The sequence below is a fragment of the Podarcis muralis genome, chromosome 15 (assembly GCF_964188315.1).
Source record: "Podarcis muralis chromosome 15, rPodMur119.hap1.1, whole genome shotgun sequence".
NCBI classification, from domain to species: Eukaryota; Metazoa; Chordata; class Lepidosauria; order Squamata; family Lacertidae; genus Podarcis; species Podarcis muralis.
Window position 1 is genome coordinate 30938871 of NC_135669.1, and position 69961 is coordinate 31008831.

At 47.6% G+C, this 69961-nt stretch overlaps 3 protein-coding genes across 10 annotated transcripts in view; all 3 read left to right on the forward strand.

The window, feature by feature from the left end:
• TPST1 (tyrosylprotein sulfotransferase 1) overlaps positions 1–327 on the forward strand; it is a 25163-nt gene extending 24836 nt beyond the window's left edge. For all 4 annotated transcript variants that reach the window (XM_028707470.2, XM_028707468.2, XM_028707473.2 and 1 more), the window contains one exon: positions 1–327. This exon is cut by the window's left edge and continues 292 nt beyond it. The gene's annotated coding sequence lies outside the window, so the exon portion shown is untranslated.
• Positions 328–4020: 3693 nt separating this feature from the next.
• KCTD7 (potassium channel tetramerization domain containing 7) lies at positions 4021–16884 on the forward strand. 3 transcript variants are annotated; one of them, XM_028707322.2, is made up of 6 exons: positions 4021–4188; positions 7891–8040; positions 8743–8923; positions 12243–12412; positions 15093–15271; positions 16235–16884. In XM_028707322.2, the coding sequence occupies exons 3-6, from the start codon at positions 8792–8794 to the stop codon at positions 16609–16611; spliced, it is 858 nt and encodes a 285-aa protein (XP_028563155.1). In that variant the 5' UTR covers positions 4021–4188; positions 7891–8040; positions 8743–8791; the 3' UTR covers positions 16612–16884. The 3 variants fall into 3 exon arrangements, with proteins under 3 accessions (XP_028563155.1, XP_028563156.1, XP_077775494.1); XM_028707323.2 differs by lacking the exon at positions 7891–8040; XM_077919368.1 differs by lacking the exon at positions 4021–4188 and having other exon boundaries at positions 6586–8040.
• A 2780-nt stretch (positions 16885–19664) lies between these two features.
• On the forward strand, positions 19665–45371 carry RABGEF1 (RAB guanine nucleotide exchange factor 1). 3 transcript variants are annotated; one of them, XM_028707318.2, is made up of 10 exons: positions 19665–19766; positions 27270–27458; positions 28396–28562; positions 35325–35345; positions 36420–36586; positions 37179–37260; positions 38279–38411; positions 40122–40213; positions 41835–42091; positions 43806–45371. In XM_028707318.2, exons 2-10 carry the CDS (start codon positions 27280–27282, stop codon positions 44202–44204), a joined length of 1497 nt encoding a protein of 498 aa, XP_028563151.2. In that variant the 5' UTR covers positions 19665–19766; positions 27270–27279; the 3' UTR covers positions 44205–45371. The 3 variants fall into 3 exon arrangements, with proteins under 3 accessions (XP_028563151.2, XP_028563153.2, XP_028563152.2); XM_028707319.2 differs by having other exon boundaries at positions 19708–19730; XM_028707320.2 differs by lacking the exon at positions 35325–35345.
• The last annotated feature ends 24590 nt before the right edge of the window (positions 45372–69961 follow it).

Consider the following 69961-nt stretch of genomic DNA (forward strand, 5'->3'; position numbering starts at 1 on the left):
TGTGCAAACCCCTTCAGAACGAGTGGACAGCGAGCAGAAGAAGTGCTTTGCTGTGCACACATGCCATTTGATATCCACCGTGCTTGTGCAGGAGACGTTCTCCGTGAATTCATCCCATGGCCAAATTCTTAAGACTCGTTGCTGGAAATCCAGGACTGTCTTTCTCCATTTACACAGCTCCTCTGAAAGCCATAGGGGCAGAGATTGTTTGGACTGAGCTTGGAGATGCCTAGGCTGCCTGCCTTTTCTCTCTTGTTCTTGCACCTTAGTTTTTACCAGAGCGGGTTTTTGTAAAAACAAAACAAAACACAGATTTGGAATGTCAAATATGTGATTTTTTGGGGGGGAAATGTGTTTCTCTGCTGGTGGCCTGCAAGTGTGTGAGCAGCGGGCTGTGACCACACTGGTGAATGTTGGTTTATCTGCATGCCTACCCACTGAGCTGACAATAGGCGGTCGTTGCTTAATGGGGGTGGAGGAAGGGAGACTTGGACTGCATCCCCCTTGCCCCATCATCCCAAACAGGACATGGACAATGTCAAGGTCAAGTGTACAGAGTATCTGTGAGGCAATTATTCCCATGAATGTCATTAGGGGCAAAGTTCATTCCACACCAGGAGTGCCACCACTAAGAATGCCCTGCTGGGGCTGCCACCTGCCTCACCTCTAAAGACATTAGCATCCGGAGCAGGGCTTTCTGACACAGATCCTAAAGAAACGGTATGTTAAGATCATAAGAAGAGCCTGCTGGATCAGGCCAATGGCCCATCTAGTCCAACATCCTGGCCAACCAGATGCCCCAGTGGGAAACCCGCAAGCAGGACTCGAACACAAGCCTGTGGCTTCCAGCAACTGGGATTCAGAAGCACCACTGCCTCTGACCATCGAGGCAGAGCATAGCCATTGATCACCCTCTCCCCATGAATTTGCCCAGTCCTCTTTTAAAGCCATCTAGGTTGGTGGCCACTGCTGCCTCCTTTGTGATGGAGTTCAATATGTGCTGCATGAGCCAGTGCTTTCTTTGATCTGTTCATAAATTTGCAAGGGAGCAGATGGTCCTTTGGATAACAAGTGGGCTTGGCATGCCAGATCAAAACTTTAAAATGTTTTCTTTACCTTCAAATCTCAGGGACTGGTGTAGAGTGGACCAAGACTCCATGGTGGCTGAGCATGGGGAATTGGGAATGGCAGCAAATACGATCTCACGGCTGAAAGCTGCCCATGCCAAATTCCCCCTCTGCCTCCCATGTTTACATTTCAGAATTGCTGAGCCCTTGGGCCTCAGTGGTACAGCATCTGCTTTGCACGCTGGAGATCCAAGATTCAATCCCCAATGGCAGCACAGGATCATAGAATCCTATTCCAGGTAGGGTTTGGAATCTCCTGAAAGCCCAGGGGAGACACAGCCGGTCAGCATAGATAGTGGTTGGACTCTGCTTGGTAGAAGGTCAGATTTCAGTCAGGGCGCAAAGCCCTGCTCACCTCTATAAGCAAAGTAGCCATTTCCCAGTTCAGCCCAAGCTCATCATTTGGGATTCTTATGGATATGGAATAAGGGTAATCCCACATCCACCACCTCTCAGATGCTATAAAAAAATAATAAAAGTGCCTCTTTTCCTGTTTTCTAACATTGACATACTAGAAGGCTTAAGGTCAAGTCTGTAAAGGGTGTCAAAACACAGAACTATTGGAAGACAAAAAAATTATAAAATGCAATAGACAAGCTGAGGGTAACCTCTGCTGGAGGAAGGAGAAAAAGCTGCTTTGGAAATCCTGAGTTGCAGCAACACCCAACATAACAGAAAACTGGCCAGTATTTTCCTTCACATTTAAAGGCTTATAGCTGGTAGACAAGCTTTTGCCAACCTGGTGCCCTCCAGCTATTTTGGACTACAATTCTTATCAGCCTCAGTTGTAGTTCAGAACATGTGGAGGACATGAAGCTGGTGATGGCTGTGCTAATTTGTCAAAATACCACTTTTTTGCAATTCCTGTTTAAAGTTTCGAAACCAGTTTCACTGAGGTATCAACAGACACTCAAGATTAGGAAAGTGTCCTCACAGGTTACACTTGTTCCTTATCATTCAGCTGTGAATTAAAAGGCCAGGAGAAGAAGACTCTTCTCCCCAAATGCACAGAGTTTATAATTTGACTGATCTAAACATCTTTTCATCTTCTGGTCACCCTTCAGAGCAACCAAGAGACTGGGCAGGGCAATATAAAACAGAGGTGCAATGCAAAACTCTTTATCAGACACTGTAGCAACAACCCTGCCATGCCCTCTTCTGTTTGACAGTTCCACAGCTTGAGCTGTAGACTACTCACAACTCCCACCTGGAATAAGGAGAGCTATAATTTTACCTTGCAGTGGGTGTCAGGCCCATAAAAAAGAAGCTGGCAACTTTGTCCTTGCCTTTTTCTCCCCCCAATAATATTTAATGTACAGGTGGACGTTGTTTTAACATTGGTGGAAAACCTGTTTCAGCCAAAGATTTGCATTCTTAGTGTTCGGCACATTGAGAGCAAAAGCAGGCAAAGCAATGCATGCAATTCTTACCTTACTTTAGTAGGTTATTTTCCGGCTAGATAAAAGTCTGTTCTACAGCTTTGTTCTACAGCTACACCTCTTCAGGACAAGCAAGAGGCATTGCAGTGCAAGAAAACATTCCACCCAGGCAAAACCACCTAAAGGGTGCACAGCAGGGCTGGCAAGGGTGTGTGGCTCGATAAGGCAAAACTCATTCGGGTGGAAACTGCTGAAACTAAAAGTCAGAAGATCTCTCACCCAATTTTTACACAATGAAAGGGCCAGTAACCCACTCATCAGCTGCACCTTTTAATTTCAGATAGGGAGACTGATCTTTCAAGAGCCATAAAATATGCTTCTCCTAAATAAGACATTCATTGTTAGCAAAGCTGTCAATCTTATACTAGGTTTTTCTGAATGTGTTGTGTGGTTATAAACCGCAGCAGGGGAGGGTGCTCTTGTGGTTGAATCCTGCTTTCAGGTTTCCCATTGAGGCACCCGGTTGGCCACAGTAAGAAGAGGATGCTGGACTAGATTGGCAGCTGGCCTAATTCAGGAGGCTGTTATGTTCTTAAATTCTTAACTGGTATATGCCTTGGTAATGCTGCTGCCATTTATATATAACAGTTTTTAAAAAGCATTGTTGTATGACCCCAGCGCCAATAATCATTATCTCTTTATCCAGGGAATGTGAATGAAACAAACCAGATTAATTTTGTGTGTGTGTCTTTAATTCTAGTTTTCTTTCATTTGTTGTTTTTCTTTAACTTTTTCGTTCTTGTGTGTTTTTGAAGTGTATGCTCTTGTTTAAATAAGTAAAAAATGTTTTTAAAAAAATACTGCTGCCGTTACCAGTATTTCAGGAGCGCTGTATGTATTGTTTTTGTGCTATTGCAAAACTGACAAAGTTTCAGGAAGCATATGTAATTCTAGTTATGTGTATTTAAAAAAAAAAGTTTTGCTGATTTATTTCAGAGTCATTGGTAATTCTGTTAAGTACACAGCTTAGGGAATTTTCTGATTAAATGGCCTGTAATTTGTTTTCAAAATAAAAAACTGGTTTGTGTGGACTATGCCCATAAATGTGTCCTATAAATGAATATAATTCAGCAGGGGAAGATTTTCCCCATTTGTCGTGGGGAAGAGGATGAAGATTTGGTTGCTTCTCCATCATTATGAAAGGCTGAAGACAAAAGAGGCCTGCATCCCGTTGCCATGGAGACGGGATGAGTCAAGATGGTACCCGCTCAGACAGTAGCTCGAAAGAAGAAAGCGACCCTCTCTGTCTCTATGGCAGCAAGAAAGCCGCAGGCTCACCGCTTCTCGTCGCTATGGGAGACAGAGCTTTCCCTCTCCCCGCGTATTTTGGACTGAACCAATAGGATGTGGGGGTTCCTTACGACACGCCCCTCCCATTGCAACGCCTACTTTCCCTCTCTCTGCCTCCTCCCCACCTAGGTCCCGTTAGCTCGGGAGGTACCCGGATGGAGTGGCACGCATGCGCACAAGCTGACAGGCGCGAAGCTGACAGGCACTGAGGAGGTGCTGGTGGGCCTCGCGTGAGGGGGTCGGGGGTGGAGAATAAATATATATACTTAAGGTGGGACGCGCTGAGGAGGAGTGAAGCGCCGTCATTTCCCCACGGAGGGAAAACCAGACAGGTGAGGGCGAAGGCGGGTCTGGAGGGGAGGTTGCTGTGACAACATGGCCCCTCCCCTTCTTCGGAGAGGGCGGGGACAGAGGGCGAGGTGTGATGGCCACGCCCCCTTCTCTTTAAATGAGTGCATCTGGAGGTACATATTAGTAGATCTCCCCTTTTGCGGGTGGGGCATTGTTGCCTGTTATTAAGTGGGGGAGATCCTGCTGGCGACTCCCCTTTTGGGCGTCCGACCCAGAAAGGAAGCCCATTAACTATGGGTGGGTGGAGAGAGAGCAGAGGAAAGGAGGGCGAAGCATTTGCCACCCCACTCCCCACTGAACCACCTCCTGGGCGCCACTGGCTCAAACGTGGGTCCACAGATGTAACTGGTCTCCAGCTCCCATTAGCCGCAGTCACTAAGCCTGGTGGTTAGAGGACTCTTCGAGCTGTAGTTAAGCAAATAATCAGCCAGGGTGGCATAGTGATATTGTGTGGGCTATTGGTGTAGTGGTTAGAGTGTTGGAGCAGGACCTGGGAGGCCAGGGTTCAAACTCCCTCTGCTTGGCCATGATGCTCCGCTGGGTGACCTTAGACCAGGATTGCTGTGGGGATTGAATGACGGAGAGAACCACATACGCTGCATTAAGCTCGTTGGAGAAAAAAGGGGGACATAAATTTATTTATTTCCAACCCCTTTTTGAAACAAAACAAAACAAAACAGTATCTAAAAACGACTAAACCACAATAAAGAAATATACTCATTAAAACCACCATAAAAACAATGCATAAAATGCATAAAACCAGCATAAAAACCAGCATAAAAACAATAGATTTTTAGAGAAAAATCTAAAACAATCTCCTGGATCCAGATTTGGAAAAGGGTGGTCCATTTTGTGGCCCCTCCCTTTTGTTTGTGTGGCATCTCTCTGCCCTTTATCATCTAAGGCCAGAGAAAGCGGCTATACATAGCTTGATCTTTTACATCTGTGAGTGTGGGTTGAGTGTGGCATGTTTCTCCGGGCAGAGGGTTTTTTTTCTTTTTAATTTTATTTATTGCATTTATAGCCCACCTTTCCTTCAAGGAGCTCAAAGTGGCAAAGCGGCCTGTCCCCATTTTATTTGCGCAGTGGCCCAGTGAGGTACAGTAGGCTGAAAGATAGTGGTTGGCCAATGTTGCCCAGTAGAGCGTTGTGGCTGTATGGGCATTTGAACTTCGGTTGCCATGGTCTGATGTCAACCAAGTTGGCAATTTTCAAATTGTCCCTTGGGTGGGGGAGAGAAGAAGCTTGGGAACTACTGGCCTATATGCATGCAGTTTTGCAGGGCGTATATAGGGACTATTCTGCTGGCACAGGCTGCGTGGCTTAATCACAATTTTTGTGGCTCTGATACACAACAGGTCTGTCTAGCACAGTGGCACACCACACCTGTTGTGATACCCAGCTGAAAAACAGCCTGGAGCCTCGTTGCCTCTCATCATCCCTATAATTGGTGCACCTGCGTCCAGGACCCTGTGGGCAGGACTGGTGTTGTGATCTGCACTCTGCTCCCACTGGACAGCAGAGGAGGGAGAAAAGTGGCTCCTTTGGTCCCTTATGGCTGAAGCAAAAAAGAGCCATAAATCAAACCGGCTCTGCTTCATTTTTGTTGAGCCTCCTGAGCAGCCCTTTCTGCTAATCCATGCAGATGGAATGACTGTGGATTCCCTTCGTGAGAACTTTACTAACAGTGGCAGGTGGTGCCCATTGGGGCTGATGGGGCGGAAGGCAGGGAGCCCAATAGAAGGTGCAGCCAGACCCAATAACAGGCAGTGCCAACTCATCCTATTTTTGTCCTCATTCTCTTCCTCCCTGCTTAGTTTGACAAGGGCAACACTGAGATTAAGGAAGAAGAGGAGGCTGCCAGCTAGGCCACCTCCTGGGCTGGTTGTAAGTAAGAAGACAGGCAGATCAGGGCTGGATGAGGACAGACAGAGAATGGTGAGGTGCTGCCCCATTTGCCCTAATGGACCAGCCTCCACTGTCTTTATGTAAGAACTTTAGACTTATCTATAGGTGGTGGGCAACAGCAGAGTAGACTTTAAAAGATCACTGTGTAAGAAAGTTATACACCAAAAGTTATTGAGCTTTTTTTAGTAGGCCACCAATCTAAGGTGCCACCTTTTGGAAATTTCCCCAGGCGTCAGTTCCACCTTTGTAATGTCAGGAAAAGTTCAGACGTGTGGCAGCTCTAGCTCTAAGTATGGTGTAGTGCAGGCATAGGCCAACTCGGTCCTCCAGATGTTTTGGGACTACAACTCCCATCATCCCTTAGCTAACAGGACCACTGGTCAGGGATGATGGGAGTTGTAGTCCCAAAACATCTGGAGGGCTGAGTTTGCCTATGTCTGGTATAGTGGTTAGAGTGCTGGATTACGATCAGGGATACTAGGCTTCTAATCGCCACCAAGTCAGCCATGAAGTTTATTGGGTGACCATTGGAGCAGTCACTATATCTCAGCTTAATCACAGGGTTGTTGTGAAGATACAATGGAGAGGTGGAAAAAGTGTGTGGACCAACCTTGAGCTTTATAGTGATTCTAGCTTAGTGCTGGCAGTTTCAGGCAGTGTAGATTCTCAGCCCTTCTTGGAGATTCCAGAAATTGAAACTGGGATCTTTCGCAAGCTGGTGTTCTATCACTGAGCTACAATCCTTGCTCTTTGAAAATTGCTGTATTTCTGTGCTGTTGAGAGAAACCTACCTATTCCCCTGACTATTCAGTGTGATCCTTTCTTTAGTATGTTTTGACAGACATTCCCTTTGCCCACTCAGAGGCTCATGATCTAAGGGCATAGCTTCTTGTGTTCTTGGGACTGCATCACATTAAGCAAAATATGCCAGAATAACAGCTGGAGAAATATTTCAAATTCCTATGGGTCAGCATTGCAGTTTCAAAGCAGTGCCAGACATCTGGGATGTCTTGAAGGTTGGTTTGAATATTTTCCCCCTCCTTAAGCAGAGAATGGAATCAGTGGTAGCTGAGAGATTTGTGTTAGCTTTTAAGGTGCCACAAGATTTGTTTTCACTGCAACAGGCTAACTCTAACCACCCAACATCAGTTGTGGGAAATGATTTATCCAGCTATGTGGAGAGGTGACAAAATTGCCTGTTGAGGCATTATGAGGAAGTGATCTAATGGTAAGTGATTTGTAAATTGGGAGAACATCTTCCTACGTAATGGAATCAATTAGATGAGACTGTCTTTCAAGCTCAATTTAGAACAGTAGTTTCGATGAAGCTGCACACCAGACCTTTGCAGCTTACCAGTTTGGGGCTCTGAAACAAATGAAATGAGAGGAAATTGCTGCAAATAAATAAATAAATAAATAAAGTTCAGAGAGGTTTATTTTGTTTGGCCTTTTGAGGTGGACTGTGAAAGATATCAATAGATTTCATTGTGATGAAATCAGATGAATTTATTTGGGACATTGCTGGCCAAAATTGTGCTGGTTTGAGCTCACCTGCGATGTACTGACTCCTTGAGAGCTGCTGTTTTGATTGCCTTTTTGTGTCCATGTGGTAACTTTGCCTGGTTCTTTCGTGTAGGCTCATGCCTCCTTGCCATCTAGAGAGAAAAATAACCAGTTTGTGTCTCCTCCAGGCTGAGGTGCAGAGGTTGGAAATTCATTCTGAAGTACAAACGGATCCCCTTGCAATCAGTCTAGCTGACTTACTTTCATTTCAGACGTTCAGGCAAACCTCCTTATTCCAGTGCCAGTTGCTTGCAGTGCTGATGTTCTGCTCCGTTACATGTCAGGATTTGTCTGGATGACCGAGAAATGAAATGGTTATAAGAAGCAATTCCAGCGATTTCTGCATGCACGTCAGAACCCAGGTTAAACTAACTTAAAAATTGAATCCCCATCCCTTTTCTGATTGACCATTAGTATGCCTAACTTGATTCTGAATGTCTATGCTGCTGCCAAAACCTCCCCACCCCGGTTTCCCCACTATTAATAATGTTGGTGGAACTCTGTGGATCGGGCAAGGAATGCTTTCCTTTGTCCATTTCAAAAGGGGCTTAGAGGGGCAGTGTGGTGTTGGGGAACCACAGGCTAGTGGGGCGTGGCCAAGCGCATGCTGAACCAGTCAGACAGCGCCTTCGGTTGACAGCTGTGTGGATTGCCAAATGGCTGCTCAGCAGCAGGTGTCCCCAGCAGCTAATCAGCTTTGAGCAAGTAAAATGACAGCCTGGGCAGCTGAGAGCAGGTTGAGCTGGTTAGGTGGCCAATAAGAGCGGCTGTCTCCTCCAGTGAGGGAGTCTCTGGCTGCGAAAGCTGACAGGGAGGTTTCCTGGCGCTGCTGTGCAAATTGGATCCCCTCCCCGCGTGCGCGTGTGCTCCTGACTGGCAGCAGATAGAACAGTCCTGTGTGTTGTGACTCACTCCTGAGAATAGCAATGACACTCGTAAAGGGTTGGCGTGGAGCATCTCTGGGCGCCTGCTGCCCCTCAGTGGCCTTTCTTTATTAAGGAAAGCGCCCCCTCCCCTGCTGTGGTCTCCCATCCCAATGAACATGGCCCTTGTCTCCCTGCCAGCTTTGCCACGGCTGCCCGCCCAGCAGACCTGCTTACAAGAGCCGGAGGGATGGTGGTAGTCACGGGGCAGACCAAAGTGAGCGATGCCATGTCGAGTTCGGATGCGGAGGATGACTCTCAAGAGCCTGCCACGCCGACGGCCACCCAGGCAGAGCACGCCCTGTCCCTCCTACCTCAGCAGGTGAGTGAGCTGGTGCCTTTTGCACCCTGGTTGCTTCAGTTTTCAGGGGCTGCTGCTGGAATGGCCCTCTCCCTGGAGGCTTCCCCAGAGTGACACTGAGGATCAGCTTCTTTCAGAAACAATACTCTGCTTTCAGCTTGGCTTGTAGTGGTGGGCGCAGGGTCAAGCCCCAGAATCAGTGGTTCCCTAAGTGGGTGATACCACCCCCTGGGTAGAGTGGTGGGATTACCTAGGGAGGCACTAAGAGGCAAGGGGGGTGGCAGGGGGATGCTGGAGGTGTAAATGACTATTCAAGTTCAGCAGTTTTGTTGATTGGATTAAACTCAATAGTGTTAATTGGATTTTGAGTAAATGTGCAATTGTTACTGTTTTGAATTTTATTCTCTTTTTATCTGCCAGAGTGGGTTGTGTAAACCACTATTCTGAATGTTTTTTATGGGGTACGGTATGGTTGAATGTATGGAACCAAGGGGGGGGGGGTGGCCCAAAAAAGTTTCGGAACCAGTGCCCTAAATGGACTTACTTTTTTTAAAATGTATATTAATGATTTCTTGTTTTTGTAACCCATCCTGAGCTTGAAGGGTGGGATAAACTAGAAGCTGTTCACAAATCATGCCTTTCAAAACAACTTCGATTTTAAAAAGTGTTTATACCTAGCATTTTTAATACCCTGGCTGCTAAGATTTTTCCAGCCTCAAGACTGAGAAAACTCAGTGTAAGTTAGGAATATTCAGACTTGTTAGGTTTTCGGGCGTTAGCATGTTCTATACACCCAACTAGGGGGTGACAGGAGGAGTCTGGGCACAAAATCATCAGTTGAGCGGATATCAGTCCACTGGGCACATCACATGACTGTCCTGTTTTTGCAGCTGAGGGAAAATAGGAGATTTACAGACTCCTGCTAAGCTGTGTTTGCTTGGTGGCTTGCAGTTCTGTTAGTACTCTTGAATAGTTGAAAACCCCTACAGTCTGCAGCTCCAGCTGATCTTGGAGATGGATGTGCAGAACTGGGTGCAAGTGCCAGCCCAGAGCGACTGATCGCTTGCTCTCTCTCTGACTCTGCCAGTGCTACCCTTCCTTGTCTCCTCATAGTCTGCCTCCTGCTTCTGCCTTCTACACAAAGTCATCTGCTGCTGAGTCATTTTTGAGCAGTGACATGAGCCTAAGAGGAGCCCTGCAGGATCAGTCCAAAGGTCCACCTAGCCCCGTGCATCCTGCCTTCTGCAGTAGCCGACCAGGCGCCTCCATGAAACCCACCTTGTACAGGGCAGCAAGGTGACAGCTCTCTCTCTCTTGCTGTTGCTCCCCTGCAACTGGTACCCAGTAACATCCTGCGCCCGAGAATGCCATATAGGGGTGGGAGTGAACCTGCACCGGGCTTTGGTGCTTCATGGTTAGACAGCAGCTATGGTCCAAGGTACATTGACCTATCTGAGACTGGTGCACCAACTGGGAATTTCAGACCTGGAGGCATGTGTCATAGACTGGATTGCTGCTTTGTGTGGGGCTATCCCTTGAAGGGACGCGAGTGGCGCTGTGGTCTAAACTACTGAGCCTTGGGCTTGCCGATCAGAAGGTTGGCGGTTCAAATCCCTGTGACGGGGTGAGCTCCCGTTGCTTGGTCCCAACTCCTGCCAACCTAGCAGTTTGAAAGCACGTCAACGTGCAAGTAGATAAATAGGTACTGCTCTGGCGGGAAGGTAAATGGCGTTTCCGTGTGCTGCTCTGGTTCGACAGAAGCGGCTTAGTCATGCTGGCCACATGACCCGGAAGCTGTCTGCAAACAAATGCTGGCTCCCTTGGCCAGTAAAACGAGATGAGCACTGCAACCCCAGAGTCGTCCACAACTGGACTTCAGGCAGTTGACAATGTGTCAGTATGAAGAAAAAGTGCAGTGTTTGGGACTCTTTAGTTTAGAGAAAAGGTGAGTAAGAGGTGGCAAAACACAAGTTTATAAAATTATGCATGGCATGGGGAAGGTGGATAGAGAAAAATTTTTCTGCCTCTCTCATAACACTAGAACTCGTGGACATCCAATGAAACTGAAGGGTGGAAGATTAAGAACAGGTAAAAAACAAAACCATTCTTCACAGAGCACATAGTTAAACTGCCCCCTTGTTTTTGTTTTTTTTAAATTAAAGTTTCAAGCTGTCCCCTTGTTTTTATTTGCCCTGCGTTCATCTTTTTTATTGTTCTTAACTGATTTTACTGTTTTGCTCATGTTATTTTATTTTGTAAATAGATTAGTAATTAGGAAGGAAAGATATACACTCTCTTAAAGAAGTAAAATATAGACCACTTCCCTCTTCTCAAATTTTTCTAGTCCCCTTTTAAAGCCCTCTGAGCTGGTGGCCACTGCCCATATCTTGCAGCAGGGATTTCCACAGCGTGTGACAAAGTCCTCTCTTTTGCCTGCCCTGAAACTCTCACCCTTCAGCTTCCTAAGATTATCCCATCAGGTTCGAGTATTCTGAGAGTCAGCATGGTGTAGTGCAGGGGTCTGCAACCCGCGGCTCCGGAGCCGCACATGGCTCTTTTACACCTTTGCCGCGGCTCCGGGGCGGATACTAGCGAGGGGAGGAGGCACATTGTGCGCCCCGACACTCCCCACTGTGGCGGGTGCTGTACTGGCTGTGACGTCGCATGGGACGGTGCGTGCGTTAGTCACGCACTGTCCCGATGTCACCTTCCCACCCGCTGTCAGATCGGAGGGCAGCGGCGCGCATGCTTTAAATGTTGCAATGGTTTTGCGGCTCCCAGGTGTTTTTTTCTTCGGAAACAGGTCCAAGTGGCTCTTTTTGTCTTAAAGGTTGCAGACCCCTGGTGTAGTGCTTAGCGTCTCAGACTAGAACCTTGGAGACCAGGGTTAAAATCCCCACTTGGCCATGAAGCTCTCACAGTGGGTGACTTTAGGGGCAGTCATTACCTCTCAGTTTAACCTACCTCACAGGGTTGTTATGAGGATAAAATGGAGAGGAGGAAAACTATGTATGGGACCTTGAGTTTCTTGGAGGAAAATTTAGGATACAGATGCAATAAAATAAAAATTAAAAGTATAAAAAGAGGGAGAAATATGTTCATCCACTTTCTCCACACTGGCTTGTTTGCATTCAGTGCAGCCTGAATTAACTTGATCCATCACTACAAGAAACTGCATACCCCCTAAATCTGGTCTAGGGGGCAGATTTGGGTAGGATGTGGGGCATGGGGAAGATTGGGAAGTTTTATAGGGCAAGCGTAAATTTTCAACTGATGGGAAATGATACTTGAATGCCGACCTATGTGCTGAATTTCGACACAAATTGTTTCTTCCTCCCAGTTCCCTGAAGTGGTTCCACTGAATGTTGGAGGAGCTTATTTCACTACCAGGTTGTCAACACTGCGGCGCTACGAAGACACAATGCTCTCGGCTATGTTCAGTGGCCGACACTACATCCCAACGGATGCGGAGGGGAGATACTTTATTGACCGAGATGGGAAGTTCTTTGGGTATGTCTTCTTTGCCTGCGGCACTCCCTTAGCTACAAAAGCTCCAGGAGCAAGGCTCTGTCCCTTGGAGGTAGTGTGATCTGTATGCCCCTTCTACCTTCGCACTCATGTTCCCATAGGGGTGAGGGGAACTGCTCTAGGCAGCCAAAGAACAGCAGCTGACAAGGTCTAGACTTCCAAGAAAGGAGATTCCAACTAAACATGAGAAAGAACCTTCTCATGGGAAGAGCTGTGCAACAGTGGAACGGACTCTCTCAGAAGGTGGTGGACTCCTTCATTTGGGGTTTTTAAGCAGAGGTTGGATGACTGCCAGAGATTCTTTCGCTGTGATTCCTTTGCTGCAGTGGGTTGGAGCAGATGACCTTTGGAGTCTGTTCTAACTTTACAAGAACTGGGGGTAATTGTTTTGAAGGACAATGTTGGTGGAGCTGTTTGTGGTCAGAATGTCTGCACTCTGCTGGACCAGGGCTCCCTGACATATTCCTGTGGTTGGAGGTATATATTGTATTACTGGAAGTGGTGGATTTTGAGTGCTTTTTTGGGTGGTAGCGAGATCCAGAGGGTAGCAGTGTGGCAATGGGCCTTTTCCGTGCTGGATGCACATTTGTGGAATATTGTCCACAGGGCGGCTTGCCTGGTGCCATCATTACATATTTTTAGGCACCAGGCAAATACATTTCTGACAGGCTTTTGGCTTTTAATTATCTGTGGCTTCTTTATTACTTTATTAAACTCAAACCCCACCTTTTTCTCCAAGGAGTCCAAGGTGATGTGTGTGGTTCTCATCCTGCCTCATTTAATCCCCCACAACAACCCTGTGAAGTAGGTTAGGCTGACAGGCAGTTAATGGCCCAAGGACACAACCAATGAACTTCATGGCTGAGTGCAGATTTGAACCCTGGTCTCCTGGTCCTAGTCTGACACTCTTAAAAAAAAAGTACACTACACTGGCTCTCTTGAGTGGGTGGGATGTCTTAATCTTGCCTTTTAAAAATGCAAATTTGCTTTAAGTCTTTTTTATCTGTTTTGTTTAATGCTAGTTTTGATGTAAATGCTATTTAATTCCTTCTGAGAATCGCTTTTGAGTTGCTTTTGTAAAAAAGTGACTAATAAGTTTAATCAAGCAATTAATAGTACCGTATTGGCCCGAATATAAGCCGCACCCAAATATAAGCTGCACCTTTAAAATTGGAGGGAGGAAAAGAAAAGAAAAAATACCCGAATATAAGCTGCCCCATTCCTCACTGCTCCTGGCTGCATACTGGGGGCGGGGGGGGGGGGGAGCCGTGTTGAGTTGCCAACAGCCTTTCCCCTTCCTCGCTCTCTCCCTTCCCAGCCTTGGGGTAGAGGATTGGGGACTACGCGCGGGGAGGGCGCCGCTTTGCTGCACTCCTGGCACTCTTTGCCCCTTGCTCCTGGCTGCATACCATAAGGTTGTGAATATAAGCCGTACTTTAACTTTTCATGGTCTTAATTTGGGGGAAAAGTGAGGCTTATGTTCAGGCCAATACAGTAATAATAATATGAATGGAAACTGCATAAGAGCTTCAGCTCAAGAGATGGTTGGAATGGGGTGGGGCACCCTTCGGATTTTCCGTCTCATGCCCTGACTTTGAGCACTGGACAGGGTCAGACGGCAAGTAACAGATGCCCTTTGTTTGTGCTGCATGTGGTCACTAATAGGATTGATTAGTCAAAGTGACTGTGCTGCTTTTGCCTCTGGAAACAGGATATTAAAAGGTTCTTCAGCCCTTGGAATGCTGACCTTCCTGTTTCAGAATAAATGTGTAATATCCTGACGTTGCAAAGTCAGCTACTTAAGTTAGTGCTGCCATGCGTCTGGCATTTCCCGGACATAGCTGGGATTCAGCCCTCGGAAATGGCATCTGGGTGGAAATAGCTGAAATGTCCGGGAAAATCCAGACATATGGGAAGCCATGTTGGAAGTGTAGATTTAGCTGAATTCCCTTAAAAATAGCTCAAAGCCTCATGGTGGGATTTTTTTTCTTTTGCTAAAAAAACTCAACAACTTTTGTGTCTGGATTTTCATTTTTTGAAATATGGCAACCCTACAAATAGACCCCATTTTGTTTTGTTCCTATATCCCAACTTTTAAAATAGAAATGGCTGAAAACTCTGAAACACATGTGCAGTGTTATCTTGACAAACATGAAGACAGTATGATTCCCCTTGAGAGAATTTCCCTCTCCGGGCTAGCCCCAAAGGCCTGCAGCATTTGTTCCACCATGTGCATCCCAGAATCCCCTGTGGTATATGGCTGCTTCACTGAAACAGGTTGGATCTAAGCATCTGCTTGGGTTGCTTGGGCCAGTTGGAGTTTCTTGGGTGAAGATAATTCTGGGGTAGCTTTAATAACATTATATTATCTAGTCTGGAGCAAATGCAATATATAAAAGTTATATAAAAGTTAGAGTATGATAAAGTAAGATAAAAAATATCTGCCCTGTATCCTTTGAACCCTTTTGCATATTCCCGGAGGTATGAGTTCCACAGTTTGGGAAATGCTGATCTAACCAATTAGTCTATTGAAAGCTACAGCCCTAGTTTTGAACACTGTTGCCTGCAATGTAATGAAAAGGAGATGGAGTGTGTGTTTTGGGAACAGGTAGCCGTCAACCAACATGTATACTCAAGTTCCTTCCGCCTTTTATTTTTTTAGGGATGTGCTCAATTTCCTGCGGTCTGGCGACTTGCCTCCAAGGGAACGCGTGAGGGCAGTTTACAAGGAAGCCCAATATTATTCCATTGGACCCTTGCTAGACCTTCTTGAAGAGCTCCAGCCCCTCAAAGGAGAAAAAGTCCGGCAGGCTTTCCTGGGCTTGATGCCATATTACAAAGGTAAATTGAAGGGGTGGGGGCAGGAAGCTTGTGGGTGTGTCTTGCAGCAGGCCAGAAGTGCTTTTGAAACGGTGCCCTCCCAATGTTTTGAACTGCAACAGAAGCAGATTTAGGGCAGTGCAAGCGGTGTGGTTGCACCAGGTCCTGTAAGGGTGTCAAATGGCACAGGGTGGCATATTTCTAAGGTCTGCCCCTGACTGCAACTCCCATCACCTGCAGCCAGCATAGCCATATAATAAAGGTAAAGGGACCCCTGACCATTAGTTCCAGTCGTGGCCGACTCTGGGGTTGTGGCGCTCATCTTGCTTTATTGGCCAAGGGAGCCGGCGTACAGCTTCTGGGTCATGTGGCCAACATGACTAAGCTGCTTCTGGTGAACCAGAGCAGTGCATGGAAATGCCGTTTACCTTCCCGCCAGAGTGGTACCTATTTATCTACTTGCACTTTGACGTGCAGGAGCAGGGACCGAGCAACGGGAGCAGGGACTGAGCAACGGGAGCTCACCCCGTCGTGGGGATTCGAACTGCTGACCTTCTGATCGGCAAGTCCTAGGCTCTGTGGTTTAACCCACAGCACCACCTGCATCCCAGCCATATAATACAGTGGTACCTCGGGTTAAGTAGTTAATTCGTTCCGGAGGTCTGTTCTTAACTTGAAACTGTTCTTAACCCGAAGCACCACATTAGCTAATGGGGCCCCCTGCTGCCGGAACCCGATTTCTATTCTTATCCTGAAGCAAAGTTCTTAACCTGAAGCACTATTTCTGGGTTAGCGGAGTGTGTAACCTGAAGCGTATGTAACCTGAAGCGTATGTAACCCGAGGTACCACTGTACTTGGTCTGAAAGGAGCTTGGTTGTGCTGGCTGGGGCTGTGGAAGGTTGAAGCCTGAAACATCTGAAGGCACCCGTTTGAGGAACGCGCATCTTCTCAATGTTTGTTTTTTCACACACCTTGCTTTTCAGAGCACCTGGAGCGGATTGTGGAGATTGCAAAGCTGCGTGCCATGCAGCGGAAGGCCCGCTTTGCCAAGCTGAAGATCTGCGTCTTCAAGGAGGAGATGCCCATCACGCCCTACGAGTGCCCGCTCTTCAACTCCCTGCGCTTTGAGCGGAGCGAGGGCGAGGCCAAGCTCTTTGAGCACCACTGTGAGGTGGACGTGTCCTTTGGGCCCTGGGAGGCTGTGGCGGACGTGTACGACCTCCTCCACTGCATCGTGACGGACCTCTCCAGCAGGGGCATCACGGTGGACCACCAGTGCATTGGGGTCTGCGACAAGCACCTGATCAACCACTACTACTGCAAGCGCCCCATTTACGAATTCAAGATCACATGGTGGTGAGCCCAACTGGGCGTGGGAAGAGATAGCTGGCTGGTTTTGCCATCTTCTCCATGGCCTTGTTGCCCTGCGTTCCGAGAAACGGTGGCACTGCTGATAGCGTGCTGGAGTCTTATCTTGGCAGGAGAACTTGACCTCCATTCATAGCTATGCAGCAAACTGGGGTCTCTCCTGTGATTCTTGCTTCAAGGAACAGAAATCCTTCTGGAAGGACACATGCTACTGTGGCTGACACACAGGGTCCCAGTAGAGGTATATGCCAGTTGGTGTGTATTGAGGTTTGCTCTAACCAGTTGGTGTGTATTGAGGTTTGCTCTAACCTGCAATCAAGCCTTTTTCGGTCCACGCTGGTCTCACTTGCCTGCACTTGCCTAGGGGGCACCGCCACACCGTTGCACAATCTTCCAACTGCACCCCTGGGGACATAGCTGTTTTGTAGCCACCTGGCGTTGGAAGTGCACAGGAGCACTTTATTTTTACACCACTTCCGCTGGCATGTGACTTTTTGCTGCTGTTCCGACCTTCAGGACAGAAGGACAAAGTACTTTTCAGAGATGCTGAGGTTTCAGAAGTGAATTATCTCTACAAATGTCTGAACTTTCTCTGTGTTAAATCCCTGCTTTATTTATGTGTCTGTATTGGTTAATTCTTTTACATGTTTGTGTTGAAATTTAATTTATTTCCACTCCCCTGACCCCAAAGGGCAGGTGTTGGGTGGTTCTTTTTAACTCCTTGGTGCTTGTTCAGACCGCATAGGTTGCATTCTTAAATGAATTCAAAAATAACGGTTATATATATATATATAAATGTGCCTGTTTATTGCTTTGGGTGCTTTAGCTGTTGACTATACCTGGATGGAAACTTCTCCCGCACTTTGATGAAGTGTCAGTGAGCCAGCCCCAAATCTCATGGCCAGAAGTTACTGTTAGCATGGAAACTTTCTCAGCTTGGCGATGGCTGGCATGCTTCTTTGGGGATCGGAGCATGCAGGGTCATCGCAGCCAGATGTTTTATTGGATTGGCCTATTATTGGCTGAATTAAGAGCACATGATTAAACTGTGGAACTTTCCGCCACAGGAGGCAGTGACGACCACCAATTTAGATGGTTTTAAAAGAGGATTGGATAAATTCATGGAGGGAAAGGGCTATCAATGGCTGAAAGCCACCTTGATTATGCTCTGCTTCCATGGTCAGAAGCAGTAATGCTTCTGAATACCAGTTCTGGAAGCCACAGGAAGGGAGAGGGCTCTTGTGCTTGGATCCTGCTTGCGTGCTTACCAAAAGAGGCATCTGGTTGGCCACTATGAGAAAAGGATGCTGCACTAGATGGGCTGTTGGCCTGATCCAGCATGGCTTATGTTCATTCATTTCAGTGAGTCTACTCTGAGTAAAACTTAGTTGAATGCCACCCAGTGGAAATTATTTCCAGGAAGACACGTGATTAGAGTAGTCTGGGGTTCTATGAATTGTTCTCATCCCTCTCCCCCTGCCCTCCCGGTACAAATAAGCTGATGTTCGTTTATGGGGAGATAAAAAAGGATTCTGAGCATACTCCTTTAGTAGATTTGGCAAGCAATTCATTATGACTGTTAAAACATTTCTTTAAGAGTATATTTTACCCAGATGTCTCTATGCATTATGACCTTCAATGCCTTCTGCAAAAATGAGAAATGTAAATGGATTTGCAAGGTGGGAGTTATTTGTTGTCTTCAAACAGTGGATATTGCAATGATAAAACCATTTAAGTATGTTATTTCACTTCTCTCCCCTTTTACAGCCCATATTTTGTATTGAAACATGTTGTGTCTCAGTAACGTGCAATAAATTATCTCACTATGATCACTATCTAACTGAGCTCACAATTATCTTTTTTTAAGGCTGCCAAACACTAAAAGCAGGGCTGGGTGGGTATCATAATATGCTCTTCCCTTTAGGAGACCCCCTACCACTTTTATTTTCTGCCAGAATAGCTTCAAAAAACAACAGCAAGCTAGTCTCTGTCCTCAGGTTTACAACCTAAAAAAAGCAATGAAAGATGAGGAAAAAGGGACAGGAAGGGAGGAGGAAAAAAGCACACTCAGGTATCAGATCTTGAAGCAGTAGCTCTTAAAATAGTTCTGGCAGCCAGCCAACATGATGCTCTCCAATTGACAGACACTAACTGTCACCATTCCTGGTAACTGGCAATGCTGGTATAATGATAATTACTTTACATTTTATATCCCACCATTGCTTACAAGGAGCTCAAGGTGGAGTATATTGTTCCCCCCACTTCCCATTTTATCTTCACAACAACCTTGTGAGGTAGGTTAGGCTGAGATAGGGCTGAGCAGGGATTTGAACCCAGGTCTCCCATGTCCTAGCCTGACACTAACCACTACACCACTACTGCCTGATGGGGCTTGGAGTCCAACATATGAAAGGACACAATGATGCCTACCCCTTGTGCATGCCAAAACAGATGGGTGGGGTATTAGTGGTTAATAATAATAATAATAATAATAGACAGGGTGAGGGGGTACAAACATTAAAAAAATAATACAGACAACAAAACTACCTTTTAGCTGCACAGGTGCGTAGCATGGTGTACAGAACAATTTACAGTATCCCCAATTCTCAGCACTCTTATCTTTCTCTCTCTGTGTGTGTTTGTAAAAACAGCTCCCAAATATCCCCCCCCCAAAAAAAACCTTGACTTTACTTAAAAAATAATAATTCTATATCAGGAATGGGGAACTTTTCCCACTCACGCTCTTCCCTCCTTTTTGGGTATGTGTGAGACATGCACCAACAATTGGCTTCGCGAAGAGGCAAAAGAGCTCTCGTGCTCGTCATGACTGCACACGTGCACACGAGCGGTGCTTCCGCGCGTTAAGCCGGGCTATCCACACGGGGACCCGGAAGCGAGCGGCTACCTACATCTCTACAAACTTCCATATCTCTACAGCGTCTATGAAGTTCCGCCCTCGGTCCCGCCCTGCCCCGCCCCTCTGTCAGCCTCCGTCACGTGCTCAGGGCGCTCGGACGCCCGGCGCCGCCCTTCGCTTGTCCCGCTGCGGAAGTGACGCAAGGACGCCGAAGGGCGGGGGAAGGAGGAGGAGGAAGAAGGAGAAACAAGCTGGTGAGGAGACGCAGGAGGCGGCGAAGGGCCCCCCAGGTGAGCCTGGCTGGCTGTGGGGCAGAAGAGGGAGGGGAAAAGGGGTTTCAAAACACTATGGAGTTTGGGGGTGGGGGGAAAGGAGAGTGAAAGGACCCCTCACCCTCCCCCATCCCATCTCTCCTTCCTTACTGAGTAATCTGGGAGCTTTAATTGCTGTAATTAATCGTGTTTGTCACCGAATGGCCCTGCTGTTGTTAATTTATCTATTGCATTGATGTCCCACCTTCTTCCCCGCCGAGGAGCTCAAGTGGGGAACGTGGTTCTTCTCTCCCCTTCTCCGTGTAATCCCCACAACGACCCTGTGAGGTAGGCTAGGCTGAGAGACAGGGACTGGCCCAAGGTCACCCAGGGAGCTGCATGGTTTAATGGGGATTTGAACCCTGCTCTCAGCCCAACACTTTAACCACTACACCACACTGTCTCAGTTAGGTTCAGGGGTTTCACAGGTTCAGCTTTGGGTAGAGCTTAGTTGGGTGCAACCCATCCTATTATGTGGCTAAGATCAAAGTGAAAGATATGTTGTGTAAATCATATTTACGACGGCTTTATTTTGCAAGTTAACTATAACTCTCTGCTTATCAGTTAATGCATTATATCTACCTTATTACATCTTTATTACGTATGGATCAACTGTACATTATATTACCAGTGTATTATAGTATCGTTTGTTAAAAATAATTTTAGCATTATGGATCTTATCAAATGTTAGTTGCTGTTTCCAGCTGCATGAATGTTTTGAGGTCTCTGCCTTTTCAAACATATCTTTGATTTTTAAAACCGTTTTTCAACCTATTGTTTTGATTATATGGCTGTCATTGTCCTTGAGACTTACGGTAAGTGAAAGGTGATCTATAAAGGGATAAATTAATAATAGTAATAGTCGTACCTGGCAGTAGATCCGTTGAGTTGCTTCCATTTAAACTGCACTCAAGAGCAGACCCACCAAAATGAAGGGGCCTAAGAGCCTAGGACTTGTGGATCAGAAGGTCGGCGGTTTAAATCCCCACGACGGGGTGAGCTCCCGTTGCTCCATCCCAGCTCCTGCCAACCTAGCAGTTCGAAAGCACGTCAAAGTGCAAGTAGATAAATAGGTACCGCTTCGGCGGGAAGGTAAACGGTGTTTCCGTGCGCTGCTCTGCTTCACTAGAAGTGGCTTAGTCATGCTGGCCACATGACCCGGAAGCTGTACACTGGCTCCCTCAGCCAATAAAGCGAGATGAGCACTGCAACCCCAGAGTCGGCCACGACTGGACCTAATGGTCAGGGGTCCCTTTACCTTTAGGAAGTCATGCCCATTCATTTCAGTGAGCCTACTCTGAGTAGGACCAACACTGGTTACAATGAAATCAGTGGGCTTGAGTAACAATGACTTCAGTGGTTGACTTTTTGAGTTGGACGCCACCCTAAGTGTTGCGTAGTGGGTCACGTCTCTCCTCCCCTGAGGACAAGGTGGTCCTTTATGACCACAAATGATAGGTTACCTACAATTCTATACTCTATATAGAATATGTAATTACATTGTATATAAAGACTTAACAACAGTAGATAAAACTGGAATTAAATTTAGTATTACTGTTTAAAAAAATCATGGTGAAGAAGCAATTATAGATGGGCTGGTCTTCCCTGCCTTTGGAGGAAGAGTGCAAAGGTCCCTCTTGCATAAACTGGAAACTTAAAACTATAAATAGAACTGTTGTGTGATAAAGTATAATTAGTTTTTGAGTTACTTTAATAGTGATTTACAGGCTTATGCAGATTTTTTTTTTTTTTTGCTTGGGAAGTTAGCATGTTGTTTTCCAACTGTTGGTATGGAGGTAATCATGTTTTGTTGTCAACTTACTAACTGTGTGTGTAGATTGTAGTAATTTGTCTTAACTTTTTAAATGAGTCATGGGAGCTGCCCCCCCAACATAAGCTGGGAGCTTAACATTATTATGATTAGCAGTATTATATGAATTTTATTTATTTTAGCATTATGTTGACATCACTGTTAAATGCAATAATAAACTAGTCAGTGTTGCAGGGTGGTTGTCAGGAGACAAATGGGAGTGTGGACTGGGGACAGGTGGATGCATGTACACCAAGAATTATGCAACAGGTATTCTGAGCATGTGATCAGTCAAGGAATTTTTGTAACCAGTACCAGAATTTGGATCTCATGTTCTGACCCACAAAAGATCACTATTTGCTTTCCCCCAAGTGTTGTTTTCTAGGAAAGTAATTTATTCCTGCATTGCAGGGGGTTGGACTAGATGACTCTCAGGGTCCCTTTCAACTCTACAATTCTGTTATTCCATGAGCTGTGGGTGGGTGTTTTTTTTTTTTTAGTTACTGCTTTCGTTAAACAATTGGGAGTTAGCACCCTTTGCTGCTATAAATCAGAGATCTACCAGTAGATCCTAATCTACTTTCTGCCCACCCCCCGGCCTTACACCACCTTCAGTTCCCTGAGCTGGGATAAACAATATTATTTTTGTAGCATCACAAAAAGGCAGGTTCCTGCTCCTGAGGGCCTTAGCCTATAAAATGCAGCAATTTGTTTCTTCCACTAGGCAAATTTAAGACTAATCTCCAGTGGCAGGGAGTTCCACATCCAAAAAGGAAAAAATATCCAAGCAGCTTACAACACATTAAATAAAACAATCCAGCATAAAACAAATTCAAGCTGCAAGGACAATATTTCATATCCTTCTCTAAGTGACATTTTGCGTTCCTCATATTCATCATCTACTTAATTTTTATAGCTGCCCCATAGCAGAAGTACTCTAGGAAGCCAGTGTGGTGCAGTGGTTAGTGTCAGACTTAAGACCTGGGAGATCAGGGTTCAAATCCCCTCTTAGTCATGAAGCTCACTGGGTGACCTTGAGTCAGTCACAGCCTCTTAAACTACCTCACAGGGTTATTGGAGGAATTAACTGAGGAGCGGCTCCTTGGAGAAAAAGGCAGGATAAAAGGAAGCTCTTCTGCTTATCTGCTTAAGAGAGCTGGAGGGGCCAGCTAGATGGAGATGTCTGTTGCCAACATGGCATCCAGATATCTCCACGTGGTTACAATTGGGCCAGTGTCAGTCGCAAAACGTGCCGGACGCTTGGTTAATTTCTAACACTTACCCCAAGGGAGGTAGAGGCGGTGGGGAGGCTTCCTATGGGGGTAAACAGAGAATTGAGTGTAAGGAGGTAAACAGACATTTCTGTCCTGTGAGCAGATTTAAAAATCTACCTGTAGACACACTAAACTGAAGTGTATATGGACATATGAAGATGCCTTACTCTTGTTAATAATAATAATAATATTAATACTAATACTAATACTAATACTAATACTAATAATTTATTTATTTATACCCCGCCCATCTGGCTGGGCTCATGTCCCCTAGTGCTGTTGACTTTTCACTAACAGCAGCTGTCCAGAGTCTCTTATAAAGAGTCCTCTCCCATCTCTTCAGCCTGGGTAGCTTGGTTGGTTAGAGCGTGGTGCTGATAACACCAAAGTTGCCGGTTTGATACCTTATGGAACAGCTGCATATTCCTGCATTGCAGGGGGCTGGACTAGATGATCCTAAGGATCCTTTCCACCTCTACAATTCAATGGTTCTCCTAAAGGGCAAATGCTGTAGCTCAGTGGTTGGGTGTCTGCTTTGCATGCAGAAGGGCTCAGCTTCCATCCTTGGCCTCTCTGGGTAGCACTGGGAGAAACCTGAGTCTGAAACCCTAGAGAGCTGCTGCCAGTGTAAACAGTTCTGAGTTAAAGGGGCCAACTGATTCAGCCTAAGGCATCCCATAACTGAAGGGACCTTTTGCATACACAGCACAGTGTGCTGTACCAGGAAGAGACGGTGGCTCTTCGCTGATGGCGACCCATCAGCACAACAATCTGCCTAGTGTTTTTTCTTCGTGTTTCTCTCACGCTTTTGAAGAAAAACGATGCTTGGAGTTCTGAAACTAGAGGAAGACTCCAACTTCCTTTCCTCGGTCCTTCCTGCAGCTTGAATCCCAGTTCTCTCCCTCTGTCCCTGCCTGTTGCCCCTTGCATTTCCCCAGGCCACTGAGCCTAGTGCTGCCTCTAGCGCAGACGTGGCTACAGCCAGTTTGTTCTGAAGATTAATCATCTGGAGCTGATTAGTTTATTAGATCGGAAAAGGGCGGGGTGCGTTGGGGAAGCAAGCTTGGAAATGTTAGGGGCTTGTGCTGGAAGAACAATTTTGATGTTGGTATGTTACTGTGGTTTGGAAAGCGAAACTGCTAAAGAGGTCCTCCCACCCCCTTGAGTGGATGTGTGCACCCCAGACTTTCTGGTACAAGTTGAATACCCTACCCTGTGCGCAGAAGATCAGCATTTGGACACCACATGGCTAAATCCAGGACCCAGTTGTGTTTGTGCCCTCTCTTTCACCCCCCGCCACCATTTCTGTCACTAGCAAGAGATTGGTAACTGTGTTAAAGAGGATTTTCTGGGAACTGATTTTCCCCCTGGGCTCTTGCCCTTCCCTCCCTTGTCCACCCCATTTTTCAGATGTAGCTGCTGGAATGCTGCACGGCTACTGTTTCCGTTGCACTTTGTGTAGCAGATTGACACTGCTGCCCTTATAAAAATGAGCTCCTCACCCCACAGCTTTCTAGCTCTGGCTGCTGTCTTGACTTGCAGGCAGCTCAGCCCCTCCCCATGATTCTCTGGTGACCTCACAACTTGACTGCCTTTTTAAAATGCCTGTCAGGGGTTGCAGAACGCCTCCCTCTCCCCCTCTTTCTCAGCACCTTTCTGTATTAAATGGGTCAAGGGCAGCTATCCCACTGTGTGCTGAGTGCGGCTGTGGAGTCGAGTTGCCTCCTAGATCCTGCAGAGGATTCATGGAAAATCCTGATGATGAAGTCATCCCGGTCCTTTCTGTTCCCAAGGCTTCTTGCATACCGGTGTCATTCCTGAGTGCCTCTGCCTGAGTGCCTCTGCGTGTTTGACTCAGCAGGAGCAAACATTTGCACACTCTTAGATGTATTCCTGGCCTGCAAAGGCAGCTCTCCTCTTTCCCCATCAGCGCTGGGCTGCCAAGTTTGCTTTCAACCTCCTACTTAGAAAAAGGGTGTTTTCATTCACTGGTTGTCAGCTGTTCCTGAGGAACAGCAGAAGACTTGCTTGCTTTCTCGTGGCTTAGTTAGGACAAGCTTAATCATTTTCTGTTTGTTCCTTGTTCCGTATGAACCTGTGCAGTTCCCTTATTCTGAGTGAGGTCACTGGGACAGCTAAACCAAGAAGCTCCTCACCATCTTCGGCAGAAGGATATTTTCCCTGTCTTTCTGGATGGAGAGGTTGGGTAGAATGAGAGCTCCTTGCTTCAAGGATGGCCTAGGCTGAGTAATTCTGCATGTCACTTCCCCTGTTCCAACTTGAAATGTGCAGATTCTGGGGCTCTTCAGTCTTGTACAGCGGCATTATTTCTTTCTCAATTTTTTTATGTTAAGCAAAAAAAACCAACAACAAAACACCCCTAACATGAAGAAGAATGCTGAGGAACTCAGTGCTTTCTTGCTTGGTGACTGTTTAGTTCCAATAAAGATGTTACTCTTGGATTCTCTCTCCCTTTGGATGAACACTCTACCTCCAGTTTTAATCTCTGTATATTTTTCATATTTGCATCTTGTTGTGCAGTGACCACTTCCCTTGCCTACCAGCTCTATGCAGGTTGCTTTTGCACACAGCTCCTGCCCCAACTGGGCCCTCCTTGCTGACTTGTTTTATTTTGGTCATTTGAAGGAATGACAGACTGCCCTTGCAGGCCTCCACCCACTGGGCGGGACACAGTTTGCTTGACTAGCCCTTGCATAATCTCCTTGCAGACACACGTTGAGTGAGTTGCACAAAAGCGCCTACCTTGCATGACAAATCTTGACAGTGTCAGTTTTTCCTTCTAGGTCCTGGTGATAACTTCATAGCTATCAGGGTGGCTGATAATGCATTTTCTCTCTGTGCTGTCTTGATAGTTTTCCGCAGTTGGCCTCTTGTTCCTGCAATTATACTGAATTGCTGTGAACTCATATTCTTATCACATGATGCCATGAGGCTGTTTCTCTTATGTTTGGGGTGTGAGTCGCTGGCTGTCAGGAGCAGGATGACAATAAATTACATGGCGTTAGTAGAGTTAACTTTCTATTCAAGGAAACAAGGTCAACTCAGGAGGCTGGGCCTAGTGAGCCCAGCAACTCGTCCCAGTAAATCTTGCTCCTATAAGGCAGTTGTGCAGACTGAAGGTCCCTGGCCTTTCCACAGTTGCCTAAGTCTCTTCCTCCGCCCCTGATTCCATCCCAAGCAATCTGAAACTTCGTTGCCATGCCTGTCTGCTCCACCCTCTTCATCCCTCTTCTGTCTTTGCTTTGCCGTCTTCTGGTTCTGGGAGACCAGGGGGGAGGTGAGCTGGTCACAGCAGGAGGGGGAGAACCCCTGGCTTTTTCTGCAGCCTGACTCATCTCTGCCAGAATGGTGGAAGAATGATAGTCACAGACCTGTTTTACACACAGACTACACATAGCCCTGTGTTGCCCACTCTAGGCATTGCCATCATAAGAGGGATGCATATGTAAAAACTACAGTCCCTGAATGCAAAGCATGGCATAGCCTCAGTCAAACAGCACTCATATTTTGGGTGGGCAGGTTGGTGAAATAGTTGACAACCTCCCGTAGTGATTTTGGTGCCAAGACTTTCTCTCTTTCCAGTGCAGATAAGCTGCCCACCAGCCAGGCTGCTATTTAGCTTGGCCTTAAATCTTGTTTTTTGGAACCATTTTATGTTTATAGCTCAAGTTCTGGACTGTCTTGGCCAGTGTGTGTGTGTTTCCTTTTGCTGCTAAATCTTGCAGCGTATTACCTTCTAAGAACATGAGAGGAGCCTGCTGGATCAGGCCAATGGCCCATCTAGTCCAGCATCCTGTTCTCACAGTGGGAAACCTGTGGGAAATCTGCTTTCTCTCTTGTGGTGGCTTCCAGCAGCTGGTATCTGGAAGCATTGCTGCCTCTGACCATGACGGCACAGCTGAGCCATCCCTGCTCGTAGCCATTGATAGCCTTCTCCTCCATGATGAGACTCATGGGACTCATTGCTAATCTATCTAGTTACAACACTCTATGACATCTTTCCCCATCCTGGTGCCCTCCAGATGTTTTGAACTACAGCTCCCATTGGCCCCCAGCAACATGCAGCTGTGCTGGCAGGGACTGATGAGGATTGTAATGCAAAACATCTGGAGGGCTCCACGTTGAGAAAGAAGGATTTCTAGGATTGCATAACAGGAGCTCTGCAACTTGGAAGATGGCTTTGCTCCAGTAGCATTTTATTATTACCTATCTTGAACTCCTGAGAAACTAGGGAGGGGAGGTGCTGTGTGGCATTTTATTCCTGGCATTGCACATGCCACTTTCCCCAGCTGGTTTCTTTGATTTGTGTAGGACCTCCCTCACTTTTACTTATTTGAGTGACATTTAAAAACAACCCCCTTTTCCCTCCCACCACAGCAGGAGCAAGATGAGCCTGAAGTCGGAACGCCGAGGCATCCACGTGGACCAGTCCGAACTGCTCTGCAAGAAAGGATGCGGTTACTATGGCAACCCGGCTTGGCAGGGCTTCTGCTCCAAGTGCTGGAGGGAGGAGTACCAAAAGGCCAGGCAGAAGCAAATCCAGGAGGACTGGGAGCTGGCTGAGAGGTAAGGAGGTGTTGGCGCCAGGGAGAAATGCTTAGCTCCAGCTTTTGTAGCATTTGCCACAAATTGCATGTTAATCTGTGGCTTGAATTGCTTTTTTAAACAGCCCTCTACAAAGATAATGCTTAGTAAGATGTCAGTTCTTTGGTAGGATGTCGGGTGGGGACAGCTGAAGTGTATGTGTGTGTGACTGAGAGGGGGGCGTTTTGGTCATGTCTGTGCTGAAACTGCAATGTGGAGAGCAAGGAACATGGGAAGCCGTGGGAAGCAGTAAGGAACATGGGAAGCCAGCTCATGCTGAATCAGAACACTGGTCCCTCTATCTCAGTATCCAGAACGGATTTTGTTTGAGAACTGAGACACCGCTGTATATGGTCTAGCAGCTGATTGTCTCCGTTCTTGGTCTAGCAGCTGATTGTCTATGTTCTTGCACTGCCAACCCTCCTGGGACAGTTAAGGGGAAATAAAATTGGTTGGGCAGTTGTCTGGATAGGGTAGAACAAAGCTTTCGGAATTCTTATGCTTGGTGTTTGTGTACGTGCGTGTGTGCTCACGCATTGGAATGGACCTCAACATCCTTTCACACAGTATAAAGGGATCACATTCTTGTGCTCTGGGTGCAAATGAATAAATGAAATTTCTGCAAGTAGAAAGTTGGCAGACTGTGAAATGAGCGAGATAAAACCATTATGCTTGATCTGCTAATTCTTCTGCTTGCGGGGGGGGGGGGGCACATTCAGAAATGGTCTACACTTACTGCAGTCTATAGTATTGCCATTCCCAGCCTGCTGCAAGGTGTAGGCCAGAAGCCTGGCTTAAATGTGTGACCTGATTTTATTGTGGAGCCTGAATCTGACCCTGGAGGAGACAGGAGGGATTCCCAGCTGCCGTGCTTCTTGCTGGAACTAACTGTGGCTCTGTTTTCTCCACCCGGTTGCAGGCTTCAGCGTGAGGAGGAGGAGGCCTACGCAAGCACTCAGCACCCTCAAGGGGCTCAGTCGCTCACATTCACCAAGTTTGAGGAGAAGAAAACCAACGAGAAATCACGGAAGGTGACGACGGTGAAGAAATTCTTTGGGGCGTCATCTCGACCTGGAACTAAGAAGGGTAAGGGGGGGGGAGTGGTTAGGGGGGCTTTTAAAAACAGCAGCTGGGTAATGATTTCAAGTTTTTCTATTTCACTAGTCTTTTGGATTGGTAGACAGCAATTATTGTGGCCCTTTCCAGACTCTTAAATCACTTGGTTTCCTAACTCGGAAAAATATTATTTTACGATAAGCCAGCAGAGCTCTCAAAGTGCAAAACCCACAGCACATACAGCTGCATTACCTTTATTGTAAAGGAAACGTTACAGCTAATGACAGCATTGAGAGCCATGTTTGGTCCTTTGTTCTCAGCAGAGATGATTTTTGAGATGGCCTTTCTGTGCAGGGTTGGAAGAAGGGGGCTGGGGCCAAGGCCTTGTGGAAGCGAGACCTTGCAACCCAAGAGTATCAGTCTGCAGTTTCAAAGGACAGGGGCAGGAAGACACAGCATAGGCACTGGGAGATTCCCCTCTCTGCCTGTTTTAACCCCTTCACGCGCCCTTCTCAGCAAGTCCTATCCCACACTTCCAAAACTATAAAACTACCTGCGCTTCATCAGGGCCTCTCTTCCTGTCTGTGAACAAGAACTGCCAGGTCTTTGGTCTCTCCTCTCCTCCCTCTCCCTTAACTGTGTCACCCTTGGGAGTCCTTGCCTTCTTTGCATTTGTTCCAGCCGCTCAGGAGTCCAGCGTTAAGTCCGGACAGCTTGGGAAGGAGCTCAGTGCTGATAACCTTCTCAGGGACTTGAAGGAGATTTTTACTCCACCCTGGGAACTCTCTTCTCCTGCTGAAGGTAACGCGGCCCAGCCGCACCAAACCTGCCTCTCTGCTCATTTTAGCAGCTTTGCCGAATCCAAAGCTAGGGTTGTGCCAGGAGTAGCTCCCATAGCGCCTCTCATCAATTGATCAAACTGCTTCCTTACCACCTTTCTCGTGTTGGAATTGGAAACACCGCAGTCCTTCAAATTGAGCGCGTTCATCATTTCCCTGCAAGACGACACAAATAGCGGTTCTGTTATTTTGGTTGAGCTTTCTGCCGGAAGGGCCAAGACCACGACTCAAGTTAAGCAAAGAACTAAAGCAGCAGTCTTACTATTTATTGATATATTGCATTTTTGTCCCACCTTTTCTCCAAGGAGTACGAGGTGGCATACATGGTTGCCTTCTCTCCTCATTTAATCCCCCACAACAACCCAGTGAGGGTCAGTTAAGTTGAGAGGCAGTGAGTGGCCCTCGAAGTTGCCCAGTGAGCTTCATGGCTGAGTGGGGATTCGAACCCTAGTCTCCCAGGTCGTAGTCCCAACCATAGTCCTAACCATTATGCTACATTGGTATTTCTACCTCTGCTAGCTTGGGCTATGGAGTAGAAAGTTACAGTTCAATACAGTCATACCTCATGTTATGTTCTTTCAGGTTACGTCCTGCGGCAACCTGGAAGTGCCGGAAAGGGTTACTTCCGGGTTTCGCCACTTGCGCATGCGCAGAAGCGCAAACATGATGTCACACACATGCGCAGAAGCGGCAAATCACAACCTGCGTGTGCGCAGACGTGCCGCTGCAGGTTGCATTCTTTTCATGTTGCGAATGGGCCTCTGGAACAGATCCCGTTCGCAACCAGAGGTACCACTGTAGAAGGGAGCAATTTTACTATGAGGATGCAAGAACATGGAGGGGCTGCACTGAGCGAACTGTGGAACCTGCTTCCGCAGGAGGCAGTGATGGCCACCGATATGGATGGTTTTAAAAAAGGATCAGACAAGTTCATGGAGGATAAGAAGGCTAGCCTTGTCTGCAAGCCGTGATGGCTTTACTCTGCCTCTGCGGTTGGACGCAGCAATGCTTTGAATACCAGTTGTTCTGGAAACTGCAGGAGGAGAGAGAGCTGTGGTGCTCAGGTCCTGCTTGCAGGCTTCCCAGAAGAGGCATCTGGGTGGCCACTGTGAGAGCAGGATGCTGGACTAGATGGGCCAGCAGGCTCCTCTTGTGTTCTTAGGTATTTAAGCATCACAAGGCTGTGTACAAAAATACCTGCAGAATAAATAAAATAGCAGCTGGCATCGGGTCAGAGCAGATATATTTCAAGCTGTTGTGATCACCTGGTATCAGGGTCTAGCAAAGGTGGGAGAGAATATGCTTTTAGTGAGATGCTGAAGGGTATTCTGTGTATGCGCCTGCCTGGATTCGGAAGAGAGGCTATTCCATGAGGATGTCCTCCCGCTGGTCGCAGTCAGGCAAGTCTCTGCAGGCTGCAGCACAGCCAGGAGGACTTTGTCAGACGACCTTAGCTGCTGTGGAAGGAGCAGGCAGCTGCCCAGGGGCTGATGGGAATTGTAGTCCAGAACCTCTGGAGAGCACCTGATCAGCAAAGGCTGCTCTGCAATTTGCTGGGGGCCTGCAGGGGCTTTTTCTTAGAGAGTTTCTTGCCATTAAGCAGTATGTAAATCTTGTTTAGATAAATAAAATAAGAAGCCAGAAGCTACCCATGTTCCTTTGGGAGGAAGGGAGGGTTATAAATGTAATTAAAACATTCCAGAAGCTAGCTTAGGAGCCTAAAAACTTGGTTCTTTCCTTCAAGAAAATATGGATAAAAAGACTTGCTGCATTCCACACGGTTTTAACTTACAAAAGTGTTGAATGTGCATAATGGAGTCTCTTGTGTGCATTGATGTTTCTTTTCTTAGGTTTTAAGCAAAACTAAAAATTCTCAGGCCTTGAGACTGTTCTGAATTGGAATATTTCCTTCCGGCTGTAAGAAGGGCAGATTTTTTAAAAAAGCTCTGAGAGATAGAAGCTGTTGGATCAAAGCTGCCCCTCCAGGCCATAACAGTGAAAAGGGGAAATTAGGAGTTGTATGTGACAGAAATGAGATTATATTATTTCTAATTTTTTTTAGGTCAACTATTAGTGTTCTTCTTCCTTTAAAAAAGCAAGTCTTTGAATGTAGAAATAGAACAGGGCTGAAGGTGCCCTTTGTCGTAATTATAACCACACACTATGACTCTGCCCCTAGTCTGCAAATTGACTGACCTTACATAATTCTAGTTTTGCTAGTCTTGGGAGGGGCAGGGACTCTGAATTAATTTTATTTTATTTTTCAGTTCAATTCAGTCCAGTTTATATTCGGCTCCTCTTCACTGAGGAGCCATGGGCAGCAAACAGATGTACCATTTGAAACAAAAACAAAGCAAACATTTTAAAACATTCTAAAAACATAATAAAAAACATCTACAATCAGTTTACCGTTCAAAAAATTACTCTACAGGCCATTAAACACATTTTTCCATCCCATGTTCTCAGGGTTGCCAGGAACAGTCTTCTTCAGTCTCCATATGCACCTGGGTCAATAGGAACATTTCTCCTGAATAAGGAGGGAGACAATCACACTTCACTAGGGAAGGTATTCCGCAACCAGGGAACCTCCACTGAAAAGGCTCAGTTGTGGGTCAGCACCACCAAGAAGGCCTCACTTGCTGGTCATAGGGTCTGAGGTGGTTAGTATTGGGGAAGATGCTCCCCCTCCAGTTGCTTGACCAGTTTTCTTGCTTCTAAAAATTAAGCAGTCTTAACCCACACACTTCCAACCCTACCTTTGTCCCAATAAGGACTAGAAACAAGTTTTTAAGGAATAAAAAGAGAGCTGTGTGTATCCACAGCCGTATCCTGCACTTTTTTTGGCTTTCCGAATCCAAGCTTTTCTGTCTGCAGCGGTTTTTGTTTCTGTTTCTTTGCCTTTCCCTAACCTGTTTTTTCAAGGGTTCTGTGGGATCCAATTTTCATATAAACAGCTTCCTACATGGTTTCTGTTGTGCTTGCACGACACATTGCCCATTCACCATATCTGTCCGGAAGGCTGATGGGAACCCAGGAAACAGCCTTATATTACGCTAAGGCAGATGTTGGTCCATTTAACATGGTGCTTCCTACATTGACTGGCAGCAACTCTCCAGTTAGAGTATTCCCAGAGCTACCTGGAGATGCTGGGGATTGTACCTTGGACGTTTTTGCGTGCAAAGCAGATGCTCTCCACCACTGAGCTGTGGCTCTTCCCTGCTGCCACAGAGCTAGATCTGATGTGCTTAAACTACAGGGCGGTACAACTCTTGTTTCACAGAAAGCTGCCTTTCTGTTGGGCCATTGGACCATCTGGCTCAGTATTGTCTACACTGGCAGGCAGCCTCTCTCCAGAGGTTTCAGACAGAGCAACCAGCTCAACCAGAGATACTGGGTATTGAACCTGGGACCTTCTGCATTCAAAGCAGATGCTCTGCCACTGAGCTGCAGCCCTCCCTTAGGTCCCCCAGCTTTTCCTGAGCACTACTTCTTTGTGTTCTTCTGATCACAGTAGGGCTCTCCTCTTCCTTGCTGCTTTTTGCCAAACTTCTTATGAGCTGCCCTGATTGGCTGTTTCAAGAAATTGTACTCCCTCCCTCCTCACCTAAAAGGTGGATCTCGTATTTTTGAAGTAAAAGAGGGCTGTTGATGGCTACTAGCCATGATGGTTATGCTCTCCCTCAACAGTTACAGTGATGCTTCTGAATAGTGGTTGCTGGAAACCACAGGAAAGGAGAGGGCTCTTGTGCTCTGGTACTGCGTTCGAGTTCTCACAGGCATCTGGTTGGCCACTGTGAGAAGAGGATGCTAGACATAAGTGGGCCTGATTCAGCTGGGCTCTTCTTCTTATCTTAACCACAACTCTCATCGACTCTTGACCAAGGGTTGGGGCTGATGGGAGATGGAGCCTGGCAGTGGCTGGAGGACTATAACCCCACTCCCTGCCCCTCAAGCGGGGGGAGGGGGGACTCTGAAGAAGGAACACATTGCTTCCTGTAGTCCTGGAGAAATTACAATCCTCTGGCACTTGCTTAGCCAGGAAAGTGGCACAACCGTAGTGCGAGGCTTTAGGCTGATGTGGATGTTCCTCTAGATGACAGTTTTCACTGATGCTTTGCCTGCCTTTGAGCTTCCTGTGTGTTTCTGTGTCTTGCGGTGAGTCTCCACCTTCCTATCCCCCGCCCCACCTGTTCAAGTAAATGGTTTGGGGGGTTTGGTGTTTGTGTGAAAGGGGCTCCAAAGGGGCAGGCGTGCTTTTAAGCCTCCGCCGTGTACATTGGGCTGCAGCAAAGTCAACAGTGAAGACGCTTGGTGTGACCAGTTGCACGTCTTCAAGACCCCCATGTAGAAGTCACTTAAAAGATAATGCCAGGCTGTGTATCCTCTTTGGGTAGAACACTGTTTCCTGGACACTCTCTGTCTTCAGTGTGTGTTTCTGTGTTTGTGTGTGTGTGTCTTGTGCTCAGTCCCACAGCCCCACTAATTTCCTAATCCATACATTTTCCCTCTCTCGTGCCCCTGCCCCTGAGCTAGATACACAAACCCAAAAAGGGTGTAAGTGCTTTTTGTTTGTGTTTAAAAAGCTCAGATAAACTCATTTGTATTGCCATGTGGTTCAGACATCTTAGTGGTGCCTCATCATGGCTTTCTTTTTTTTTAGGGGGGAGGGGGTGCCTAAAATACAAAAAAGTTGATATTCAATTTTGTTAGGTCTGTACGTACTTAATTTCCTTACCCCATCCATTGGAAATGAGGTTAGTCTAAGCAAATATGAAAGGGACACGCTCTCTCTCCCTCTTCCCCCTGCCCCCCGGAAATCAGTAGAGAGAGGTGCATTGAAATAAAACTGATAGTGATAATAATAATTGAGACAGGATATGTAAGAGAGAAGATACCATAGCAGGAAAGAAGGAAAAAAGAAAGGGGGAAGAAAGAGATGAAGGAAGAAGAGAAGGAAAGAAGGTGGGGGAAAGGGGATGAAAGAAGGGGGGAAAGTGTGTGTGTGTAAGTATGTATAATGCAGAGGGAAGGCACTCAGAAGTCAGGTAGCTGGAAATAGGTTAAAAGAGGAGAGTTTTTGTGCATGTTTAAAAGAAGTTGCTCCGGTGGGAAGGTCAGCTTACCTGGACCAGCCCTGCCACAGAGCAGTGATAAGCAATTCATTGCCATCTTGCATCACTGCATACTAAGGAGCTCCTGGTGGTTGGATGCAATGGTTGCTGAACAGCCATTATTTAACATTTGTATCCCACCTTTTCTTTTCTCCAAGGAGCTCAAGGTGGCATACATGGCTCTGCCCTTCCTTATTTAGCCCCCACAGCAACCCTGTGAAGGGTTATTATTTAATCTATTTATATCCCACACCTTCTCCCAAGCTGGGATTTGAGGCAGCTTCCCCCACTTAAAAACATTGTTGCAAAACACAAATTAGTCATAAAAAACCTAGTTAGTAGTTAAAATATATCAGGTTAATTGCCTGCACCTTAGTTTCCAAAGGCCTCTCTGAACAGCAAGATCTTAGCATGACCTCTCGGAAGGGGATCTCACAATGTGGAATGTGGGAGCAGCCACAGAAGAGGCTCTCTTTCAGATTGCCAGGGACACAGGGAAGGTGCTCCCCGAGGACATTAGCACCTGGGCAGATTTGTACAGGGAGATGCGATCTTCCAGGTAGCCTGGGCCCCAGCCTAAAATGGTGAAACGCCTCCTGGTGTCTTCCCCTCCCTGCTGCAAACCGACATCTGTCATCGTGTGCCCTGCCTCTGACACATTTGTGCTTTGCTCGCTGTTGTATTTGTGAAACGCAAACTGAGACTGTCCTGTGTTTTGTTCTCTCTCTCTCTCTCTCTCTCTCCCCCCTTCTCCCTCTCTCTGTTCGTTCCATCGCTTTTCGCTCGTCTGCCCTGCTCCATTCGCGTCGCCTTCTCACGCTCCATCCTTCCATTCCGAACAGTCCTGGTTGGCAAACGGAGAGGTGGGTGACTTTCCGCTGCATTTTGGAGCGCACCATGACAGTGTTTGGCTTTGCTTGCGCCTTTTTGTTTGCAACCTGCGGAATGCTGTCTTGTCTTGTTTTTGATCGGGGCTGGTGGCCGTTTTAAAACATTGCATTGCTTAATTTATCTATTGGAGCCTGCTCTTTGGCCGAAAGGGCTCCCATAGCGGCTAGCATGCAGTCAATTGCATCAAGACAGTTCCTGCCCACACAGGCTGACAATCCATAAACAGAAAGTGCGGCATACAACGGAAAAGGAATGGGCAGGGAAGAGGAAAATCCAAACTCAGGCACCATGGAATCATAGAATGGTAGAGTTAGAAGGTACAGCTGAGGGTCATTTAGTCCAATCCCCTACAGCACAGTTCTTAGAACGACTAGCCGTTGCAGTTCAGGAGCAGGAGGTGCCTAAAGCAGCTGTACTTTTGGCAAAGCTGATGGAGTGAGCTGCCTGCTTCCCATCTTTCCCACTGAGGCAGTCTGGTGGTAAGGCTGCCCCCAGGCAACATCTGAGGGAGAGGAAACCTTGTCAATCTGGAAGTGCCTGGATGGAGCTTTGTGCTTTCTGCATATAAAGCATCTACTCAGGTACAGTTCTCCCAAACCATTATTCTATGGCATAGGGGGCCATGAGGGTGCCAGTACCTCCTCTGGCGCCAGCGAAAGATCACCTCAAAAATCCACAGCGCAGGGGAAACCCTTTGCTCCTCCAGCTCAGTTTCTGTTTGCACTGGCTTGGCTTTCCCTACATTGAACATGCCAAAATTGGATACCCACTTCTTCCCTTCCCTTCCGAACAGAGGATAGATGCAATGTTGATCCCCCCCCCCCAGTGCCCACACCATTTTTTGGCTGCTATTTCTGCTCTTTTCGAGGTGGCAACCATTTTGTGTTCTCCCCCTCCCTTGGCAGCCATTTTATGACAGGCGCACCACGGACTTTCTCAACATTCCAAATGGAATGGTTAGTGAACCCTTTGCAGTTCATAATATAAACCTGGCAGAAGTCAAATAATGGGGTGCCCTAAGGGTTGTGCCGTCTTCTCTCCCGTAGATGTCCCAGACGCTAAGGCTCCCAGCCCTTCGATCAGCCGGCAAGTCAGCATCGAAACGGACCGGGTGTCCAAGGAGTTCATTGAGTTTCTCAAGACATACCATAAATCCGGCCAGGAGATCTACAAGCAGTGCAAACACTTTTTGGAAAACATGCATCACAAGCGGGTAGGTCCCTGTCGCAAGAGCGGAGAGGCCTCGCTTTCCGTCGGAGGCTCTGGGAGTGAGGGTGGGTGGAATTGAAACCAGGGACTTGCTTTTGAAGGAGTGAAATTAATGTATATTAGGTGTTGAGCTGACTTGTGAAAATAGAAAATAACTATGCCCCTTTAAAGAATGCGAATGTCCTGATTATCTGCTCAAGTAGTATGCTTTTGTTATATTTATGGGGAAAGTATGCATACGTACTTCAGTCTTTACTGCAGGAATATTTGAAATTTGGCCCAGATGGAGCTGCCACATCTTAAAATAATCCACTCAGATTTTATGTTGGTTTTTTGGGGACAGTTGGCAAACAAGGGGGAAGCTTTGGAAATAGATATTGAGGAAAACCAATGCAGGCGTCACATCTGAAGACCCTCTGACAGGATGCCATCCAGCCTCTGTTTTCATTGGAAGGTGGACCACCTTTTGAAGTAGTCTGTTCCACAGCTGAGCAGCTACTGCCGTCAGAAAGTTCTTCCTGATGTTTCGTTGTAATCTTCTTTCTTGTAACTTTGCACTGCCTGTTCTCACCTGCGCGACTGGTGCTCTTTTCCAGGACCTGAGTATTGAGGAACAGTCCGAATACGCCCAGGACTTCTACCAGAACGTGGCAGATAAGTTGCAGAGCCGCTGGAAAGGTATTTCTCATTTCTGCTCTTAGCTGCTGATAGGTAGTGGGGCTTGGGAGGGAGGCATGCACACATATTACAGCTTCGGTTGCAAAACAGCTACGGCCGTTCTGGGATTGGGAAAGCTTGAACACAGTTGTCCATTCATTGGTAACCTCACAGTTGGACCTCACAGCTACCCCATCTTGCTCACAGCGGCCAACCAGATGTCTGTGGGAAACCCTCAAGCAGCACTCTCCCCTCCTGTGGTTTCCAGCAACTGGCCCTCTGCCTGATTCCCTGTAATCTCGCTTCTTGCAATGAGGGAACCACCAGAAGGCCCTTGGAACTGGAGCTGGATCTCAGTGTCTGGGCTGAATGAGTTTCCTTTCCTTTTCTTTTTTTTGTATATAATTTTTATTAAATTTTCTGTTTTACAGTTTAAAATACTCATTTTTACATCCTTAAGATATCAGTGACTTCCCTTCTTCTCTTTCCATGGTTCATTTTACGTATCATTAATCCCTGCATATTTTACAAAAACTATACAATTCAGTATTCTATTATTGCATCCATCAAAACTTCTTTACACTGTTGAATTTATCTTAATGCTGCCAGCGTTTTCAGCTACACACAATAATTTCCCATATATTCAATAAACATTTGCCAATCTTCTCTAAACGTATGTTCTTCTTCTCTTTTTCTGTATGTTAAGTCTGCAAGCTGCACATATTCTGGCAACTTAAGTTGCCATTCTCCTTTGATTGGGACCTCGCTCGCTTTCCATTTATGGGCTAACAAAACACGGGCCGCAGCAGTAGCATACATAAGGGGCTGAACGAGTTTGCTGGTTCAAGGGAGCTCACTCCTGGTCTGATCTAGCAGGACAGCTCTTAAAGGAGGGCTCCTGACTAGAAGATGCTCAGGTGTTTTCTCAGGCAGCAGTTGGCTAAAAACAGGTGGAACTTGGTGCAGACCCTGCCTCCGCTTCTTCGAACTGCGTGGGGGAAGCCAGGTATTCTTTGATCTCAGCATGTCTTTTTTTCAGTGTCTCCAGAAAAAGCGGAGAAGGCGATGGACCAGATCGAGAAGTACGTCATGACTCGGCTTTACAAATACGTTTTTTGCCCAGAAACCACGGAGGATGAGAAGAAAGACCTTGCTGTCCAAAGGAGGATCAGGTGTGGCTCTGGGAAGGCGGGCTGCCCCCTTGGGGGAAGTTGCTCTGCCTTCAGTCAGCTTGATAAGCCTGTATGTAGTTGCTACGCTTCTGCCTGCTTCAGGGTGGCACCAAGGGGTGTCCTTGCCTCGTTTGTAAACCCCCATTAAAAAAAAAAGTTTCAAAATGACCTTTTTGGTAAAGTATGCAAACAAATAAAAAAATGTAAAAACAAGCAGGAGTATAGTCCACTAAGCTAAAACAAAACACAGTCTGGGTGGGTTACCACTGACCCTAGCATGACAAGGAACGCAAGGGATTTTGAATTCATTTTATTACATATTTTTATACCACTGTATAGCAATTAAAAATGTATAGCAATAAAAAGAGAAAATCATACCAAAAACTATCATTTTCGTTTTTGAAAAGCAGACATTCATTACCCATTGTGGAAGACGATGCATTCTTAATTACCTGCATAAGCCTGGCAGAATAGGGGGAAAAAATCAGCAGGCATTTAAAAGTTAGCACAGAAGGCGTCTGCTTGACTCTCCAGTGGCAGAGCTTTCCACAGGACTTTTACACAGTCACAGTAATCACGAGTAGCCCATTTATAAGCCTTTGTGTGCTCTTTTGTCTCAGCCCCTGTAGTTTTCAAGCCAGCAACCAATGTTGCTTGGGGATCTTGCCCATCCACACAGATTTTTGAGTGGCAGGTGGGGGAACCTGACCCTGTAGTTGGGTCATGCAAGTTAGAGGCCACTGCGTACTATCAAATATACATTTTTAGCTGGATTCCTCTTGCATGTCTCATCCCTCCCCCCCAATAAATTTTCTGCTACAGTCAACTTTGGTCCATCAGCCTTTAAAACAAAATGGTGCATGGTATATCCCTAGTGATGAATGTCTAATCGGGCTGCTCCTGATAATGAAAGGAGGATTAATGTCTTGTAATTTGTATTCTGTACACTATGTTAAAAACAGAATAACAATAGCAGCAGCAAAACGATGTTTTGAAAAAGCAATTTTCTGCTATTCATCCCTGTAATTTACTTAATTGTAAGTTTTTATTTTTACATGGTTTTTACCGCAGGACATCAGGTTCAGAAAGGAGTATTACATGGGTTAGTTACTAATTTTACAAATAAGATTAAATCAATTTCATTTGAAGATTATATATTAGCACACCAAGCCGCAGAAATAAAAAAATAAGTAGTTGGTGGTTGTGTTCAGTTTTTATAATATTTTTTTCTCACATTTTTTCTGCTTTTTTTTTTAAGTCTTGCTTTAAAATATTTTCAGCTTTTTGAGCATGTTAGTTTGCCAAGAAGGTTAAACTACAGCCACATTCATGCCATACGTGAGCACTCTCACGCCACAGTCATGGCTTCCCCCAAAGAATCCTGGGAACTGTAGTTCATTTAAGGGGGTTGACCACATCAGTCTATAATTCCCAGCACCCTGGACAAACTACAGTTCTGGGGTTCTCCGTGTCTGCTAAAGCGACAAGAGAGTGCTTTAAGTGTAGCTGTAACTTTGCTTCCCCAAAATCCATAATCTTAGAATTGTAGAGTTGGATGGGACCATGAGGGTCATCTAGTCCAACCCCCTGCAATGCAGGAATCTTTCGCCCGACATGGGGCTCAAACCCACAACCCTGAGATTAAGAGTCTCATGCTCTACCAACTTGATTTCTTAAGAGCTTCCTCTTTCTCTCCTCCTCTACTTTCAGAGCTTTGCACTGGGTCACTCCTCAGATGCTCTGTGTTCCTGTCAATGAAGAAATCCCCGAAGTCTCCGACATGGTCGTAAAGGCCATCACAGGTATGCCGAGGGATGCTGGGTCCCAGCTGGCGCAAGGGCGGGTGCAATGCCATGATCTCTTTGCAAGACCATTGCCCAGCCTTAAAATCACCGACACAGAAACAAATATGTCTCTCTGCTAAAGCACCATAACAGGCGGCCCTCAAGAACATGGATGCAGCCCATGGTGTGTGGCTTTCTCTGCATGTTTCCATGGAAAACAATCCAAGATTGGATTGGGATTGACCGCTCAAGAAACAGGGGCATCTTTGTGTTTCTTACAAGATTCCCCAATGTTTATTGCTCAGGGCCATAAGCTCAGCAGTAGAACACATGCACTACCCACAGAAAGCTCTACTAGGTCCAGGTCCTCAGTATCTCCAGGTAGGGCTACCTAACTGTGAGAGCCAGAGGGAAAAGTAGGCTACATTTCGGGCCACACCTAAGTCAGAAAACTGTACATACATGCACCTGTGTTCTCCAGAGTTAAAGGGCTTATTCCAGCTAGGCAGAAACACTCCAGAAGAATAGGAAGTAGCGGTGGTGAGAGAGCGTGGCCTAGGGAGAGTCCCAAGGACACCAGAAGAGTCTCAAGGGTCAGGCCAAAGACCCATCTAGTCCAGCCTCCTGTTCTCACAGTGGCCAGCCAGATGCCAAAAAGGGAAACCAGCAGAAATTCAGCAGCATTGCTGCCTCCAGATGTGGAGGCAGGACATAGATAAAGGTAAAGGGACCCCTGACCATTAGGTCCAGTCATGGCCGACTCTGGGGTTGCGGCGCTCATCTCGCTTTTCTGGCCGAGGGAGCCGGCGTACAGCTTCCGGGTCATGTGGCCAGCATGACTAAGCTGCTTCTGGCGAACCAGAGCAGCGTACGGAAACGCCGTTTACCTTCCTGCCGGAGCGGTACCTATTTATCTACTTGCACTTTGACGTGCTTTCAAACTGCTGGGTTGGTAGGAGCAGGGACTGAGCAACGGGAGCTCACCCCATTGCGGGGATTTGAACCGCTGACCTTCTGATCGGCAAGTCTTAGGCTCCGTGGTTTAACCCACAGCGCCACCCGTGTCCCAGGACATAGATAGTAGTCATCAATACCTTTCTCCACGTATTTGTCCAATCCTCTTCTAAAGCCACCCAAATTGGTGGCCGCCTTTGCCTCCTGTGGCAGGGAGTTCCGCCGTTTGTGCTGCATGAAGTTACTTCCTTTTGTCCATCCTGAATTTTCCAACGTTCAGCTTCCGTGGGTACCCACGAGTAGGACGAGAGGGAGAAAAACTTTTCTCTACCTGCCTCCCCCATGCCATGCATAGTTTTGTAGAGGGCGCATTCGGCTTGCCTTCTCTCCAAGCCAAAACACCCCAAAGGCTGCAACCTTTGCCTCTTCACCCCCTTGACCTTTTCTGAACCTCTACAATATGAGGGGAGGTAACTGGAACTGCATCCCGCATTCCAAATGCGGTTGTGCCACCGGCTTGTATAGCAGCACAAAACCTTGGAGAGCTGCTGCCGTTCAGTGTCAGCAGTGCTGACCCGGATGGACCAGAGCCTCTGACCTTCCTATCTGCCAGAGCCTCTGTGGGCACATGGCTGCTGGAGAATGCACCCCTGCATAACCCTCTGGCTTCTCCCGTGTCTCGCAGACATCATTGAGATGGATTCCAAGCGTGTCCCCCGGGACAAGCTGGCCTGCATCACCAGCTGCAGCAAACACATCTTCACCGCCATCCGGACCACGAAGGACGAGCCGGCTTCGGCCGATGACTTCCTGCCCACCCTCATCTACATTGTCCTGAAGGGGAACCCTCCTCGCCTCCAGTCCAACATCCAGTATATCACCCGGTTCTGCAATCCCAGCCGGCTGATGTCTGGCGAAGATGGTTACTACTTTACAAACCTGGTAGGTACATCGGGGGGTGGGGGGCAGGAAGCAGGGGCTGGTTCATTGTTACAGCTGCCCATGCATTGGTAACCTCGTGACTGGACTACTGCGATGCGCTGTGTGTGGGGCTGCCCTTGGGGTTGGTCCAGAGGCTGCAGCTGGTGCAGATGGAGGCAACTGGTTTGCCGGGGGAGGGGGGCAAATGCCACCAGCACATGACGCCTTGCTTGTGGGATTTGCACTGGCTGTCGATTTGCTGCTGGGCTAAGTCCCTATATAGCTCAGGGCCTGGTTATTTGAGAGACCACCTTATCATCCCTTGTACACCCAGCTGATTGCAGTCTGGGAGAGTCTCCTGCAAGTTTTTCTCTCCCCAGACGTCTTTATTGCAAGTTCAAAAGGTACATAATTATATGTGCACTAAACATGGTGGGACGTAAATAAAAAAAGAGAAAAAGAGAGACAGCACCTGTGTAGAAGGGAAAATAAAGGGGAGAGGGAAAAAACCCAAAACTCTATACTTTACAAAGTTGTTATTGCACTTCACCAGATCTTAACCTGTTACAGTATTTGTAAGAGTGGATTCCAAATATCATTGAATTTGTCTAAGTCTGCGTTTATATGCAAGTTGTTGTGAGTCTGTATAAGTCTTCAATTGTAGAAGGGAGCCACATTTTTATTTTTCTAATGAGACTGATACTAAAGACTGATACTGATGAACTGATGAATTGGAGTCTCCTGCTAGTTGAGGTGGCCAGAACTCTGCACATTATTCCAAATGCACTTGCACCATAGATTTGAATAATGGTGTTAGGGGAGGGCTAGTACCTCTGGTGGGGGACACATTGTGTTCCTCCTGGGGTAGTTCATCCACCTTTGGTCCCTACCCTGCACTCAGCTCTCACCTGTGGCTCCTAAAAGCTGTCAGCATTGAACAGTGGCCACACCCCGAGAAACAGCTTCAACTGGCCAGCTAAACCAGGTGAGAGTATTTGATGGAGTTAGGGACTTCCCCTACATGCAAAGGCAGGTTCTGGATTGAGCGGACGAGACCAGTCATGGGTCCAACGACAATAAGGCATTTTCTGCCTGTGCTGTAGAGGGAAGTGAGGGGCAGATGGGGCTCATCAACCTGGGAAGGCAGCCCATCTAGAAAAAGGAAAACTGATCCTAAACCTCGCTGCCTTGCGGGATATTTTCAGGAGAAGAAAGGGATAAGGTCTAAACCCTACACATATCCAGAGTGGAGTCCCTAAGGTGGTTGGATGGTGCCTTGTACGCCTCCTTCCGGCACCTCCTCCAGCCAAGCTGGTGCCAACATATTGCCCTGCTTTCCTTTGGACTACATTGGCAAGGCTGGGGGTGGGGTCTTGTTCTCTGGGCAGCCCAGGACCCCCCTACACACTGTCCAGGCTTGTGCCGGCCCAGGGAGGTCACATTGCTGCTGCTAACATAGCAGTTAGACTTCACCCCTGAAGGCACACTCCATTGTCTCTCGAGACAGATGGATGCCAGCAACAACTGTGATATTGCCTGTTTCATTTTCAGTTCCTTTCCTAACGCTCCCTACCATAGAATTCGCCCTTTTCTTCCACGGCCGCTGCTCAAGAGTAACTTCAAGCAGCTGGAATAAAAACAGTGGCTTAGCTAGTCGGGCGTGCTATGTGTGTGTATGGATCTTGTGCTTTGTGTAGCGTGGGAATAAATGTGGTGCATTTCCCTCTGCCTCCAGTGCTGTGCTGTCGCCTTCATAGAGAAGCTGGATGCCCAGTCCCTCAACCTGAGTGAGGAAGACTTTGACCGCTACATGTCCGGCCAAGCATCCCCGAAAAAGCAGGAGCCGGAGAGCTGGCCGGCCGACGTCTGCGTAGGAGTCCGGCAGATGTACAGGAACCTTGACCTCCTCTCCCAGCTCAACGAGCGGCAGGAGAGGATTGTGAGCGAGGCCAAAAAACTCGAGCGGGACCTCATTGACTGGACTGACGGGATCACCAAGGAGGTCCAGGAGATCGTGGAGAAGTATCCCTTGGAAATCAAGCCCCCCAATCCGGCCTTGGCTGCCATTGACTCTGAAAACGTGGAGAATGACAAGCTGCCGCCTCCATTGCAGCCCCAGGTTTACGCTGGGTGATGAGCACCTTCCGGGGCTCAGAGACATCCCTCCCTCTCTGTCCCCCACCCCGCTTTCCTCTGCTTGGGGAGTGGGCTAAAGAGGGGCAGGAAAATCAGAGGAATTTAAAACCGGCACATTTTAAAGGTACTGTTTGCTGGCAAGTGTGTCACATGATACTTATTTTAGCCAGAGTTAGCCAGCTACTATGAGGGCTGTGGGTTTTGTGTGTTCCTCGAAACCAGTTTAACTTCTTCCTTTTTACACAAATCCGGTATAATTTTTAAGAAACACAGGTGGTTTTTTTCTCTGCTCCCCCTGTTCTCCCTTCCAGGTATGCATGTGTGTGTGTGTGTGTGTGTGTGTGTGTGGTATTTGGTTTGTTTCTCTTTTTTTAAGTGAAGTTTTTGCTGGTATTTTTTTCCTGCTTCAAAAATAAAAAATAAGGTGGTTATCAGCACTTTGCAAGGGATGCCAAGTTGTAGGTAAAAAAAGCTAGAATGGTACTCTTTTATTCCTTCTTGGGGGCGGGGAGAAGGAAATATGTTGTAAAGTAAATATTTAACAATTGTAAATAGGTTTGCAATATTGGGCTTGTGCTTTCACCTGCATGGCATCTGGTAAGGAATGCTAAATGTTGGTTTTTGTTTCTTTACCGTCAATGAGTTAAATTTACTGCTTACAGGTTTTTTTTTCCCCTCCCCAGGAATTGTGGGGAGGTGGAATGGCAGGAAGTTAGAACCTTGTAGTGGGAAACAGTTTGCTTTATCTTAACTGTATACCTTGACCAAGGCCATCTCCTCAATATTCACAATTCCTCATCCAGTTACTCTGGCCTCCCCTAATCTGGTGCCCTCCTGATGTTTTGAACTTGTCCTATGTGTCCTATGCTGGCTGGGGCTGATGGGAGCTGTATTTCAAAACATCTGGAGAGGGCACCTGGGTGGGTGCAAGCTGAATTTATACAGAGAGAGAGAGAGATGAAAATAACCCTTTCTTCCTGTGTTGTCCTTCAGCACAACTGGGTCTCTTCGAAGTCAGCAAAATCGGGCAGGACCCACATGTTTATGAGCCAGTTATCACTGCTCTAAAAGCAAACAGGATTTGGCCCATCATCAGTGTGGGATTAAACGTGCTCGAAAAGTGTGGCCATTCTCCCTTTAAAAAAAATAACAACCTTGAAATGTTTTTTCATTGCAAAGCATTATTTGTAATTGTGGCAAAATGACACCCTGTGTTAGAGAAAACTGGACAGCGTGTATATACGTAGCCCTGTAATGTTCACTTCTATCTGGAATTTCAGCCTGGCTTTAGTGCAATGCGAGGACCAGATCTGTACCTGCAGGGTGAAAGAAGGCCGGCCAGGGTAGAGACATGGAATGTGTAATGGCTGCAGAAGACCACACCAGCCCTCTTCCCCTTTCCCTGCCTTTCCCCGTATTATTTGACACATTAGTGGGACGAGATTCTGTGGAATCCTCAACCTCTTGAAGTTGCAGGTGTCACTTTTATGGATATACAGTACGAGTGCGTCTTACACGCATTTAACCAGCGCAGTTCCAATCACATGCAGATGAAGGCCGGCTGGTTGAAATCCTGCACGTTCAGTGCAAGCAAGGTGGAGAGCTTAAAACCTCTCTTAGCCCCAGCTTTTCAGCTCTCTTCCTTGCTGGGGTGTGTTTGCATGCTCAGCAATGTGGACTCTGGAAGGCTAGGGATGCTCATGCAGGGGTGGTTTGAGCATACGTGTTTATATGCAGAACCCTTGGAACCAACCCCCCGTGTAAGATGTGATCGTATCGTGTATATATCTGTTTTGGGATTTATATCCGTAACGTTCTGTAGCCTTTCCTCAGCTCTGGGTTTAAGTGGGTTTAAGTGAGGTCTCTGATCACTCCTTCCTTACCAGAAGCTCACTGGAAGGGTCCATATTGCACTGAATTGGGTCTCTCTTTCCACCCTGTCAAATCCTCTTCCCTTTTGCCAGAGAACCGATGACACTGTTCAGACACAGTGACTTGCCAGCCTGAATTGATGAACTTGCTCGTAACTGATTTTTTTCTACACCTGTATGGGATTGGCAAAGGGCTGGGAGGTTTGGGTGGCGCACGACCCTATCTTAGAAGCTCTTGCCTGCAAAGAGCAAAGCTGTTTCCCCTGCTATTAAATTCATCCTAAGTATCAGTGACTTCTGGTTCTGTTTTGTTTTTTTAATGCCAAACCTGCAAATATAGGAGCATAGGAAGCTGCCTTATATGCTGAGCCACTCCATCTAGCTCAGCATTGTCCACACTGACTGGAAGCAATTCTCCAGGGTTTCAGACGGGTCTTTCCTTCTCCCTTTAACCTCAAGGTGCCAGGATTTGAGCCTGGGACCTTCTGCAGGGAAAGCAGACACAAGACTTGCAATTTCCCACCCCCTTCAAATAACACAAGGAGAGAAGCTGAGCTTTATAGTGTCAACGGCTTGATGCCGCAGTACAACACGTTTTGGAATCGCCGCTTTTTTGCATGTCTCCCCCTGGCTTAACCATCTTACTTGTAGATGTGGAGATCATTGTCGAACTGTGGAGTAGATTTCCAAGTATCTCGGTTTTCGAGCGGCTTCTGGAACCAAGGCCAGACAGGAAGTTGAGAGGAATCTGCAGGGAGGGATCAGGAAGAACGTGTGGCTTCTGATGGTTAAATGCCTTGGCTTGCAGGGCAGAAAGATACTGATGAAATGAAGAGGTAAGAAGGTGGAAAAGAGTCTCCAGAAGTGGGGTTTTATGTAGGAAAGACAGTGAGCTCAGTTAACCCCAAGACAGGATTCTTGGGGTCAGAATTCCTTTAAAAGAAAAAATAATCATAGGGTTGGAAGGAAACCCAAAGATTGTCTGGTCCAGGGTGAAAAATGAGGTGATAAGGCTTTCAAAGTTTACTGTTGTTTACAACTGATTAGCATAAAGGAAGTCACAGAAGAAGGAAAAGTATCATAGGATGATAAAATTGTAGAGTTGGAAGGAACCCTGAGGGTCATCTAGTCCAACCCCCTGCAGTGCAGGAATCACAGCTAAAGAATCTCTGGCAACCTCTTGTTTTAAAACCCCAAATGAAGGAGAGTCCACTTTCCACCCGTGTTGCAGCCCCTCAGATACCCAGGACTGTGAGCTCAGTTGAGTTGCAGTACTCAGAATTCATTCCAGGGCTCAGGACTCATTCTTTCTAAGCCTGTGTCTTTTGCACCAGCTGGTGGATATTGGGGTTCTCGTAAAATAACAAAGATTCCTGCAAGTCTGCCAAAAGAGCGTGAGTACAGCTGTTTTGCTGTTCAGGACCCTTCTCCATTTTTTTGCAATAAGTTCAGACCGAGACTGTGATCCATTTGTGTCCTCGCTTCCTTTGTGTTCCTTTATTCTGTGAGCTCTTCGGAGTTTCTCGAAAGGTAAATATTTTTATGGCGCTCGCTCCTTAACCCCAGGTACATTGGTGGGACAAAGCTGACCACAGAGAACTTGTATTTTACCACTTCCGTTCTGAGAGCAGGGGTGCATGCATCTGCGAGTCCCTCCAGCTGTCACTGAGGATATCCCAACTCCTGGCGGCCAGCAGGACTAGTGGTCAGAGGTGCTGAGAGTTGAAGTCCTGCAACATCTGGAGGGCTACAGATAATATCCACCTCTGCCTTAAGAAGGGGGCTCCTTTCCCTGCCGTTGTTCCTCTCTTTGTGACGCCCTTAGGTGCTAATTCTGGTTTCCAGGTCCGTACATTCTCTCCGAAACTCTGTATCATCGCTGCTGTTACTGAATTGCTGTTGAATGAAATTAAACCTCTTCCACAACAAGGTTCTCTTGCATTCACTGTCTTTTTGTATAGTAGTCAATGCCTCGTTTCTTAACTGGACATGTTAAACCTGGCACAACTTGTTCCTCTCACCCAGGAAGGTGGTGGAGGCAGTGGGACAAGTGATCAGGCCAGTGGGCTGTCTCCTCCAGCATCCTGTTCCCACAGTGGCCAACTGGATGCCTGCGGGAGACCAGCAAGCAGGATTCGAGCACAAAAGCCCTCTCCCCTCCTGTGGTTCCCAACAAACCGATACTGCCTCCAAGTATGGAGACTAGTAGCCATTGATACCCCTCTCTTCCCTGAATTTGCCCACTCCTCTTTTCACGGCCTAGGACCCTCGTACCTACGGGACCGCCTCTCCTGGTATGCCCCACGGAGAGCCTCAAGGTCCATAAATAGCAACACCCTAGAGGTCCCAGGCCCTAAGGAAGTTAGATTGGCTTCAACCAGAGCCAGGGCCTTTTCAACTCTGGCTCCGGCCTGGTGGAACGCTTTGCCTCATGAGACCAGGGCCCTGCAGGATCTGATTTCTTTCCGCAGGGCCTGTAAGACAGAGTTGTTCCGCCTGGCTTTGGCTTGGAGCCAATTTGATTCCCTCCCTCCCTCTCTTTTTTCTTTTCCTTCTCCTCCTGCAAAGAGGCTACATTTTAATATTTTAATGTTCCATTATTTTAATGTTGTATTTTATTTTTGTTTCTAAGTTGTAATCATTCATCTTGTTTTTATTATTGCTTGTAAGCCGATCTGAGCCCGGCCTTGGCTGGGGAGGGCGGGGTATAAATAAAAAATTATTATTATTATTTTAAAGCCATGCAAGCTGATGGCCGTCACTGCCTCCCGCAGCAGTGAGTTCCAGAGTTCAGCTATGCCCTGCGTGAAGAAGGACTTTCTTTTGTCTGTCCTGAATCTTCCAACATTCAGCTTCATTGGATGTCCGCGAGCTCTAGTGCTATGACAGAGGAAAGCTGCTCTCTTTCCACTTTCTCCAAGCTGTGCATCATTTTTTAAACTTATGTCATGTCACCTTTTACTTGTCATTTCTCTAAAAGGTCCCAAACGATTCAGCCTTTCTTCATAGGGGTGCATCCCATTGATCATTCTGGATGATCCTTTTCTGAACCTTTTCCCAACTCTACATGGTGGGTTAGCCAGAACCGTACACAATTATTCTAAATATGGTAGCACCATTGATTTGTATAATGGCACGATAATCAGTTTTATTTTCAATTGTGCAGTCGAACTGTGGAGTATCGTGCAGAAAATAGGAGTCTGTGTCCATCTCCATGAAATCTGCCCCTTCACAATTATGAATGGTGTAAGAAGTGGTTCCTGGGCCTACGCTTGTGGTTGGACTTGTGTCCCCCTCTTACTCATTTCTCTGTGTGATGAGAGCTCAGGTCCACATCAGCTGGGACCACCCATCACTTGGCATCATTATGGCGCTAGATGATTGGCAGCTGCGTGGGCCTGTCTGCCTGTCACAGTTGGCCAAGGCAGTGGGGAAGGTAAAGATCTAGCCCAGTGGGACAAAACGTTTTCCCATCTCTGCTCTTAACTACTGTAGCACAGCATACCCTTTTGCTGACCGGTGTAGTGCAGTGGTTAGAGTGCTGGACCAGGACTTGGGAGACCAGGGTTCAAGTCCCCACTCAGCCATGAAGCTCACTGTGCCAGTCACAGTTTCTCAGCCTAGCCTACGTCAGAGGGTTGTTGTGGGGATTAAGTAAGGGGAAGAACCATGTACACCACCTTAAGCTTCTTGGAGAAAATGGTGGAAATAAATGCTATTATTAATTATTATTATTATTATCCAGAATAGAAGTAATTAGAATCATAGAATTGTAGAGTTGGAAGGGGCTCAAGGGTCACCTAGTCCTACCCCCTACAATGCAGGAATAAAACATCCCTGCTATAAAACATTTCAGTACTGCCCAGATGCTGATAAGCTCCCTGCCAGATTTTAGCCCTGTGGATGTTCCTTTTCTCTAACACTAGGTGGCAGTGCAGGGAAAGAAATAGGTGCAAGAGCCAATTTCTCCCCACTTATTCAAACACTCACCAGATCGTACAAATATGTTTCTTTTCCTTCCTCTCTCTTCCCCCCCTCAAATGTGCAGAGAAATTCCAAAGCACATACTGGAGCAATACTTCCATTAGGCCAACCGACGGGTCCCAAAATAAAGCAGCACACATGCTTTGGAGCATCCCAGGGATGCTTCATCATGCTAGATAATTAAAAAAGTATCCTGGGTCAAATAGTTGGGAGAGCACGGGCTTCTCAGAGGGATTTCTTCACGCGTTTTCATTAGTTGGTTGCATCAAATAACATTTAAAGCCTACCTACATGCTTGGGATAAGGGTCTTCATGGAAAGCCTTGTTTGCAGAAGGCAGTGACGCTATTAGTAATAATTTATGAAAGTCAGAGTAGTGGTTAGAGTGTTAGACTAGGACCTGGAAGACCAGGGTTTGAATCCCCACTTGGCTATGAAGTCCCCTGGGTGTCCTTGGGCCAGTCACTTACTCTCAAGGAGGCGTGCATGGTTTCCTTCTCTCTTCAATTACAGTGGGACCTCAGGTTAAATACTTAATTCGTTCTGGAGGTCTGTTCTTAACCTGAAACTGTTCTTAACCTGAAGCACCACTTTAGCTAATGGGGCCTCCTGCTGCCGCTGCATCGCCGGAACCTGATTTCTGTTCTTATCCTGAAGCAAAGTTCTTAACCTGAAGCACTATTTCTGGGTTAGTGGAGTCTGTAACCTGAAGCGTATGTAACCCGAGGTACCACTGTAATCCCCACAACAATCTTGTGAGGTAGGTTAGGCTGAGAGGCAGCGACTGGTCCACTGAGTGGGGGTGGGATTTGAACCCTGGTCTCCCAGGTCCTAGTGCAGCACTCTAACCACTACACCACACTGGGCCTCAACACAAACCCAGAGCAATTTCTCTCCCCATCCCTCCCTGAAGCCGTCCGTTACCGTTGAAACATCTGCAAGCGCACTCCTGCTTATTACATTCTGGTCATTCTTGAGGCTGCATTTCTGGCCCGAAGAAATAACCCCGTGCCACGATCTTCGTGGTCATACAGCCTTGAACAATCAGTAACTCTGTTTGCGACCAAACCATCCGGAATGCACTTGCTGGGAAGACCCTGCCTGCGTCCAATGAATGTGAGGTTCTTAGCTGTGCCTTGCAAAGATTCATTGCACCACACAGAGCACAAGAATTTCAGGAAGGCAAACTTATTTCTGCCATTGCAGGTAAGTGGGTTTTTGTTGTTGTTGCTGCCAATATTTTTTAAAATAAGTAGCTTGATTCATGGCGCTTCTCGTCGGGAGTCTTCCCACTGATCCATAATGAAATTCAGACAGGTGGATTTGTACTTAGCTGCAACTTGAAGCATGTAAAGTTCAACAGGGGCTGGTATCCAGCGAAGTCATACCCCAGCGTAGACCTCCTGAAAGCACTAGGCTTAAGTCCCTTATTTTCGCTTTGGCTGTTCCCGAGTATGTTTCAGTGTTTCCCAAACTTGGGTCTCCAGCTGTTTTCGGACTACAGTCCCCATCATCCCTGACCACTGGCTTGCTAGCTAGGGATGATGGGAGTTGTAGTCCAAAACCAGCTGGAGACCCAAGTTTGGCAAACACACTTATAGGGCTGCGATGGGAGTGCGGACCATACTGAGCTAGTTGGACCAATTGGTTTGTTTTCATGGGAAGGACCCATCGCTCAGTGGGTAGAGCATCTGCTTTGCATGCAGAAGATCCCAGGCTCCATCCCTTTCCAGGTACGGCAGGGAAAGATCGTTTCCTGAAACCTAGAGAGCCACCGTCTCCTAGTGCAGAGACAGTGCTGAACTAGACAGACACAGGGTCTGATACAGTGCAAAGCAGCTTCCTCTCTTCCTGTTTAAACATTTGAAACCATGAGGACCAGCACCTTGATTTCTCTTTTAAGGGAAGGCACCGCAGCTCAGTGGCAGAGCATACATTTTGCATGCAAGAGGTCACTGGTTCAGTCCCCAACAGCATCTCCAAGGAGGCCGGAGGAGACTTCTGCCTGAAACCCCAGAGAGCCCATTGCCTGCCAGTGTCAACAATATTGAGCTAGATGGACCACAGCTCTGACTTTCCTGAAGGTAGCTTCCCATGTCTCTAGAGTGGGGGATTTGCATTTAAAAAATAAATAAATCATAAAATTTATACACTGCGTGATTGTTTAAAAGCACTTTACGAAGAGGAGCAAACAATAAAATTATCAGTAAAAACATCTCTTTAAAAATTCAAAAGATATCAGCAATAAAGTAAAAACAGATTGAAACACACACCAACATCCTGCATGTTTGGATAGGCTGGTCTAAACAGGTGCTAAAAAGAACAGTGAAGGAGTCTGCCTGGGGTCAAGAGGCAGAGAGTTCCAGAGTGTAGGTGCAGCCACACTAAAAGATGGATATTTGCACATGCAGAACGGGTATTAGGTGGTACCAACAGGTACATGACTTCTCTGCAATGGGAGAGGTTAATTTTTAGGCTGGAGAACTGCAAATGGGCCCTGCACCCCCCCACCCCAATTAATCCACTCTCCTCCCAGCAAGACTTTCTCCTAGCCAAAGGCCTCAAAGGATTCCTGCGTCAGGCGGCCAAGTTCCAGAAAGTGCGGTCCGCGCCAGGAATCTCTTTTTCTCTGCTCTTTCTCTCCCCCCTCGATAATGAAATATTGATGGGAGTTAAATATTCATGGATCGTTTGCGTCGGGAGCTTTTTAATCCGTCTATTAAAGGACGAGAGAGAGGCCTTTGATGATGGGGAAACTTTTTTGCCAGGCTTCGAAGATCCCTAAATCCTCCAGGTTAAAGTCGGGTTTTTAAATAGGGCCTCCCGTAATGTCCTTGGCGATTTATTTATTTAATTGAAACGCACGTCTGTGTGTCATATATCTTACTTGTCGCTTGAAATACTTCTTTTGGAGGATCTTGGAGTTTCTTTGCATGAAACTCAGGCTGGTTTGCAGCAAGGTCAAAGAAGTGTGTGTCTGGACGTGATGTGGAGCTATGTACTTGCGCATGAAGACCTCTGCACACACCAATTAGTTATTTATTAAATTTATCGCATTGAAAGCCTCAAGCGACTTACAGTGCAAAACAAACAAATACATTAATTCAGAAGCATGAGGACTAGAATCTTACTTTTCAAAGGGAGAAGCATGGCCTGTTGCAAACAGGAGCTTCATTTCCCAATGGCATCTCCAGGTAGGCCTGCGAATGTTCCTTGACTGAAAGAGCAGTGGCATAGCGTGAGTTGCCAGTGCCCGGGGACATGCGGAGGGAGGGAACGAAGGAAACAGAGTATGCATGCACTTTCAACTGCCTAGTGGCATCCACCCCACCCAGGAGATTGCAGCTGCAGAGATAAGAAGAGAAGAGTCATTCCGTTTTCTGGAGCTGTATTGAAGCAGCGCCGGGTGTTGATATCTTGTGGCCCTCAACATTTTGCGCTGGGGCAACCACCCACGCTATGCCAATCAGTACTGAACTAGACGGACCCTGTGGTCTGACTCTGCATAAGGCAGCTTCCTGTTTAAGCTGCCCCTTTTATTCAGAACTGGACTGGAACCTCGCTTTGTTTTTTGGTGGAAGGACTGTCGCCGAGTCCTGCGACAACGAAGCCCCTTCATCTCTGGATTTCAGAGGCGCTCTGACACCGTCTCACGCAGCTCTTCCGAAACAGCGGCAGCGTCGGCTGTCGCTGCACTTCAGAGCGAGGCGAACAGAATTTCGGCTCGTTGCTTTTTGAAATACAGCGGGGGCTTGACAATCTCGGCTTTGTAGCCAAGGGAGCCCCCGCCGAGCTGCGGAGGATGCACAGATGTTCCTCAGAGAGGGATGTGGTTCCCCCTCTCTTTGCCTGCCCTGCCTTTGCATCAGGGAACTGCAGCTGCACTGATTACAGAGAAAAAGAGACTCTGCGCACCTTGAAAAGTGGTGACATTAGGCACCTAATTTCTAAGCTTTCAACTTGAAAGTGGTGGCGATGCTCAGAACGTGGCAAAACCTCCCCACCCTCCAATATTTGTCCTTCACATCTACTTCACTGATGTGGATATTGTGTTGTTTTTGCAGTTGGTGGAAAGGAATTGGATGTGTGGCACTATTTTGGAAGGGGGCGGCAGGCAGGGGGACAGATGAAAGTTTTTCTGATCTATTTCTGAGCCCGTTTTATTCCCCCAAAGGGCCCTACAAAGAATGATAGCAACGACAACAACAAAACCAGCACGGTGCCATCAAGTACAGCAGAATTGTTATATATCACACTGGCAATGTGTTAGGATCACAGAACTGTAAAATTGGAAGGACACCAAGGGTCATCTAGTCTAACCCCCTCAGTAAACTATCAGCTAAAGAATCCCTGGCAGATGGTCCGTCCAATCTCTGTGCAAAAAGCTCCCACAAAGGACAGTCCGCCGCCTTCTGAGGGAGTCCGTTCCACTGTTTGAACAACTCTTGCTTTCAGAAAGTTCTTTGTCATTTTTTGTGAGACTCTCCTTTCTTGCCATCCAATCTGTTGGTTGGGTCCTAATCTCTGGAGCAGCAGAAAACAAACTTGCTTCATCTTCCATGGAGCAGTCCTTCAGATACCTGAAGATGGCTAGCATATTACCTCTCAGTCTTCTTGTCTCTGAACATCCCAAACTCCCTCAACAGTTCCTCAAAAGCATGGGTAGGCAAACTAAGGCCTGGGGGCCGGATCCAGCCCAATCGCCTTCTCATTTCGGCCCGTGGATGGTCTGGGAAGCAGCGTGTTTTTACATGAGTAGAATGTGTCCTTTTATTTAAAATGCATCTCTGGGTTATTTGTGGGGCATAGGAATTCATTCATTCCGCCCCCCCCCCCCCCCCCCGCCGCCCCAAAGTATAGTCCGGCTCCCAACTAGGCCTGAGGGACACTGGACTGGGCCCCCCTTGCTGAAAAAGTTTGCTGACCCCTGCTCAAAGGGCTTGCTTCACAGACCCTTCATCATCTGCACTCCTTCCAGCTTGTCAATATCCTTCTTAAACGGTGGTGCCCTGAACTGAACACAGCACTCCAGGTGCGGTCTGACCAAGACAAAATAGAACAGTGCAATGACTTCCCTTGATCAGGACACTAGACTTCTGTGGATGCAGCCTGGAATAGCATTAGCCTTTTTTTGCTGCTGCATCACACTGTTGCCTCATGTTAAGCATGTAGTCTGCTAAGGCCCATGTACTGCTGCCAAGCCAGGTGTCCCCGATCTTATATTTGTGTGTCTGGCTATTCCTGCCTAAATGCGGAACTTTACATTGGTTCCTACTGAAATTCATTTTGCTCTTTTTCATCGGCCTAGGACCCTTGTACCTACGGGACCGCCTCTCCTGGTATGCCCCACGGAGAGCCTCAAGGTCCATAAATAGCAACACCCTAGTGGTCCCAGGCCCTAAGGAAGTTAGATTGGCTTCAACCAGAGCCCAGGGCCTTTTCAACTCTGGCTCCGGCCTGGTGGAACGCTCTGTCTCATGAGACCAGGGCCCTGCAGGATCTGATTTCTTTCCGCAGGGCCTGTAAGACAGAGTTGTTCCGCCTGGCCTTTGGCTTGGAGCCAATTTGATTCCCTCCCTCCCTCTCTTTCTTTTTTCTTTTCCTTCTCCTCCTGCAATGAGGCTACATTTTAATATTTTAATGTTCCATTATTTTAATGTTGTATTTTATTTTTGTTTTTAAGTTGTAATCATTCTTCTTGTTTTTATTATTGCTTGTAAGCCGCTCTGAGCCCGGCCTTGGCTGGGGAGGGCGGGGTATAAATAAAAAATTATTAATATTATTATTATTATCCAAAGGAGGAGGCCAGCAGTAGGTGGCACCAGAACAAACGACAGGCAGAACCAACTCAGCCCAGATTTGTTTCCATCCTCCTTCTTGCTGAGTCCTACATGGGCAAAACTGAGATGGAGGAGGAGGAGGAGGAGGCTGACAACTAGGCCACCCCCTGAACTGGTTGACAGTAAGGAGGCAGGCAGATCAGGGCTGGATGAGGACAGACTGAGAATGGGGAGGTGGTGCCCCTTTGCCCTAAGGAACCACCCTCCACAGGGTCTCCTTTCAACACCTCTTTCGCTCTTGGTGTTACTTGGGAGTCATGCTTCCTCATTGTACTGCAGGGGGTAGGACTGGGTGACCCTTGTAAGGTTACCAGATGTCCCCATTTCCCAGGGACAGTCCCCGGATTTACAAATCAGCCCCCATACAAAATCCTATCATTCCTACTGAAGTTGAAAAAAGTCCCCGGATTCATTGAAAAAAATCTGGTAATCTTACCCTTGGGGTCTCTTCCAACTCTAGAATTCTATTCTTCTTCCACCAGTGGTTTGAGCCCACCCAGGGGTGGTTGGGGGCAGAATTCCTGCATTGCAGCGGGTTGGACTAGATGACTCTTGAGGTCCCTAACTCTGAGTCTATGATATTAAACTGTGCTGCAGCTTCAGCCCCTGTAGGGGGCAGTAGAGGACAAGGCATTGCCGGGTTCTTGGCAGAGAAACATCCGCGGAATTTTCGGGTTCTTCTATTCCCAAAGACCTCGTATTTCTCACTAAACTGCGGAGCCCCGGAGGGCCCTTTGTCAACTTCTCCGCAAGGCCTAAGTGCCGTAATCCAATTAACACACAGCTGGAGGCTGCTGCCTCGAAAGCGGTGGCTTCAGGCTTTGTTTCTGAAATGGTGGGGTTTGTGGGGCTCAGGCCCCCACTTCTCCAGTGCCTGAGATCCACGGGAGGCGGCTGCAGTTATGGCACTCAGCACATGCACAGAGACATCTTCTTGTAACTGGCATGGGGTATGGTGGAGAGCAGGGGCGCCGACTTATAAAAAATATTGGGGGGGCCCATACCGGGGTCCTGGGGGAGGGAGAACGCGAGAAGCAGCGCGAGCCTCTGAGAGAACGCGAGACCCCGCGCAGCTGCTGCTCCTGCCTCAAGGCAGCGGGTTGGCCGGGTAGGCGTCGGTTCCTTGCTTGAGCAGGACCCCGGTGCCTGCCCGCCTCCCTCCAGGTAGACCGGGTAGGAACCTGTACCTTCGTATAGAAGCGCCAGGCGGCCGCAGGCAGGCAGGCAGGAAGGCAGCAGGCCAGGGTGCGTGGACGTCCCATGCCTGCCTGCCTGCCTGCCTTCTTCCAGGTAGACCGGGTAAGAACCTGGACCTTGGTATAGAAGGCAGGCTTGCAGGCAGGCAGGCAGGCAGGCGGCTGCTGCTGCTGTTCGGTCGGTGGCTCCTTTGCTTTGCTTGCTGCCGCCCAGGCCCCGGGAGCCACAGAGCCAGCGCCGCCTGAGGAGGAATATCCAGCCCATTCAGAGACGCTGCTGCTGCTTCTCTCTCTCTCTCTCTCTCTCTCTCTCTCTCTCTCTCTCTCTCTCTCTTGTTGTTGTTCCGTTCGGATTCCCCCTCCCACCCGGCGGCTCCTCTGGCGCGTCCTGGCAGCAGCGGCGGCGGCGGCAGCAGCTCCTCCTGCAAAACACTTTTCCCTCTCCCTCGGTGTGTTTGTATTTGCGTGTGCGTGCGCGCGGCGAGCGAGTGCACCTCCTGCCTCTCTCTCCCTCTCTCTCTCCCCCGCCGTGCAATCTCCTCGGGACTCTCCAGTTCTTTTGATGTCGCTGCGGCCGCAGCGCTGCCCCGCCAGACTTTACACGAAGGTTCGCGCACTAATAATTTTCTCAAATTATTGGGGGGGCTCTGCCCCCCCAATCGAATTTTTGAGGGGGCTCGGGCCCCCTCAGGCCCCATGGAGTCGGCGCCTATGGTGGAGAGGAAGTGAGAGCTGGACCATAAAGAAGGCTGATCGCCGAAGAATTGATGCTTTTGAACTAGGGTGCTGGAGGAGACTCTTGAGAGTCCCATGGACTGCAAGAAGATCAAACCTATCCATTCTGAAGGAAATCAGCCCCGAGTGCTCACTGGAAGGACAGATCGTGAAGCTGAGGCTCCAATACTTTGGCCACCTCATGAGAAGAGAAGACTCCCTGGAAAAGACCCTGATGTTGGGAAAGATGGAGGGCACAAGGAGAAGGGGACGACAGAGGACGAGATGGTTGGATAGTGTTCTCGAAGCTACCAGCATGAGTTTGACCAAACTGTGGGAAGCAGTGGAAGACAGGAGTGCCTGGCCTGCTCTGGTCCATGGGGTCACAAAGAGTCGGACACGACTGAACGACTAAACAGCAACAACAAATGGTGGAGAGATGCGTTTATACTTCATTCAATTTTTTTGTTTAAATTATTTCTAGACCGCCTTTCCAGGAATCCTCACAACAATGAGCCCACTGCCCCACCAACCTCAGCCTGATCTCAGGCAGATAGCTCAGTCGGTAGAGCATGAGACTTAATTCCAGGGTCATGGGTTCGAGTTCCATGCTGGGCAAAAGATTCCTGCTTTGCATTCTATGAACCGCCACCTGCCTATCTTCTTACTTGCAGCCAATCAGGGCTTGTATTTGCCTTTCCTTGCCTCTGGCGCCACCTGCTGCTGGGCTCCCTGCCTTCTGTGCTATCTGAGGCACCGGCCACCACTGCAAGGTGGCATGCAAAAATATGTGACAATTATATTAAAACTTCCTTACAGAGAAGGAATCCGAATCAAACCATTGCCCATCCAGGTCAACGTGGTTCACACTGACTGACACCAGTTCTGGGTTCTCATTCAAGGGGAGTTACCTGATGCTTTTAACCTGGAAATGGCAGTAAAACAACCCACTGTACCATCATGTCTGTTCCCTTTAAATCCCACCTTTTTCTCCATGCAGTTGGAAGGGACCCTGATGGCCATCTAGTCCAACCCTCTGCAATGCAGGGAACAGGTTCTGCCCCATCTCATTTATTCCCCACAACAACCCTGTGTGGTAGGTTAGGCTGAGAGGCAGTGACTGGCCCCCAAGGTCATCATTGCTTCATGAGCTTCATGGCCATTTGGGGATATGAACCCTGGTCTCCCAGGTCCCACAGTCCAACACTCTAACCACCACACTTAAAATGTGGATGATGGTATTGCTAAGCTAGACTTCCCTCAAATCATTTTTGCAAACAGCTATACAGACATTCTCCAGCAGCAAATATGCTCTACAGTCCTATCCTAATTATTTGGAGCAGGTGCTAGATCTGGGGAGACTTATTATTGCACTCACTGATTTATTATTTACCTTTCATACAATGTTTAAAGGTGTTGTACTATAAGAATAATTAAAAACAGTTAAACCCCCTCCCCCCCCACCGCTCTTATACAGCAAGTATACCCTAACAAACAGACATTCGTGGCAAATACCCAATTATCCAGCTGGGGAAAAAAGACTGACTGTTGGAACAAAAGTGACTTCAATTGTTTCCAGAAAGTGCCACTAGGGGGCGCTCGTCACACCTTGACGGGAATGCTGTTCCACAAAACAGGGGCAATCACACTTAAGGCCCTGCTCTGAGTTATTACAAGTTGCACAAGTGACTGGCAAAATTGGGAGGGGAAGAGATCAGAGCAGATTTATTAGTGTCTAGTCATTAGACTCATGTGGCAATGAGTTCCAGAGTTTAACTCTGTGCTACATGTCCTGAATCTCCCAACATTCAGCTTCATTGAATGCCCACAAGTTCCAGCATTGCAAGAGAGGAAGAAAAGCTTTTCTCCACTCGCAATTTTACAAGCTTCCATCAAGTTGCTTTACCTTTTTTTCACTCGCCTTTTCTCTAAACTCCATCCCCTTGACTATTTGGGTGGGCCATTTCTGGGACCTTTTTCAACTCTTCAATATCCCCCCCCCTTTTTTTTTAGACGGGGCTCCGGAGAGATTCAGTCCTATCCTTGCAAGGCTTGGCCGGGCCTCAGTTTCCTTTTCACTTTATTTTAGTCAAACTAATGACTTTTTTCGACACCCTGGGTAAAAAAAAACGGCTGCGAAACTCAGGCGGTCCCTCCTTGCTCCTTCTCTCTTTCTCGCCCCCTCCCTCCCAGCTCGTTTCCGACAAATCTTTCCCCGCAGTTACTGGAGCAGAAAGAACGCGCTCAGTGCTGCACGCCGCTTGCTGGAGGCATGTAAAGTCTCGAGTGGTGGATGGCCCAGATAGAGCGGCGGTGCAGCGGAGCGGGCCCGGCAGGTCTCTGTCCGCCGCAGCGCCTGGAACCCCCCGGAGTGGCTGATTTTTGGCGTCCCTGCTCGCCTCTTGGTACAAGAAGCAATTTTATACATGAACGCCTTTGCATAATCCTCGGTTTTGGAGGAGAGAGGGGGCCCTTTTGCACACACCCCAGGACAGCTGTGCCTCCACTTATCGGAGAGGCTTAATTGCCACGAGAGCAAAGGTGGTTTGGGAGCAGCCAGCCTAGGAAGCTACCCAGGCAGAGACAGACCTTTGGTCCATCTTGCTCAGTAATGTTGGCACTGACTGGCAGCAGGTCTCCAGGGTGCTCAGAGGCATTTCCTGTCCTACACAGAGGGGCCGGGGATTGAAGAAGCCTCTCCACCCCCATCGTTCAGCCCGGACGCTGAGGTCCAGCTCCGAGGGCCTTCTGGCTGTTCCCTCACTGCAAGAAGCGAAGCTACAGGGAACCAGGCAGAGGGCCTTCTCGGTAGTGGCACCTGCCCTGTGGAACGCCCTCCCACCTAAACATTAGGAAGAACTTCCTGACTGTAAGAGCTGTTCGACAGTGGAATTTGCTGCCAAGGAGTGTTGTGGAGTCTCCTTCTTTGGAGGTCTTTAAGCAGAGGCTTGACAACCATATGTCAGGAGTGCTCTGATGGTGTTTCCTGCTTGGCAGGGGGTTGGGCTCGATGGCCCTTGTGGTCTATTCCAACTCTATGATTCTATGATTCTATGAACTTCCTGACAGTAAGAGCTGTTCGACAGTGGAATTTGCTGCCAAGGAGTGTGGTGGAGTCTCCTTCTTTGGAGGTCTTTAAGCAGAGGCTTGACAACCATATGTCGGGAGTGCTCTGATGGTGTTTCCTGCTTGGCAGGGGGTTGGGCTCGATGGCCCTTGTGGTCTATTCCAACTCTATGATTCTATGATTCTATTCTATGATCAGATGCCAAGGAAATAAACAACTATCTGACTTTTAGAAAACATCTGAAGGCAGCCCTGTTTAGGGAAGCTTTTAATGTTTGATGTTTGATCGTGATTTTAATATTCTGTTGGTAGCTGCCCAGAGTGGCTGGGGAAACCCAGCCAGATGGGCGGGGTATAAATATTAAATTATTATTATTAAGGCCTTCAAACGTTTACATGAAACTGCAGAGAGAAGGTGTCCAGAGCTTTGGGGTGCAGGGATGATGATGATGCCCAGCTTTGCCTCCCTTTTGCACCTTCTGATCCCATGAAGGATGCTAAAATCCTGAACTGCTTATTGGATATGGTTTTTGGATGGATGAAGGCAAACAGCCTGAAGTTAAACTATACGAAGCTGGATAGAATCACATAATCACAGAGTTAGAAGGGACCCCCCGAGGGTTATCTAATCCAACGCCCCACCAAGCAATTGACAAAGTAAGCGAGTCCATGCACAACCCTATACATGTCTACTCAGAAGTAAGTCCCATTATGTACAGTAGGCCTCACCTCATCCATAAGTGTGCCTAGGATTGCATCTGTAAACAACACAATCCTAGGGAGGTCTACTCAGAAGTAAGCCCTTTTGCCTCTGACGGGGCACAGCAGGATCGCAGCCTAAGTGTGGTTTCCCGTGTGGGCAGCTATTTTTGGAGCTAATGGAGTCCCTAATTCGGCATTCAAACAGCTAACAGCTTAATGATTTCGAAAAGAGCCTTAGGAAGGCCCCTGGAGCAGAGAGTCCATCAAGGAATATCTAATGGGTCCTTTGGAGCCACAGCCTCATATGGCAAGATAATAAGGAGCAGAAGGCAAGGAGGGGAGGGGAGGGAAATGCTGGGGCCGTAAACAGCCAACCTCTTCCTCATGACTTTAAAACTTGATGCAGGCAGGGAAAGAGCAGTTCAAATCATTGCAACACGTAACATACAATGAAAGGACTGAGCAGAGACGTTCTGAGTTTATAGGTCTGTTTTTCCACCAAATGCTGCAAAATCAGGGCCTGGTCCAACCTGGATTGGCCTCCTCTAAAGCCGGCTAGTTCATATCAGCCAGGATATCCCTCATGTCCCTGATTTGGAGTTTCCAGATGATGGCATAAACTGCATTTTTAAAAGACAAAAGCTGTTTGGGGGCGGGGGAAGGATGGTCGTGGTGGTGAAAGCTGAAACAGTCCTTTGGTGAGTTAAGGGGCTTTCCCTGCATGTGAGAAGACAGGCTCTGGTGAATTGAGCGAACAAGACCAGTAGTGGGCCCAGTGGTCAAGAAGGTGGTTTCTACACGTGCTGTAGAGGGAAGTGAGGGGCAGATGGGGCTTGTTCACCTGGGAAGGCAGCTCATCTAGAAGAAGGAAAACTCTGGTCCTAAACCTCCACTGCCTTACAGAATATCTTCAGGAGAAGATGAGTCTAAGGAGTAAACTCTACACAAATCTGGAGTGGAGTCCCTGAGACAGTTGGACTGCACCTTGTATGCCTCCTTTTGGCAACTCCTGCAGCCAAGCTGGTGCCAAATGTCTTGCCAGTGTGGTGTAGTGGTTAAGAGCAGTAGACTCGTAATCTGGTGAACCGGGTTCGCTTCCCTGCTCCTCCACATGCAGCTGCTGGGTGACCTTGGGCTAGTCACACTTCTCTGAAGCCTCTCAGCCCCACTCACCTCACAGAGTGTTTGTTGTGGGGGAGGAAGGGAAAGGAGAATGTTAGCCGCTTTGAGACTCCTATGGGTAGTGATAAAGCAGGATATCAAATCCAAACCCTTCCTCCTCCTCCTCCTCCTCCTCCTCCTCCTCCTCTTCTTCTTCTTCTTCTTCTTCTTCTTCTTCTTCTTCTTCTTCTTCTTCTTCTTCTTCTCTGCTTTCCTTCAGAAAGGCCGAGAGGGAGGTCTTGTCATCTAGGCAGCCCTGGACCTTCATACATACTGCCCAGGCTTGTGCCCTGGGAAAGTCACTTTGGTGCTACCAATGCAACGGTTTGACTTCACCCCCGGAGGCGGACTCCATTGTCTCTCGAGACAGACGGATGCCAACAACAGTGATACTACTTTGAACAGTCATGACTTCCCCAAAGAATCATGGGAGCTGTAGTCTGTTGAGGGAGCTTAGAGTTGCTAGCAGACTCCTCTGTCCCTTCTACAGCTACAATTCTCAGAGTGGTTGAACAATCAATCCCTCTTCCCAGGGAACTTTGGGAGTTGTACCTCCGTGAGGGGAATAGGATATCTTCTAACAACTCTCAGTGCCCTTAACAAACTACAGCTCCCAGAATTCTTTGGGGAAAGCCATGATGGCTTAAAGTGGTATGATATGCAGTGTAGATGTAGCCTCAGTTTGCTTTCAGCTTCTGTCGGATCACGTTGCTCCGCCGGAGCTCTCCATGGTTCTGAACTTCCTGAGCTGCCTTGTCCCATGCATAGTGTGGATGTGGCTTAAGTTGGATGCAACCCATCATTCCGCACGGCTCACAAGCAAGGAAGGGTCGACATGCCTGGCTCAAAGAGGTTAATAAAATAAATCTAGCAGACAGTTTTAGGGATGCATTTATATTTGAATGAGAGTATGCAGATTACGTCACAACTATTCCTTTGTGTTTTGTTTTTCCCGCTTGCAAAAGTAATGCGGTGCTCTGGGATGGATTCTGGTTTTTTATTTTCTCCTTGCTTCATATCCCGAGGCTTCGATGAGCAGAAGTGGCAACCCAGTGACCTAGAATCTGTGTGCGGGGGGGAGGGAACAGGAGGAAAAGATTCTGCAAAATAAGGGTGAGGAGAAAAGAACAGGAACACTGGCGTGTCTGCCAGCCTCGCTGTGTGGAGGTGCTGAGTTGCTGGCCCAGGGGCCCGATCCACCACACACTTTCTTACATGCAGGAACTCAAGGGGAGAGAGAGTGTTGTGTAGTGGTTAGAGAGTTGGACTAGGACCTGGGAGAGACCAGGGTTTAAATCCCTGCTCAGCCATGAAGCTCACTGGGTGTCCTTGGGGGCCAGTCCTGGCCTCTCAGCCTTGCCTACCTCTCAGGGTTGTTGTGGGGAATAAATGAGGAGGGGGAAGAACCATGTTTGCCACTTTGAGCTCCGCAGAGAAGAAGTTGGAATAGAAATGCAATGAATAAATCAATAAATGACTAGGCAGAGGAACAGCAGCAACCCTGCAGCCAAAGCGGGTTTGGATCTGGTGTAACTTTACGCCAGCTTAAGTCACATTGGATTGCTTGGGATTGCATCCTAACTGAGCTCCAGTAATCACAATGGGCCTACTCTGAGTAGGGCTTGGTTGATGACAACCCTGTCACCTAAACAGCAGCTGATTTGGATCTGAATTCTCGGAATGTAGCCTTGCATCAATGAATCCTTAAGGCAAATTAGTAAAAAAACAAACATTGGCATCAATTCAAAAGGGGCTCCCAGTTAACTGAGTGGCAGGTCTCCCCCCCTTAAACATTAATTATTTTAAAACCATAATTAGAAAAATGAGGGTTGGCAGGAGCCACTTCCTTCTCCAGATCTTGTAAGGGAGAGTTTGCTCCATTATGTCCATGCTGATGTTCTAAAAAGCAAAGGGAAAAAGAAAAATGAATGCATTTTCCTTCAGAATGATTGTTTTCTTTATTTGCAGATTCATGCAGATTTAATTGATTAACGAAGGCATTCAAATGCATACAATGAATTGACTGAGACTGGGTGACAGTTTTGAATCCTAATCTACAAAAAGTTCTAGAACTGTAGAGTTGGAAGGTACCCCGGGGTCATCTAGCCCAACCCCCGAAACTCAGGAACCCCAAGAACCCCTGATGAATGGCCACCCAACCTCTGTCTAAAACCCTACAGTGACAGAGACTCCATCACCTTCTGAGGTAGACTGTTCCAGGCAGCAAGACAGGATTTTTTAAAAAAGAAATCCCAGCTGATACCTGAATTGAATTGATTTTTATATAGGCATTGTTGTTTGAAAAGGTATGTATATGTGATCGTTTTTATATATGCAAAGCTTTAAATCTCTTTTTTATATGCAGTAGCTCTCTATATGCCTTCATTGTCTTGCAAAATGTTTTGGGGAGCCTCTGGGGAAACGATCCGTAACTGAAATAAAAAATCACAATGATGCATCTCCAACGATGCAGCTCTGCGTATCCCATTGAACTTCCGCGGGGCTTGGTTCCAGGAAGCCAACTCTGGATTGCACTGTGCAAAAATTCAGTTTCCTCTCTCTCTCTCAGCTGCACAGGAGCCAATTCTGATACCCCAGCCACCCCCAGACTCAAGCCCCCTGCTTTGATTCCCCTTTCCCACATTTGATTTCCTGCCAGGGCTTCCCAGCAATGCATTATTTAATCTCCTTAATGTGCGCTGGGAACTTCGGCGCTGCGGCTCGTGCCCTCTCTCAGTGGCTCAGGTTCCACCTTGGCACAGCCGGCCCTTGTCGGTAACCGATCTCCGTCGAGGAGAATCCTCCAAAGGCCTCTCGGAGCCTGGTGAGCTCAGCGCCGTCTGCCTGTGACCTTCCTCAGGACTAGTGTCTTGTGTCCCTCCTGGGGACGCAAGCCAGTTTCACGATACAGTAGGAAGAGAAAAGGAGATCCCAACCGAGTCCCTTCAGAGGAGCTGTTGCCAGATAATAATGAGGGGGAGAGGAAAAAAAAGAAAACCCTTTTCAGGGTACTTTACGGAAATTATCTTGTCACCCTTATGACAACCATGTAAGGCAGATCAGCTCTTCTGACAGTAAGGAAGGGGCTACCTTGGAAGGTGGTGAGTTCTCTACAGTTGGAAGATTTGGATGGACACCCACCAGGGATTCTTTAGCTGAGTTTCCTGTGGAAATGTTAAGGATTGTAGGAAAGGATATATTGAATAAGTATTGTTGTTTAGTCGTTTAGTCGTGTCTGACTCTCCGTGACCCCATGGACCAGAGCACGCCAGGCACTCCTGTCTTCCACTGCCTCCCGCAGTTTGCTGAAACTCATGCTGGTAGCTTCGAGAACACTGTCCAACCATCTCGTCCTTGTCGTCCCCTTCTCCTTGTCCCCTCCATCTTTCCCAACATCAGGGTCTTTTCCAGAGAGTCTTCTCTTCTTATGAGGTGGCCAAAGTATTGGAGCCTCAGCTTCACGATCTGTCCTTCCAGTGAGCACTCAGGGCTGATTTCCTTAAGAATGGAGAGGTTTGATCTTCTTGCAGTCCATGAGACTCTCAAGAGTCTCCTCCAGCACCATAATTCAAAAGCATCAATTCTTTGGTGATCAGCCTTCTTTATGGTCCAGCTCTCACTTCCATACATCACTACTGGGAAAACCATAGCTTTAACTATACGGACCTTTGTTGGCAAGGTGATGTCTCTGCTTTTTAAGATGCTGTCTAGGTGAATAAGTATTATCCTTCCTTCACTCACGCTAGTGAGTGACGTAGGAGAGCAGATTCTCCTCAATATAGCAGGAAGCTAGTTTGCAGATTCGTTTGAATATATCTTTGGTTAAGTAACCCAATCTGGCTTGCCCAGATGGATTATTCCTGGTGTCCCCCTTGATCCCTCTTAAAAGAATAAAGACACAAGAGTCTTTCCTTAAAAGTAACCTGAAGTTTACTCACATTTCAGTTCACGATTTGATCCCTGAAAGGCAGGCTTTAACTAGTAGGAACATAACAAACTGTGAGTTCAGTTCATATAGAGATTGAGCTCAAGTGCCGCTGGCTGAGAGCCAGCAGACAGCAAAATTACATTAAGAGAACAAAATGGCTGCAGGAGAGCAGCAAGCGAGGGATCAGCAAGAGAGAGCCAAGAGAGGGAAAATGGCTGTGTGACTCGGCTCTTTTATGGAGTCAGCCAGGGCGACACCCATCTCCCGGATCACATGCAGGGGGAGGATGCTCCAGACCAGTGGAAGAGGAAGTTACATTGAATGGAGTTATATCCCCCTGCCTGTGCCCACTCTAGGGAAATAAGGAATGTTGCATTTGCCTGTTCCAATGGATTACATCTCACATTTCCAGCACTGCAGGGGGTTGGACTAGATGATACCTTGGGGTCCCTCCCAGCTCTACAATTCTGATTACTTCCCTCATATCACAGATAGAAAAACTGAGTCTGAGAGCGTGGGTTGATCCAGGGCACTGAGAGCATTCATGACAGAACCCAAAGATGTCTTGATTTGTGGCTCAGTCTCTTCACTGCTGTTGGGCCAGAGATGAGAACGTTGGGGAGTTCTGGGTTCCTTTAAAATGGGAGGAGTTTTTCAGCAAAGTGTTTCTGGTGCCCTTTCCCTGAAGAGTGGGGAAGTCAGGGTTGTCCCTAATGGTGGGGTCTTTGTTTGAAGAAAGGAGCGTCAATATCTTGCGGCACCCCATAAACAGTAGGGCCTCTCTATGGTAGTCACAGCAACATCACCTTCTAAGATGATACAGTGGTACCTCGGTTGTTGAATGTTTCGGCAGTTGAGCATTGGAAGTGAATACTTCCATTTTCAAATGCACCTTGGAAGTCGAACGGCTTCCAAGGCACTTTCCCCCATTTTCTCAATAGAATTTGTCAACTGCTCATTGCACTTTGGTTGTCGAACGTTTCAGAAGTTGAACGGTCTTCCGGAATAGACTACGTTCGACAACCGAGGTACCACTGTACAGTCTTCTAAGACTGTACGATACTCAATACGATATGATACTGTTTTCTGTTGCAGAGATTAATATTGTGCAGTGACATGTCTCCCGGGGGAGGGTGGTCTCAGAGAGGAGATTTGCCTGTGTCCATGGATGTATGTTGATTCTCCATCTGAGCTGGGTGAGAAGGGCCAGCTCAAGACGTTTGGCCGCATGAGGCGAAGCACAAGACAACCTCCTCCCCATTCAATGCATGGAAGCAGACTGAGCTGAAGGGTTAATATCTTATCAATACTGGTGATGGAAGAGAGTCCCCTGCTGCACCTTACAGGGGTAAGCTAGTTATGAGGTGGCATTAAATGCGCAGTGGCATGCATGGAACTTGTGGAACTCCCTCTCACAGGAGGCAGAGATGGCCACCAGATTAAAGGTAAAGGTAAAGGTACCCCTGCCCGTACGGGCCAGTCTTGCCAGACTCCAGGGTTGTGCGCTCATCTCACTCTATAGGCCGGGAGCCAGTGCTGTCCGCAGACACTTCTGGGTCACGTGGCCAGCGTGACAAGCTGCATCTGGCGAGCCAGTGCAGCACACGGAACGCCGTTTACCTTCCCACTGGTAAGTAAAAGGTAAAGGTACCCCTGCCCGTACGGGCCAGTCTTGCCAGACTCTAGGGTTGTGCGCTCATCTCACTCAAGAGGCCGGGAGCCAGCGCTGTCCGCAGACACTTCCGGGTCACGTGGCCAGCGTGACGAAGCTGCATCTGGCGAGCCAGCGCAGCACACGGAACGCCATTTACCTTCCCGCTGGTAAGCGGTCCCTATTTATCTACTTGCACCCAGGGTTGCTTTCGAACTGCTAGGTTGGCAGGCGCTGGGACCGAATGATGGGAGCGCACCCCGCTGCGGGGATTCGAACCGCCGACCTTTCGATCGGCAAGTCCTAGGCGCTGAGGCTTTTACCCACAGCGCCACCCGCGTCCCTGGCCACAAGATTGGATGGCTTTAAAAGGGGATTTGACAAAATCACAGAGGAGAGGGCTATCAGTGGCTACTAGCCATTATGACTTACGTTCTGCCTCCAATATCTGAGGCAGCAATGCCTCTGGATACAACTTGCAGGAGGGGAGACGGCTCTTGTGCTTGGATCCTGCTTCTGGTTGGCCGCTGTGGGAACAGGATGCTGGCCTCTATGGGCCACTGGCCTGATCCAGCAGGCTCTTCTGATGTTCTTACAACCCTGTTGTCCAACAGAAGGGCCCCCCAATAGCTGCCACCCGAGACGGTTGCCTCACTCTGCCCAACGGTAGAGTTGGCCATGTACTGGAAGTGGTCCCTCTTCACTTCTGATTTGGGCTGGTCACCTCTGGGAAAGCCCTGAGGGTAACAAGCCCAGCCCAGTTCCACAAGAGAGGCCTTTCCCCGTTCCACAGGACGCAGTGGAGCACCGCCTGCATGCCTCAGCCGTCTCTTCGCTGCGTGAGCAATTCCCGGCCTGAATAAATGATAAACTTTGGAACAATTATAGAGCACTCACCAAGGAAGATTTAGCCGAGGAACGAGAGGCAAGAGCTTCTCGGCTTCTCCCTTTAATGCATTCAATAAAAGTTTATTAAGATATTAACGGCTTATTAAAGAGGAAAGCACCGGTGAGCATAATGGAAGGTGCCTGAGGCTGGGAGGTGGCCGGACTGAGAGGCAGTTCCCGTTAACGGCATGGCGGGAGCGCTTGAAAGCAAACTTGGCAGAGAGGAAGGAAGGAGGCGGTTTGGGGAGCGTGGTCCTCTGTTTGCCTGAGGGTGCAGAGTAGGGTCTGAATTCGTGCCCAAGACAGTGAAGTGGCAATTCTGGGAAGAGGTGGGCCTTTTATTTTTTTGTAGCTGGAAAGTAACTTGTTTTGCACAGTGCATCAAACTGGAGAGAGAGAGAGAGAGAGAGAGAGAGAGAGAGAGAGAGAGAGAGAGAGAATGTCCGGATTCCGGTTTGGAGAAAGCCAGGGTTGCCACAGAACTTTCTAGCTCCAAGACAATCTATCTATCTGTGGGTCAAATAGAGAGGCTTGAAGTAAGGGGTTTAGCCTGGGAAGAAGGGGTGTGACTGGGGAGAGGGGGGTGGCATGAGGACAGTTAGCCCTAGGGGGCTGCATTTGACACTTGGGGTTAGAAGAAGGCCTGAGAATGACTCATAGACCAGGATCAGGGATTCACAGGTTCAGAAGGTTTTCTATTAATACACTGATTTTTTAACACGGATGCCTTCTGTCGCTCTCAGCTTTGTGATGCG

Coding starts and splice junctions, on each gene's coding strand:
- RABGEF1 (XM_028707318.2), top strand. CDS start 27,280: ATGAGCCTGAAGTCGGAACGCCGAGGCATCCACGTGGACCAGTCCGAA. Junction 37,261..38,278: donor GTTGCAGAGCCGCTGGAAAG/GTATTTCTCATT, acceptor TCTTTTTTTCAG/TGTCTCCAGAAAAAGCGGAG. Junction 42,092..43,805: donor GTTACTACTTTACAAACCTG/GTAGGTACATCG, acceptor CTCTGCCTCCAG/TGCTGTGCTGTCGCCTTCAT.
- KCTD7 (XM_028707322.2), top strand. CDS start 8,792: ATGGTGGTAGTCACGGGGCAGACCAAAGTGAGCGATGCCATGTCGAGT. Junction 12,413..15,092: donor CGAGATGGGAAGTTCTTTGG/GTATGTCTTCTT, acceptor TTATTTTTTTAG/GGATGTGCTCAATTTCCTGC. Junction 15,272..16,234: donor CTTGATGCCATATTACAAAG/GTAAATTGAAGG, acceptor CTTGCTTTTCAG/AGCACCTGGAGCGGATTGTG.